Source organism: Lactuca sativa, chromosome 3 (assembly GCF_002870075.4).
Source record: "Lactuca sativa cultivar Salinas chromosome 3, Lsat_Salinas_v11, whole genome shotgun sequence".
NCBI classification, from domain to species: Eukaryota; Viridiplantae; Streptophyta; class Magnoliopsida; order Asterales; family Asteraceae; genus Lactuca; species Lactuca sativa.
The window spans coordinates 41,294,963-41,367,051 of record NC_056625.2 but is presented as its reverse complement, the minus strand read 5'-3'; the positions used below and the strand labels follow the sequence as shown (position 1 = coordinate 41,367,051).

Below are 72,089 nucleotides of genomic sequence, written 5' to 3'. Positions count from 1 at the left end.
CTAGCCTACTTCGTATGAGAGCGTGCATATCAAGTGATTTTTTGGTCGAAGCAATCTAAACGAGAATCGAAGATCTCGTTATTAGTAGTGTAATGATAAAAAGTCAGACGAAAACGGACGCCGGATGAAGAGGTTATGAATTTATAACGGAGTTTTCCTGTCCCGGCCTACTAAAAATAAATAATAAAAGTAAAGTCAAAATCAGCCAACGGAGTCTAATCGAAAGTTGTAGAGCTTAGTCTCACCAACGTGTGGATATAAAGAACGTCAAAAACGGAGCTCGTATGCGAAAGTTACACAAGTTTGAAGTCTGCTTAATCGAGTACGCCCATTGTAAGGCGTACCCGGAACCGCCTCAGATACGCATGCAATGACGTCACTTGAGTACATACGCATGCAATGACGTCGCGTACGCCCAGCGTAAGGCTTAGTACGCCCAACGTACCTAGATTTACGCCGAGGGTAATTGAGGTTTCAGCACCCTATAAATAGATGTCGATGGCTGCCGATTTCTTTTGTTCAAACTCTTATCTCTCACTCATTTTTACCGCGTTTTACGTGCAAGAAATATCCCAAAGCCCCGGTATTAATCTCGAGCCCTGAAGCAAGTCGTGAAGCCCCGAAGATCCCGAGAAGTGCAATTCCCGAGCCGAAACTCTACCCACGAGAAGCCAATTTTTGTGAAGATCTTCTAGATCTACCGAAGAATACTACTTCTACAAGTCGTAGTGCTGTCCGATCATCTTCTGATCAAGTAATTGTGTAGTTACTTTCTTCGAACGCATAATTATGAAGTATTTTATACGAAAAACGTGTTATGTGTATATTTTGTTGTTATATGTGTGAATGCATATTCACATTCTTCTATCTCATAGATATGATTTATTGTAACAAACTATTATTTCAAACCTATGTAATAGTGTAGGTTAATTTGTACTTCTTTTTAAATTAATAAAGAGAAATTTTGGCATACTGTGTATATTTACATAATTGACCCTCAAAAATAAATTATTAAATAATCTTAATTGGGATGAACCAAGTGATAGAGATTGTAATAAGGTTTCCAAAAATATAAAGAACACTAAAATCCGAGTTATAACGAAGAAGTTATGACCAATCGAAAATCCGCGACAAAACCGGCAAAACACTGTTCAGTGTAAAAACTAAATTTTTAATAAAAGGCTTTTTAGCCTTAACAATCTAAATGAAAGTTGTAGTTTATGTTAAACCAAGAACTTTCATAAAAAGAACGCCAAAATCTGACTTCGTATGAAGAAGTTATGATTTTTCTAAGTTTCAATATAGCAGTGTACAACTAAAAACTCGAAATTAAGATCGAGCGATTTTTAGCCGACACAACCTACACGAGAATTGAAGGTCTCGTCGGTAGTAGTACAACGGTAAAAAGACAGACAAAAACGGACGTCGTATGAAGAAGTTATGAATTTATAACGGATTCTCGTCCCGGTCTATTTAAAATAATAATATTAAAAATAAAGTCAAAATATGCCGACGAAGTCTAAACGAAGGTCGTAGAGTATGATTTAACCTACGTGTGTATATAAAGAACGCCAAAAACGGAGCTCGTATGCGAAAGTTATAATTTTCGCAAGTTTGGCACAAAAATAAAGAAAAAATGGGAAAAACCGGGAAAATTCGCATGCCACGTCACCCTCGCTCGTGGCAGCTGTTGAATGGACCGAACCCATATGTGGCATCTCCTGATTGGACCGCAACCGAGGTCCACTAAGAAGCGGACAACTTTGCATGGAGACACCCCTCGCATACACCTCGGACCATCTCCTTCGCACGTGTCTCCTTCCCATTGGACCGAGGGTTGGTCCAATCTGAGCCAGCCAGCAGCGAGTCTCCGGTCTGAAGAAGCCCCCTTGCCTCGCCACCTGTCAGGCGCGTGTCACCTTCACGTAGCTTCGGGTCCGAACCTTCGGACTATAAATAGCATGCGAGGGTCCCGGAATTTTTTCACTTTTTCACTCCAAAAATCATTCTCTTTCACATTTTCCACTCCCCTAAGCTCATATACAACCCCTAAAGCCCCGATATCATGTCTCGAACCCTAAGCAAGCCTCGAAGCCTCGAGATTCCCGAGAAGTAACCTCTCTCCTGTCGAAACTCTGCCCAATTTGAGCCGGTTTCTCGACAAATAAACTCGTTTTTGTGAAACGAAACTCTGTCCGGTTCACCATCTATCATGTGAGTTCATACCCCCGTATTTTCATAATTTCTACTATTTTAAGGGGGGAAATACAAGTATAACACAATAACTTTGTGTTATAAATAAATGATTTCAAATCACGATAAAACGATTTTAAAGCATCAAAAATACTCCAAATATTGAACTCTTTTATAAACTTATATTTTTCCCAAATATTCATATTTGCATATATATATATATATATATATATATATATATATATATATATATTAATATAAAAAAGATTTAAAAGGCTTAGGACTAATAACTCATTCTAGGTCCTTTTCCTGGTTTGGATGTGGACTTATAGTACCGGTTATTTGTCCGAACGTCGTTTAACTTTTACTTATATATGAAATTGTATATGTATATAAATATAAAAGTTATTTCATTAAGTTTAATTACCCTTTGTAACATGTTGAGCAAAGGATTACATGCAAAAATAGTTATTTACCAATTCATAAAGTACATATAAATTATAATAGGTATAATTTATGATACATAGAACAATGATTTATGATTTAAGTATACAAGAATACACTGTTATACATGAAACAAGGGTTTTAATTCAAAAAAAAAAATCAAGGGTTTACACTTGTCAAATACATGTTCGGAATACTAATTCAAGAACATATTGTCAATCATTTATTTCAGAATGATTGGGTTTTCATAACTGATATACATGTAACGTTTATATGCTTTTTATGAGACATTCAATTCAGGTTGTTTAATTCATTTTAGACAAAAAAGGTAAAGCCCTGACATTATAACCAGAATCTCCAGTCCGGGGATCGAAACAAGTTGTGTGTAGATCTATATCGGGATTGACAACCCCGCACTCAGGCTGCTAACTACAGTCAGGCATACACGCCAATGAGTGGCAATTGTTATCAACAGTTTAAACGCTCACAAGGCATTTGTTTCAGGCGTTCATGTCTTAGTATGGTTATAATAACTCATTAAAAATATATTAACAACACGTTAGTGTATAAACAACTAAACGTAAGTACATCTTCAAAGTACCAGTTTACAAAATACAAAGTACAATGGTATACTACAGTTTTCAATAACAGCTGGTGAAGCCAGGCACACTCTCAGTTATAAGTTTTACAAATACATTGGTTTACAAATAGGACGGCTTTATGGGAATAAAACTACTTTTCACATACTACAGAAAATATGGGATTTTCTAGAACAGTTTTCATATTCAAAATACAAAGACACCATTCAAACATAAAGACTTATGTACTCACTCAACTTATTGTTGATACTCTCTTTCCAAATTACTTGTATTCTCAGGGAAATAATAACATGTACTCCCCGAGCTTTTTGAGAAGATGGAGCCATTATGAGTCATATCTTCTTGTTTTGTATAACTATTTTGGTTTCAATGTACAATGATAGAACACATTTAAATATTATACTTTTAAATACAATGGTTGTTTGTACTTTGATTACTATGATGCATGTGTTGTGATACTACAAATGAAGTCCTCCACCCCCGTACGTTTCCGCCGTCTGGTTTAGGGGTGTGACAGATTGGTATCAGAGCATTGTTTATAGACAGTCATGTGGAACGCTAGCAGGCTCATAACCTGTAGGTGTTGTGAACGATGTGTTCACCGGTGTACTCTATCCCCCTCATGGTTGCCTTTAGGACATCTATTGTTGAGGAAACCCCTTTGCAGTAATGTCCGTCCTGATGAAAATCCTAGATTAGGTCCCTTGAGATAGACGTTTTAGGGACGTAAAGTGAGGATAACGGGAACGGGTAATCGGTTTATTGTTGGTTGGTGAAATTAAATATAATCATTTATTGCGGGTTGAAAACCCTATATGCTCACCAAGCTCCCAAGCCTGACCCACTCAGTTTATTTGTATTACAGGTAGTGGAGCGAGGGCATAAGATGGATGAATCGTCAAGTTATTTTGTTTATTAGACCACTTGTTGTATGTAACTGTTGTATGGTCTATCTTTTGTTGTTTATGCTTTTGTGTCTGTATCGGAACAAGACATCCCGAGTTTTGATTATATAATGAAAATACATTTCTTTATGAAATGCTTTGGTAAATATTATTTTTATCATATTTTGTTTTTGGGAACAAATTCCACAAATCTTTTAAATCAAAAGGATTTACTCTGAAATTATTTTAAAAGCATAAATGAAACCGGTCTTTTCTGGCCGAGATTTTGGGGATGTCACACCTACTCTGGCCACCAGCTCCAAATCATGATCCCCTCGTCTCCACCATTATGAAAATAAATTGTGACAAATCAGAAAGGCCATAATACATATGTTAGGGTCAGGATCCTCAAAGCATTCAGGATCCTCAAACCTCATCAGATATTCAGGATCTTCAACTATCTCAGGATCCCGACTATTACCTGTTATTGTTATTTACTAATATTTATAACAATTATAATTAACACATGTGCATAAATAGTCAAGAGAAGACTTATTCTCAATATAGAGTCATCTCAACTATGATAAAGACCTGGAATACCAAGTCCAACAACGTTCATAAAGCTGGTCATAGAGGATCCTGAGAATATCAGACATCTTGTTAGCTAGTTTAGACTATAAATTGACACATGTATCTCGCACACGACACACTACTTACACTTATCTTACTCTAGAAATTTTTTCACATGCTCTTACTGAAATACTCTCTATAATAATCATTTTATTAATAAAATCATCAAGGCAGGTGATCATTATCACCTCCCAAGGTTTTGTGTTGGAGATCCTAGCAAGGATCAAAGGCTTTCCTTGTAAACAATTGTGTCATTCTCTTTACCTTTTTCTATTGCACAATTCGAACATCCCAGCCTCTCATTCAATTTGGTTGATTTATACTTGTGTAGTTTTTGACCAAAACAATTTGGCGCCCACCGTGGGGCCGTGGTGTTTAAAATCCTCAAAAGATCATGTTTACACAATCGATTCTTTCTTCATCCTCCGTCTTTCCACTCCAACCAAAATCCTACCATCTCCTCCGAGTAGACCCCCTGGTTAGAGGAAAGCGCCTGACACTTCCAAGAAAAACACCCCTCCGGTCACTAACCAAGGAAGTTTGGTATCTTCAGGACCCGATCATCCAACTGATCTGGTCACTACTATTGAACTCTTCTCTATGATGAGGAAAATGACGCAATAGATGACTCGGCAGCAATACGAGAATAGAACACTACTTAGAGAAGTGAAAAGGATGAAGGAGGAATCTCAGAGATCCCCGAAAATGATGCCCACATGTGTACAAACAAGGATCCTAAACTTTGACAATGAAGGATCCACAGGAAATCATCAGGGGAACACATCTCTTGCTACTGCTACGTCACCCTGGGGGACAACTATGAACACTCGAGCATCTATGATCAATGATCTCAATGAGCCTTTCAATACTCCTAGAAACCGTGATTCTAGTAACTTCTTAGACAACAATACTATCAATACTAACTCTACAAATGCTGATGTAGGAATAAGTCCAAACATGGCTAGGGAACTTCAGCAGTTGAGATAGATGATCTCAAGAGGACCCGGGGTAGTTCAACCCATACCGGAAGCATCTCCGAAAGTCATAGGATCTCGATATTTTCTCCTGCGATAGCTGATACCGAAGTTCCTAAGCACTTCCAAACTCCTAGCATGAAGCCTTACGATGGAACTACGGATCCTGAAGAGCACATAGCATAATACCGAGAAAGGATGAAGATCATGCCCATCCCAGTGCACTTGAATGAAGCTTGCCTATGCAAAGGCATTGGTTCGACCCTCACAGGATCAACCCTCAAATGGCTGCTAAACATTCGTCCCTCTTCTATTACATCATTTTCACATTTAGTCAATATTTTCAATAACCAATTTTCTTGTAGCAGAACCTTCGAGAAGATCACTAGTGATCTCTATTGGGTGTTTCGGGATCCTAAGGAATGACTTAGGGATTTTGTTAATAAGTTTGGCAGGGAAGCTCTAAGTATCCCCAACATTGATATGGAGACTTCTGTCAAGGCCATCGCGATGGGTATAAGGAAGGACTCACCCTTATATGAAGATCTAGTGGTGACTCCATGCAAGAGATTGGATGAATTAAGGTGCCGAACATTGAGGTTCATAAGGCTTGAAGAGGATAAAGAATTCCATAAGAGGAGCAACCCTTTAAGTTAATACGAGAATCCCAATAGGAAGGCCGAATCCTCGGCTCCAAGATCCTACAAATCGAAGCCTTATTCAAAACCAGATCATGACAGGGTTAATGCCCTCGAAGATGAAGGAGAGGAAGGGCAACCCCCTAAGATCATTGACTATTGTTTTTCTGTGGATGTTTCAGGTTTAATCCATGTTATGCAGGATCTTAGAGACAAAGCAAGGTGGCCGAAGAAGGCTAACAAGTCCACCAGTAGGAAATACAAGTCCAAATGTTGTGCTTACCATGAAGATTCCGGTCACATGATGGAGGATTTCATAGCCGTAAGGAAGGAGATCAACTATCTCCTTAGCAAATGGTATCATAAAGAAATCCTCGGTAGAAAGAAAGAAAAGTCCAAGGAGAACAATTAGGACGGTCGTAAGATCCCGGAGAAAACAGTATCTCCACCCCCCAAACGCCAAGATAATTAACGGTATCTCAGGCGGATCTAACATTTGTGGTACTTCTTATTCTCAGGCTAGAAGACACTCCAAGGTCTTTAAAACAGAAAAGGAGGATAGACCACAGAAGAATACCTTGGTTAGCAATGAAAAGGAAATCACGTTTGACGAGACGAACAGGGAAGGGATCCAGGATCCTCACCATGACGGACTCGTAATAACACTTTACATTGCCAACCACTTCGTTAGAAGGATCCTTGTTGACGGAGGATCCTCGGTCAACATCGTACGCTTGGACGCACTAAAGAGGATGAACATCCCTGTATCGGAGATAAAGCTACCAATATACATAGAGGGGGTAAACTCTATACAAAATTTCTGTGTTATTGACACCTTATCTTCTTATAATGTGATATTAGGTAGATCGTAGATCCACGAGATGAAAGCAGATCCATCAACATATCATCAGCGTGTAAAGATGCCTACTCTATGGGCAATAGTGAAGATCATGGGAGATCAAAAAGCGTCAAAGGAATCTTATAAAACCTCTATGAAGCCTATGACAAAACCCTAACAAGTATAGCAATTAAGGCAAGAGCCACGACATGTTCTAGAAACAAAGGAGCAAGATGTGAAGGAAGTGCCCCTGAGGAGCGAGGATCCTGAAACCAAATTTCTCATAGGATCCTCAATACCTGAGCAACTCGAGAAAGACCTATTAATTTTCCTTCGAACCAGAAGCAAGACGTTCACATGGAAACCCGGAGATATGACAAGTATAGACAAGAGTATTTTCACTCACAAACTTAATATTGATCCTTCTTTCAGACTGATACATATAAACAGAAGGAAGTTTGCACCCGAAAAGAATCAGATCATCCAGGAAGAAGTGGAAAAGCTTCTCAACTCAGGGATGATTAAAGAAGCGAAGTTCCATAGATGGCTAGCTAATGTAGTTTTCAAGAAAAGAATAACAACAAGTGGTGAGTATGTATAGACTACACGGATCTTAACAAGGCTTATCCTAAGGATCATTTCTCTCTACCACACATTGACTCAATGATAGATGCAATGGCTGGCCACAAAGTCTTAACCTTCATGGATGCTTTGGAAGGATTCCAATAAATCTAGATGGAACCATCCGATCAAGAAGATATAGCATTTATAATAACAATAGGTATATATTGTTACACTGAAATGCCTTTTGGTCTTAAAAATAGAGGTGCAACATATCAAAGACTGGTGAACCGGATGTTTAAAGACAAGATGGGGGACAACATGCAGGTCTACATTGATGACATGGTGGTGAAGTCCATGAAAGCTAAAGATCATCCCAAGGATCTCAAAGAAGCCTTCAACATTCTATATGAATACAACATGAAATTGAATCCGTTTAAATGCCACTTTGGGATGAAGTCGGGCAAGTTCCTTGGGTATATGGTAACCAAGAGAGGAATAGAAGCAAGCCTAAAGAAGATCAAGGCAATCATCAAGCTGAAATCTCCATCTCCAACAAAATACATCCAAAGGCTAACCGGAAGAGTAGAAACACTCAACAGGTTCATTCAAGATCCTCAGAAAGGTGTAAGCCCTTCTTTGATATCTTGAACAAGAACAAGAAGTTTGAATGGACTGAAGAACAGGAAGAAGCTTTTCAGGAACTCAAAAGATACTTAAGTTCTGCCTTACTACTGGTGAAGCCTATAGATGGAGAACCACTTCTCTTCTACCTCTTGGTATCCTCAAGTGCGGTAAGTGTTGTCCTAGATAATTATCTTAACTGAGAACAACATCCCATCTATTATGTAAGTAAAAGTCATTTGGATCCTGAGACCAGGTATTCTCATCTCGAAAAATTGATTCTTGCATTAGTAACTGCTTCTACTAAGTTAAGACATTATTTCGAGATACATACAATACATGTGAAAACTATTTGTCCTATTAAGAATGTGATGAGAAAACCAGAGATGTCAGCAAGGATGGCAAAATGGTCAGTGAAGTTAAGCACATTTGGAAAATGGACACTATTCACGGATGGAGCTTCAAACCAAAAAGGAATCGGGCTAGGGATCATACTAAAATCGCCGCAGGGGGACATCCTACCCCAGGGAGTTAATTCTGAATTTAATGCAACCAACAATGAGGTGGAATATGAAGAACTCATCATGGGACTACAATTGGCTAAGGATCTTTAAATCAAGGATCTTCAAGTATTCGTTGATTCTTTGTTATTAACTAGTCACTTTAATGGATCTTATGTAGGGAAAGGTGAAAGATTAACATTATACGTCGAGATCCTCAAAAAATTAGCCTCTGATTGTGAAAACTTTAGCCTAACCCAAATTCCCAGGGAAGAAAACACAGAAGCAGACACATTAGCCAACTTAGGATCCTCTATAAGGATCCCACCAGAAATGAAGATCCTTATATCCCACATAATAACTCCAACTATTGGAGCCCTTTTCGACAAACCTAGCGATCTTGAACAACCAATAAATGCAATAGCCATCGGAGATCCTGATCCTCAGATCCCTCCTCTAAGGGATCCCGACGAACAAGATCCTTGAAGAACTCCACAATCATGGATCCAACCCATTATGGAGTATCTCCAAAATGGCACGATCCCAACAAAAGAAAAAGAGAAAAAGCATTCAAAACAAGAGTCTCAAGATTCGTAATAATCCAAGGTAAACTCTATAAATAGTCTATGGCAGGTCCATATCTCAGGCGCTTGGAAGATCCTGAAGCTACGGAAGTCTTGAAGGACATACATGAAGGAGACTACGACAATCAAACTAGGGGCAGATCCTTATGCTCCAAGGTATTGAGAACAGGATACTACTAGCCAACCATAAAGAGAGATTATTTTCTACATGCTAAAAAGTGTGATGCTTTCTAAAGACACATCAACATCCTACATCAACCAGCAGAACCTCTACATCCTATTATCTCTCCATGGCCATTCATGAAATGGGGAATGAATATAGTGGGAAAATTATTAATAGCTCCAAGAGGAAAAGTCTTCATGTTGGTGATGACTGATTACTGCTCGAAGTGGATCGAAGCTGAAGCCTTCGTTCATGTTAGAGATAAAGAGTTAGTCTCATTTATTAAACATAATATATTGACCAGGTTCAGGATCCCAGCTGAAATCATATGCGACAATGGATCCCAATTCGTAAGCAAGAGGAGAAGGGACTTTTTCATGAATTGGTGAATCAAAATGATAATGTCCACTCATGTTCATACCCAAGCTAATGGTCAAGCAGAATCTAGCAATAAGATCATAGTAAACAACTTGAAGAAAAAGCTAGATGAAAAAAAAGGAAGATGGGCAAAAAAGCTTCCTTTCGTGCTATGGGCAGATAGGACTAATTACAAATTAGCCACAAGTCAGACCCCCTATTCCTTGGTGTTTGGGACAGAAGCAATGATCCCTACTGAAGTAGTGATGCTGACATCAGATGCTTGCTCCAAAATCAAGAAAACAATGACAAGATCCTGGCTCAGGATCTTGACACTGTTGACGAACTCAGAGATCTTGCCAAGATACACATTGTTGCTCATCAATAAAGGATCACCAAGGCTTACAACAAGAACATAAAAGTCATAAGATTCCAAATAGGAGACTTGGTATTAAGGAAAACATTTTGAAACACCAAGGATCCTAGTGCAAGTAAATTAGCTCCTAAGGGGGAAAGACCATATCTCATAGATGCTGAAGCAGGAAAAGGAGCATATTGGCTAGCAACACTCGAAGGAGACATTTTAACAAGATCCTAGAATATTATACATCTCAAAGCATACTATATGTAAACAAGTTCGATTGATCTTCAACAAAACCAAAGAGTACATGTCCTATGCCTTCAACTTTTCATCATTACTTATTTTCTCCTCGAATACATTACTAACTGAAGCATCAGAGGGGCGTTAGCTAGACTAACGCCCATCCCTAGCTAACGTTTGCTATGCAGAAAAACATACAGTTAAGGATCTCCATAAGCAATGATCCTGAAACATAAGGATCCTCAAGGTTGAAGATCCTGAAACATAAGGATCTTGACGCATGGAGATCTCAACATCTTAACACTTAGACAATGCACTATATCAACGGTATGACCTTTAAACCATCATATACACAAGCTAGAGACTGATCATCTCTCTTACGCCTAAGGTTACTTAATCCCCTATAAAGTTTAAAGAGCTAAGTACCTCTTTCAAACGAACTAAGGTTTATACACCTCGCTTGAACGCATGATATCTAACTACAAGATATGAATAAGGGGATCATTTCATGATGCAGTGACTGGACAACCCTCTTATCTTTGAACATAAGTTAAGATCCTTAAGGTTTATAACATTTTCATTTTATCTAAAATTGGGATCTTACCCCCATAAATTACATAAGGTTTATAACATCTGCATGTTATCACACGTTGATATTTTTCCTCAAAAAATAGTCACAAATCATAAAATTTTCATGTTATCATAAGTAGGGATCTTTCCCATGAAATATGTCACAAGTTGGGATCCCCCCTGTAAATAAAATTAACATGTTGAACTTATGATGTTACCCAAGAATTTTGTCAAAGTTTATAACCTAAACGGGTTACTAAGAATGGAATTCCCCCGTATGATCTAATGATTAAGGATCCTCTTCCTTAAGGATCCTCTTCATTAAGGATCGTCATACTTAAGGATCCTCATCGGTATGGATCCTCATCAGTAAGAATCTTATCATCAGAAGTCAACAACGATCCTAAGTTCTTTCCTAAGTTGAGATTTATCCTCAATAAATTCTAAGATTGAAAAGCTTATGAAGCTTAAGGAAAAACTTGAAGACAACTAGGTTCCATCTATCCTTATCCTCAAGAAACTCTAAGTAATGTTTAGGGATCCTAAACTTTCTAAGATCCTAAGCAAAAATCATTTGGTTATCAGAATTCAAGTATACTAAAAATGATTCACTAAAAGAATTTTCTATCAGGATTGTTTGTAGGAACCAAGTTTTTTGGGATCCTGATTATTTAAGGATCCTAGTATTGTAACCGTCATGCAGAAGAATCAAGAGAGAGATATGAAAACAAAACACAACCATTTCATTCAAAAAGGGTTGCGCACCAACCTAACCAAAAGATTAATTGCTTTACATTACTGATAAAAACAAAAACTACCTAAACTAACTTCTTGCAGGCGTAGACCTAAGCCTGGTCATCATCGACTGCATTCTTCTTCTCCCCTCCTTTAGTCAGCAATAGTACAAGATCCTGATTGGCGGTAGCAGGCTTGCCAATCAATTTGGCCAGTGCCTCGCGCCAACCGTCCACATACCAGGAACCTGCATTCTCCAGATCCTCCGCAATACGAATCTTGGCCTCCCAAACAGCCACCGCAATACTGACCTTTACATAAGAGATCACTTCCTCCGTCTCGAGTAAGTTCTCCTCCTCCTTCTCAGCTTTCACCTTGCTGAGCAGCTCCACTCTCCTCAACAGATCCTCGTTGGTTGCTTTCCACATCCTCTCCTGTCCATGAAAGGCTCGTTCATCCCTCTCCGCTCGGATCCTTAGATCGGCGGAAATATGATCGGAGACCTAAAACAAAGACATAATGGGTTAGTAAAAGGTAGAATAGAAGATAGAACGAGAATAAAACCATCACTTACAGCTTGGGAGAAATAGACCAATTTCTGGAGCGCTTCCTCAGCCCCAAGGCCCTCCAAAGATAGACCTGCAAACTCAACAATTTTTCTTTTTCGGGATCCCGGGGTCTTCCTTGTCAAGTCAATGGTCAATCTTATGGGAGGAAGAGAAGATGAGATCTTCTCCTTTTTCCCCATTAGCTGATCCTCAGACATGGATGTGTCAAGATCAGCGAGTGTGAAGCGAGCACTGGAGTGAGTGACTTTGGATCATATATACATAATGGAGGACTATTAAAAACCTTAATAACAAGCAAAAGGAATCAAGGAAACTTACCTGTCGACATGAGGTCAATGGCAGAAGATCTTTCTTGCAGAGTGGCTTGATCAAATCAAAAGGATCTCTCAGCTTCAGATAGGGCCAAGAACTTCTCGATCTTCTCTTCAGATTCCTCAACAATAGGTACAAGCTCTTCGAATTTGAAAGCTGCAAAAAAGAAAACAAAATAAGAAGATGTGAATTCTAGGATCCTTATATTAACATAAAAGAATCCTACCCTTCTTGAACCAGGCATCCGACAGGAGATCCCCACTAGGAACAAAGTCACGTCTCACAAAAAAGTATTTTTCTTCCCAAGCTCCGTCATTATGTTTGGTTTTTCAGGACTAAAGGAGATCTATGGGTCTTGACTTTGAGGAGAAAGCGAGAATTTTGAAGGTTGTGAGATCATATATGCAGGCCAGTTCAGGAAGACCTATATCAAGGCCTTTTAACTGATTTACTTGGTCAATCCAGTATAGGATCCTCCAAAAAATTGATATGGCTTGAATATATGACACCCCAATCACCCTGAAGAATTCAGAGACAATCCCATGGAAAGGGTATTTCAAACCCAGGGAGAAGGGGGTATTCAAGGAAGCCCGCCCAGGTAGGAGAAACAAAGTCAGGTTGGATGAGAGGGTCGAAGGGACTAAAAATGGCTTTAGGAGGGAAGGCTCCATTGAGTCTCAAAGACTCGATATCATCATCGCTGGAGGAACACGTCTCCTCATAGGAGAGAATCCCTTGGTTGGTGAAGTCATCTTCAAGGAGAGTTAAGATGTTTTTGAGAGAAACGGCCATTTTTCTAACCATGATGGAAGAAGTAAAAACGTAGAAGAAAAAGAGATAATTACCTTCTAATAAATCACCAGTAATCGAAAGGCAGCAGATGACAGATGTAAAGAAAAGAAAATCGAGACGAGTAAAGAAATATGGAACTGATCACCTCTATATACAATGAGGATTTAAGGCTGATTTGACCATTAACGGCTAGTTATTCACCCGTTGGATTTCAAAATTACCTAGCCGTTAAGGGTTAATTTTGAAAATTACTTTTCTCTGTCCTTTTACCTCTTTAATTTAAGTTATCCCTTTAATATTCTCGAAATTAACTCCTATATTTTCAGAAGGGGCAATTGTTAGGGTAAAGATCCTCAAAGCATTCAGGATCTTCAAACCTCATCAGATATTCAGGATCCTCAACTATCTCAGGATCCCGACTATTACTGTTATTATTATTTACTAACATTTATAACGGTTATATTTCGTTCTTAATTAACACATGTGCATAAATAGTCAAGAGAAGACTTATTCTCAACAGAGAGTCATCTCAACTATGCTAAAGACCCAAAATACCAAGTCCAACAACATTCACAAAGCTGGTCATAGAGGATCCCAGGAATATCGGACATCTTGTTAGCTAGTTTAGACTATAAATTGATTCATGTATCTCGCACACGACACACTACTTACACTTAGATTACTCGACGATCTTTTTCACTTGTTCTTACTGAAATACTCTCTGTAATCATCATTTTATTAATAAAATCGTCAAGGAATGTGATCATTATCACCTCCCAAGGTTTTGTGCCGGAGATCCTAGCAAGGATCAAGGGCTTTCCTTGTAAATAATTGTGTCATTCTCTTTACCCTTTTCTATTGCACAATTCGAACACCAAAAGCTCTCATTCAATTTGGTTGATTTACACTTGTGTAAATTTTAACCAAAACAACATAGTGCTACAATCACATGACAAGGATAAACCCTTGGGGTTTGTGACTTCCTTGCTACGCGTACATGCCAGAGGGGGTGTTATAGTACCGGTCTTGTGCTTCCAGTAGTACGAGTCCATACTATCTTCCACACCCACCCGTATTTGTCTCAAGGATCATCACAACCATCCAAAACAAGTACAACAACTAGGATATGCATACATCGAGAGTGGCTAATCATTCCTCATCTGGTCGGCTGCTCACACACATAATCATCCATGAAACTTCCACCAATCATGCAACCGCTCATTCATGCTAATCATACATAACACTGGATTCTATAAACAGTTGAATACTTGATTTTACCCTGAGCCTACAACAAAACAAGGAATAAGAAATAAGGCTAAACCAAAATTCTCATGCTATAGAATCTTATTTGTATACAACTATCACACTTAGTAACTACAATAATGATGTCAATTCCATCTAGAACATAAGAAGTCCTCTTAGGCTATCAAACATCATATATCAGGCAATTCTATCATGCAATTCCTGAAGATCCTTAGCCTACCACTAGCATGCAGTTCTATCATACTCATCAATAACAAATAAAAGTGTAGGTAACTTGGGGTATAACTTTCTTGCTACAGATAATCGTACACATAACATCCTTCCTTGGTTACTTTTGAAAACTGTAACATACCGAGTTCAGGAGTGCAAGTTCAGGGTTCAAAGTGAAAATTTTGAATGGTCAACTCGGCGAGTCCATGGGGTGGGACTTGGCGAGTAGGGTCGCGATTCTGGTCGCGCGTTAAGTGGCCAACTCAGTGAGTCGGTGGCTGGACTCGGCGAGTTGGTGCTGTGTGGAGAAAACCCTAATTCCAGGGATTGAGCCCTATATAAAGAACATAATACCGTCTCCCCAGCCTCTTTGCTCTCCCTTGAAGTCCAGAAACCCTAATATTCATCTGAGAGAGAATTAGAGAGCATTTAGATCTTGGAGGAGTGTTGTTGAAGAGATCTTTGAAGATTAAGAGGCTTGGGGCAAGGAGCTTTGCAAGGTTTTGGCTTATTCTTCTGTTGAAGTCTTCTTTGAAGGTAATGATTCATTGCTTGAGCTGTTATTCATCTAGATCTATCATTTGTGGGATTTTTGGGAATGTAACTAGTGTTATCTTGAGTTTGGAGGTTGGATCTGAGGTTGCTACCTCAGATCTAGTGTAGTGATGATCCAAAAGAGCATAAAGTCCCTGTTCAAGAGCTGTTGATGAAGCATTTTAGTCCCAAACCTTAGCCAAGAGTGTATTATGCTTAGATCTCCTTGGATTCACGTAAAGTTTGCCACTTTACGTGATGGATGGCTTGTATAAGAGTAGATCTATGGATTTGAGACCCTGCATGGCTTGGAAAGCCTCTGTATGGGTTAAGAGCTAGTGGTACTCGGCCAGTCGCATGGGTGTACTCGGCGAGTTGCATGAAGATAGGCAGCAACTCGACGAGTTGGAAGAATAACTCGGCGAGTTGGTTGAAGATAGTCTTGGACTCGGCTAGTCTGTTCTTGGACTCGGCGAGTCTGGTCGTGAGGTCCTAACCTTTTCTGGTTATGCTGTGAATTAGTGAGTCAAGGGACGACTCAGTGAGTTGAGTACGGTTGGACTCAGGGTTGTGGGACTCGGCGAGTCAGCGGGCTGACTCGGCGAGTAGAGTCAGTCAGGAAGGTTGACTTTGACTTTGACTTTAACCAAGTGTTGACCAGTTGACTTCTAGGGGTATTTTGGTAATTGTTGGCATTATTTTGAGTTCAGTGGTTTGGTGTTGGCTGGTGGTGGAGATCGTGTCAGTGGTCGGAGCAGCTCGGTCTTGTCTTTTCAGTCAGCAGTTGCGAGGTGAGTTATCCTCACTATATTGACAGGGTCTACGGCACCAAGGTTGGCCCTTTATCGGATTGTAATCCGGGTATCATTGTTATGTTGTTGCTTTGCTATGCTTGCATCCTGGTAGTTAGGATGGTATATATTAGAGACCTGGTTGAGGTCAGTATCCTGGTATATAGGATGATGTTATGCTAGTGACCGGTTAGGTCGGCATCCTGGTTAGGATGATGTTATGTTATGTGATCTGCTAGATCGGTTGATTGGATGTGAGATATTATATGATTGTACGTTTATGTGCACATGGTTGTTGGACTGGGGTTGGGTTGAGGCGGGTCCTGCTTTGTGCTGTAGGCAAACATACCCAGGGCGGACCGGTTATCCCGAAGGCCCAGCGAGCGGTCCGGATAGGTTGTAGGTCCCAAGAGGGTGGACCAGACGTGCCGAGGTTCGGAGAGTGGACCAGGCCGACTGAAGGCCCGGTGCGGGCGAACCAGTCATACTGTAGACTCAGAGAGTGGACCAAGTGGATTGAAGGCCCGGTGCTGGCGGACCAATCACACTGTAGACTCGATGTATATGTCTAGACTCGGAGGGTGGACCAGGTGGACTGAAGGCCCGGTAGGGTGGACCAGTCACACAGTAGACCCGCAGTGCATGGCTGTTCTGTGTTCTGTATCGGTTATATGATATGGTTATGTTTGTATGGCGTTGGTATTTTGGGGGTATCTCACTAAGTTTTCGGGCTTACAGTTGTGGTTTAAATGTTTCAGGTACTTCAGGAGACCGCGGCAAGGCAAAGGCGTGATCGTACCGCTCCTCATGTTTATGTTTTATGATATGGTTCTGGGAAGACTCTGATAATAATTATATTGAAAAACTTTTTGCAATGACTTAACGAAACTGGGTTGTTTTGAAAAGTTTAAATTGGCTTGAATTTTTAGAGTGTTACAAAAACAATTTGAATACTTTTGGTAGTTCCTTAGTTTGAGTCTAGATTCACACGAATGTTTATCCAATTCTCTTAAACCAATGCTCTAATACCAACTTATAACATCCCAATATCAGAGAAAAATGTTCATTTTACAAAAACACTCCAATGACCATAATTGTTAAAAAAACATTGTTTCAAAAGTGATATCGATAATTAGAGTATCCCAAAATCCAAATAATAAAAACTCCAAAGGACGTGCACGATCATGCCTTCACATTGCCACGATCATCTGAAGTACCTGAAAGAATAAACTAAAACTATAAGCCAAAGTTTAGTGAGTTTCCCCAAGGTACCACCACAAAAAATATATCCAAACAAATACTGGGTCCATAACCTCCTGATTGGATTACCCTTAACCCACAACCTTCCGGTTAAAATGGCCCAGCCCATAACCTTTATGTTGGATTGCCTAATACAAGTTGGGTCCTTAACCTTCTGGTTGGATAACCCTTGGCCCACAACCTTCCAGTTGGAATACCCCGGTTTGTTGACTGAGAGTAAAAAGTAGTACAATCTCAACTCCATCATACCATGTCGACATATACATAAAAAATAACATATATCCATCAACCAATAATCATATAACTAGTCAAAAGACAAAAGGCAGATCCATAGATCACTAAAACATATCAATATCCTATATACCAGGACACAGATCTAACAAATCACTACAACATAGCAACATCCTCTAAACCAGGATACATAACTCACTGGGCCAACATTGGTACCTTCGACCCACAAGTACAGTGAGGAAAAACTTACCTCTTAGTCTGAAAAGATTGTTGAACAGGAAACTTCTCCGAATATCAACACTACTGGTCACATATTCATTGGAACATGACCAACTTAAATTATAATCAAAATACCCAAAATACCCTAAGGTCAAACTTAGTCAAATCGTGGTCAAAGCCAAAAAGTCAAAAAGTCAACTGATTCAACTAAGTTGAGTACGCCCAACGTACCTAGCTTGTACAGTTAGCATACTCGATTCTAGACTAGAAATGGGGTGGTTGACCTTGTGCGCACAACATACCTAGGGTATGCCCAGTGTACATAACTGCCTCATTTCCCTTATATTCAGAGCTTAATTCTTTAAGCTCTTTTGTCTAAAATCCAAATCTAGTCCTCAAATGATGTCCTTAACAATAAAGTTTCCAACTTTATGGTATTGTATGGCTATTAAGTGCTCAATACCAAAAAAACCTAACTTCTTAACTCATTACGACATCCTTGTTCATGCATGGAAGGACACTAAGGCCCAATATTACATTTTTATGCTTCTAAACACTCAAAAATGTACGAAAGGACAACTTATAAGAATTAGAGTAATCCATTGTAACGTCCCAAAAATATGATTAAAAAATTTCCTTTTTAATTTAAACAAAACAGTATTCCAAAAACATTGTCAATACAATCCAAGTGAAAATAAGTGTATCACACATCATATAAATGAGAGTAAATCATAAAAAGCGGAACTACGCGGTGTGTGCGATGCATTCATCCTGAGTTCTTCCCACTGGAAATGGATGTACCTTAAACATAAACTGAAAACCATAAGCACAAAGCTTAGTGAATTCCCCAAACTACCCCATACCATACATAATAAATCACATATTGGGCCCTTGCCCTCAATCGGTCCCGACCTCCATCGAGCTCCGCTCAGTATATATATATATATATATATATATATATATATATATATATATATATGTTATTATTAGTCCCCACCTAACATCAGGCCCACCCACTAAACACATACAATATATATCACATAATCATGCAAACACATATAATGATCATAAAACAATAACATACATTTCAGTCATCGGGCCTTGCACGACGTCGATCCGCGCCCCGTAATCATAGCAACACATAACACATGCAAGGCTCACGCAGACTCCTAGCGTCCTAACATAACCAATAAAGGTCGGGATTGGTGCCTTAGACCTGCTAAACACAATGAGGAAACTCAAATCAACTGCTGAATCTCATTGAAATCCCTGACTGCTGTCCTAACGAATCCCCGAGTTATCAATACGAAATAACACCCAATTAACCTTTGGTTTCCAATCCATATCCAACAATCCATACTTGGGGTAAAAAGACCATTTTATCCCTCACCTAGTTTGGTCAAAGACTAAGGCCAAAGTTTCCAAATTGGGCCCAAACCCTTACATGGGCCTTACCCTAAAGCCCAATAACTCTTCCTTAGTCCAAAACACTTGTTCTCAGATGGCCAATCAAGAACCCAAACCCCAACGCCCAATAGAAAGGCCCAACTCAAAGCCTAAAGTGCAAAAACCCAACTGACTGAGTACGTGGGGCGTACTCAGCTGTATGCTAAGCGTACACACTAAAAAGCTTGTACGCCGCGCGTACATACTTGTACGCCCAACATACTCATCCAATATGCCATAATCTAATTTATGCACTTAATGCTTAAGTCTAAAAGTCCAAACCATAGATCTAAGTCCCAATAAGCGTCTAGAACCATAAAGTCAATGATTTGGTGACTTTGCATGCCTCATAAGGACCCAACTTCAAGATATATCATTCTACTTTCAATAAAGGGACATAATCTCATGCATGGGTGACTCTAAACCCCAAAGGTGCCAACTTTATGGACGTTGAACCTCAAAAACACCAAGAGTAGCAACTCATAGCTCCTGGAGTGGTACCAAACCACTAGATCTCATTCATGGGGCCAAAAGGGTCGAAAACCCTTATAAACTAGATCTAAGTTTCTAATGAGCAAGGTTATAGCTTTTTACCTCAAGCAAGCTGGAAATGAAGAAGATAGTCAAGATCCACATGCTCTTCCTTGATCTACCTCCTTGCACCAAGCTTCTACTTCTTGATTATGGACCAAAACACACCAAAATGGACACAATGAGCTCAAAGCACAAATGAGAGGTTTAGGGTTTGATGCATGAGGCTATAAGGATAGTGGAGGCTGAGAAATGAGGGTTTCATGAACCATAAAGGAATTTATATAGGGTCCAAACCCGAAATTAAGGTTTTCATTAAATCACACGTACGCCCCATGTACATGGATGTACACCCCGCGTACGTGTCTAAAATCCCGTCCAGGCCTCACATGAGTACGCTAAGCGTACCATATGGTACGCCCCGCATACTCGCTTTGCAGCTTGTACGCCAAGTGTACCATGTGGTACGCCACGCGTGCTATACAATGACAAAAATGCAACTTATCAATATACAAGGGAGCAATAAGGAAACATACTAGGATTATAGTGTTACACCCATACTTATAATACCAAGCTTATGGGACCAAAAGAACACAAATCCATGGCTAACCAAGATCTAAGTAAAACTTCTTCAAGATCAAAGCATTTTACCTCCAAATGGTGTCAAATGATGATATGATGTTGGATCTAAAGTGCTCCACTCTTCTAAGATGGTTTCCTTTTCCTTTGTCATCCTTCAAGAACACCAAAATGCACACTCAAGGTCAAGATTACTTCACTCAAGAGATTAGGGTTTGAAAGGGTCGAAATGGGGTTGGAGGCTGATGAAAGAAAGGTTGATGGGGGCTATAAATGTGTTTCAATAGTGAACAAACCCTAAATATTAGGATTTTTGGTGCAGTCCATGTACACCCAACATACACAAGAAAACTCCAAGAATTACAAAAATGTCATTAGGACCAATATACCTGGGGCCCAGCTTGCCTCGTTTCTTGAACCAGATGACACCTTCAGGAGAAAATGATTATTAAATGCTAAAAAACTATTTCTATCTTGAAATTAGATCATTCTGATTGGTATTTTAAAAGATTAATTAGGGCAAATACGATATTTTAAAAGATTAATTAGGGCAAATACGATATTTATAGTTTAAGTCAGACAAATACGATATTTAAATGTTTAGTAAGGACATATACAAAATTTTCTATATTTCTATCTTGAAATTAGATCATCCTGATTTGTATTGAATCACCTGTAACCAAAATCTGATCCTACCATAAGTTTGCACAAGGATTTTAGTATTCCGAAAAGGTAACCTCGAAAACTACAATTCAAATTGTGTATTATTATATATATCATCTCATTCATATAAAACGGCATATGTTTCATACACTCACCATTAACGCAAAAGATATACAGAACCATTAGGGATACGCTATAAAATTAACTTTCAAATTTTTATTCATGCTTTCTTATTCTCACAAAGAAAAAACAGTACAATCCGAAAAACAAGACTTGGCTAAGTATATGAAGATGGTTCATACTTCATACTTCATAGGTTATGGTTCTAGAGCTCATCTTTAGACACACTTTTTGGATTATCCGATGACACCTTTATAGGATACGAGCATTCCATGGCTAACCCACACAACCCCTCGGGTTCACTAAACCCTCGCAGCATCCTAATGTAACCTTGCTCACCCCACCCACTTCCCCATGAATTCCTCACAATCCAGTAATTCGTCCCTTCTTGAGTCGTTCCATACCCCACAATCGCCACACCATGATTCAACTCCGTGCCACAGATTCCATTAAAAACCCCCTACAAAACACACCATCACGGCATCACTCATCAACAATCAACAATCAACAATCAACAATCTTACCTCGGAATGGAATTAGAAATAGAAGTTCTCACCTCGGAATAGAATTGGAAATTAAGACCACCCGCGTCAATAGCAATCGACACCGGCTGGTTCGCTACAGCTTTCAACAACGCCGTCTCGTCGTTCTTCGGTACGTTTTCAAAACCATCGATTTTTACCACAGGCGAGTTTCTCTGCATGATTTGATGATCAAACGTTATATCCATTTCATTATTTCCACTTGTTTATAAATTTTTGAAATTTGTTTGTACCTTTGATATATCACAAAGCCCGTTACGTGCAAAGTAAGGATAGATTTGCTCGGTTGTAACCCCACCGGTTTCCTTGATGTACTCGTATGCGTCTTCCATGAACCCTCCTTCGCATCCATGGTTATCAGAATTACAATCGACAAGTTCTTGCTCAGATAAAGAAACCAGAGTATTCGTCTTGATTTTGTTAATACCCTCCACCCCGACAATTGTCGAAAACGCCCAGCAGCTACCACACCGGCCTTGGTTCTTGACAGGGTTGACTGCCCCGTATTGCCTCCAGTCAATCGACGGTGGTGGGTCGGTGGTTTTCTCATGGCGGAATGGGGTGGTGCGCCTTTCGCCTTTGAGTGCTCGGAAGTGTTGGATCTTTGAATCGAACCCGGTTTTGAACTCGTGGTTGGTCATGTCGGCGAATTTGTTGAGCTTTAGTTTGTAAGGTTTGTCCATCTGGTTGACTTTGTGAATGTATTGGACGTTGTATTTGAAGACGTTGAATCGTTTCCTTTTCTCGCCGAGGTCACGTGACACAGTGTGGTGGCTCCTCCATCTTTCGTATAAGTCCCACAGGCTCTCGTCTGTCGTCAAGTCCTCTTCAGTGAAATCAATGCAATTCGCCACTACCATAAACACAGCAAAAGAAAGAAATATCAAGAAAACCTTCCTCATTTCCATATCTTAATTGTAATATATATTTCATGTAGGAAATGAATTGTAAACTTCATATATATATATATATATATATATATATATATATATATATATATATATATATATATATATATATATATATATATATATATATATATATATATATATATAGTATCATGCATGAGGGGTTTGTTATTGAAAAGGATAAAGCGGATGCTATTTTTAGCAGGATTTTTTGTTCTTACTAGGAAAAGCAGCAGACATTTTGTAGATCGGTAGATGTAATGACATGTTACGTGAGTTCATATTGTGTGCTCATGATAGCTTTCAGTTAGGCAACTCTTCGATAAGGATCAAGAAGAGCAAACCGGTGCTTGAGATTTATATTTGATGCCAATAAAGCTATTAAGCTAAGGAACTGGATACCGTATTTCTTAATGAGCAAGTTTAGAAGGCATTTTTGGGACGCTTTACTTATAATAAGAGACTATAAATTAAGTGCAAGAATATGATAAATGCGACTTACAAAATGCAAATAACTTTGTATCATCATATGCTAACATAGTAAAAAATAAATGAAACGAAAGAATATATATGTAATTATATACTACCGAACTTCATTTGAATCATATAGAAAATAGGGGAGCAATGTTTCAATTCGTGCGGAAATCTCAATCTAACCCGACACGTTTAAGTAAAAGGTTGACCCAACCAAAAAGGATAAACTCACTTAACTAAATATTGTTACACGCATACTCCAATAATGTTCAAATAAAATTTAGAAAAAAAATATACAAACTCTAATAATTGATCAAGTTTACAAAAAAAATCACAAACATGAAGATAAAAATAATTAAAATATTAATTATTGAACATTAATAATAAATATAACTCTTAAAGAGGTTGGCGGCTTGAAACTATATTGGAATTTCCAATCTAACTCAACTCATTTAATTAAATAGACCGAGAAGTTTGATCCGTTTAATGAATCGAGTTAAGTTTTAAAAATAGGTTGAAAATTTTAACATAACGCAAACCATTTAATTAAATATGTTGAGATACTTGAACCATTTAATGAAACATATCAAAAAAGATCTCAACGCAACTCAATAATTGGTTGGTTTTGTAGGTTGAGTTATTTTTAGTCCGCTCTAACACCTTGTCATAGTTTGACATATTTATTTAGGAGAAATTAAATAATCTAACCAGGGGTAAAGTATCTATAGAGATTATACTTCAAAAAATTTAATTACAGGCTTGTTATTTTCAAACTTGGGCTTTGGCCCTTCCCGAATTAGACTCCAAGCAGCAAGCATAGTCCGACTTCTCCAAGAAATAATCCAAAAATCAAAATTGGCTCTTCCTCAATTCCTCGTACGCTGAATCGATGCTACCTGTTGTCGTTGTTGAGTCACTCGCTTGGTCTCACTTCTTTGTTCTGATTCCTCTTTCCTCTCGGTCCAAAAATCAAGTATGGAATCCCCGATCCAAGATCTTGTTCTTTCTTTTCCAGTTCTCTTGTTCTTCATTTATTTAGTTCTCTTATTCTTCATTTATTTGTTCTGATTGAATGTTGTGCTGCACTGTTGCTGACTTGTTGTTTCCGAGTTTTTCCTGACTCCTCTTTTCTCTCGGTCCAAACTCCAAATTAGGAGTTACAATTTGTTTTTTTAACTTGGATGTCAATTTGTCAATTTGATTTATCAGTATCCAATTATGATTTGTTTAGCTCTTCTAGTCTATTTATTGTAAGCTGTAGGATAGTAGGACTGGACACTGGACACCAAATTGGAAGTCTGGAATAGAAAAAAAAATGAGTTTGTTAATTATTATGCTTCAAACAAAACTGAAAACAAAGATGGATGAAAACCTTAGACTATTTTTATAAAATTGATTTGGCTGTCAATATGTCATTTGATTTGGTTTCACTTTTCAGTTTTCACACACTGTTAATTGTTAAATGAGTTATTGGTTATTGTTCTAATTTTGATTTTGATTGAATCAATTGTTCCTTCATTTTGATTTTTATAGATATAATCATGGGAAAGATGAAAATGTTAGACTATTTTTGGTGTTTAAAGACATTAAAGGTCATCGGGTGGAGCTGTAATTCTTTTTTTAGGTGTTTTTGGTGTTTATTTGTTGAAAACAATTTGTTTTTTTAGAACATTAATTTCAATTTATAATACTTCCCCCCCCCCCCCCCCCCCCCAATTTAATTGTTCAAGCTCCGCCACTGAATCTAACCCATATTAACGGTTATTTAAATAATAATAACCAACTTATTATTTTTATTTATTTTGTAAAATGACCACTTCTCCGGAATATAGCATTCCAAAGTCATGGTATTCATTCTGGAGCTTTGGCCTGATACAAAAATGTTAGTACATTCCAGACTTACATTCCGGAGTATCCATCTCTGAAACAATAATCTTTGCACGATTGTCAAGTTAGTACTTTGAAGTGACGATATGTAGTCAAGGACACACGTTCCAGATAGTTATTCTAGATTATAAAACATCAATTTGCGTCCTGTATATACTACTGTTACCGCATGTACTTAGAAGCTTACTTGCGATCATCCATAACTATCTTGTATAACTCCTTCAAGATGAGTTTCTCGGAGAGTGAGAACGAAGAAAGCTTTATCAATCTGTCTGTTTACCTACACAACCTTAGTCGGACCAACCATCGTAGTTACACAAACATCAAAATTGATGTGATAGATCGTTTCCAAATCTATTTTGTGGCTATTGGATGTGTGGTAAGTTTTATTGTTCCATAATTCTATTGGTTCCTTAAAAGTAATAATGTTTGTATACCTAAAGCATCTTGGTTTGTTTTTCCAAAATAATGCAGCTACATTAATTCATAGGTTGCTTGTTGCATGTCATATTTATAGGTAGTGTAAGTCTAAGAGGCGACCACCTAAACATAATGTTCATAACGGTTTCTATGAACGGGAACAACATGACCCTACATATAGCATTTAGTCTAGGCATGATAAATAATGTCGACTTTTGTACCTGGTTCTTGATGAGGTTAAAGGAAGCTTTCAGAGAGGGTAGGGAAGTATTGTTCATAACCAATATGGACGATGTCACTAATTTTTGCATAGGTCAGGTACTCTATGATTCTTATCATATGTATACTTGTAAAAGTGTGTTCATATATATGTGTAGAAGAGTTAGTGGAAACAAAGAATTAGGACCTTTGTTTGGATGACATCCAACTCATATACCATGTCTATTTTGAGCAAAACTTATGTCAGCTAACCCATGATGCACATGAGGTGCTTGTCAACATTGGTCATGCGAAATGGGCAAGAACCTATTTCCCTAACATTCGTTGGAATATACTCAAAATTGATATTCCATAATTTTTATTAGTGTTATCGGTTAATCAACGTAATGTACCGATAATAACGCTTACTGAGACAATTTGTGACTACATTCAACGACTTTTTGTTGAACACAATTTCATGAGACGTAAAATATCGTAAGATATTGAATTTTTTTTGTAACACCCAAATTTTCAAATAACTTTTCACATTTTATAAAACACATTTTCATTCATAATTGTTATAAAAACACCATTGTATCACATAGTCAAATCATAACATCACATCCCAAGATCAAAATATAAAAACTCCTCGTGTGTGTACTGATCAAGCCGGCGCCTTCCCGCGATCCTCACTGTTACCTGAAACACATAACACAACACTGTAAGCATAAATGCTTAGTGAGTTCCCCAAAATACCACACACACACACACATTAGCCACTCGAGGCTATAACTCTATTTGACCCTCTGGTCAAATGTGTCTCAGTGGGACCCTCCAGTCCCATAACTTTGTGGACCCTCTGCCCTAACTCTGTGGACCTTCCGGTCCTAACTCTGTAAACTCTGTAACATACATGGCATAAAGCACATAGAAATCACATCATGCAAAAGCATACAAAATACTCTGTCACATAACTCTAATTACCACTCTAGGTAAAGTATATTGAGAAGACTCACCTCGGGTAACTCGGTAAAGCTCAAACTCTGTAAAATCGGCTCTAGCCTCCGCCTAATCATATGAAATAAATACTCTAAATCAATACATCTCTCAAGGCTAGACTATTCCTCCTCTTAGTACTATTAGAAGGGTAAAAGACCATTTTACCCCTCCCATGGCTCAAAGACTCTAAAGTTGACCAAACCCTAAAAGTCAACAAAAGTCAACTCCCCGGGTTACGCTGCGCGTATCACACATGTACGTTGGGCGTACCCAATGCCTTCACAGAAAACGGGGTGCGTGACCCCTTACGCTGCGTGTACTGGGATTACGCCCAACGTAACTCCCAATTTCAGACTCTAAGCATTTTGGGGTCTTAATCAGTTAAGACCCACGTCCAACTTCTAGATCTGACCATTTATAACCCTCTTAATCCATAAAGTCGGTGACTTTAAGCCTTTGCATGGCTGGACAAGTCACTAACACCCATAATACTCCACTTCCTAACACTAGAAGGCTCAATACTCAAGCATGAGCTCATATCCATGACCAAGATTGAAACTTTAATGATTTATAACACAAATACCACTGAAATGGGACAGATCTAGGTCCATGGAGCACATTACACTCATAAAGTCTCCACCTTTGGGACTTTTAACCCTAAAATGGTCCATGAAACATCAAACCAAAATGAAGAGGAAAGTTTTGAACTTTATACCTCCAAATGCAACTCCTTTCTCTGTAGATCTCAGATCCAAACTTGCACTTCAAGCTCTAGCCTCCATAAGCTCCTCTCCTTCTTCTTCACTAACACACCAAGGCACTTTTAGCTCCAAAACACTCACTCTCAAGCTAAGGATGATTAGGAGGCTCTCTTAGGGTTTTACTCACTGATATGGAGGCTGAGAAATGAGCCTTAGCATCCATTATATAGTACACAAGTCCAATATTAGGGTTTGCATCTGGACCCATTACGCCCAGCGTAACCCTGGGTACGTCCAGCGTACCCAGGCGAGTCCGCATCCAAATTAAGCGCATGAGTACGTGCAACGTACTCCCCAGTACGCCCAGCGTACTCATTTGCTACAAGAACTCTTTCAAGGGACCATTTTTGACAGCTCGACAAAATAGAAGAGTATAATAGCTTTACCTGAAATTCGGGATGTTACATTTTTACCTATATAATAGTTGTAAATGATAATATTTACTTTTTAGGGAGGTTAACTAGCATACTAATCCCGCATGATGAGATGGTGCTTGAGAGGAGGATGCAAAAGTTTGTTCGGTGGCAAGCAACAAAGATCCCGCCCAAGTTCCTGTCTTCGTTCTCGTCCGACATTTTCCAGGTTTTTTATTTTAAAACAACATGTCTTGTAGATTTGAACCGCCATACATGTTCATATGAGAAATGTGCAGTCTGGGTATAGTGTGTGGTCATGCTATTGCAGCATCACGTTATTCAAACATCACCAGATTAGTCAATATGATTAAGTATATTACTGGGCTGATGTGTTTTGAATTACCAACCAGACCCAAAATGTGCACCCTCTACCCCTCCATCTGAATGGGAAATATCAGACCCATTATGGTTGTTTTATTGCTTATGTAATCGTAATTAATTATGTTTGTAATCGATTTGGAGTGATTAATGAAAAATATTTTTATTGTCTTAATATTTGTAAGATATTACAAAGATAGAAAGAAAAACATAATTTAGAAGTACCATAACCTAATTAAACATAAAAATATTAAAATAAATAATTTAAAAATACGAGGCGTCTTTAAAATATCACAAACATGTTCATATGGAAACCAACCCTTTTATTTTTCTATCTGTATTCCACCCTTTCAACTTGCAAAATTATTTGTTTATCTTCATCCAGTAATTCGTTGTGGGTCTTGTGATAAATTTTGATAAAATTCTTTACCTTTGATCGTATGTCTAGAAACTTAGCATTCACTTCTTCTTCAGTTCGATACAGTGCAACAAATAAGTCAAAGTGAAACATATTTTTCAAGTGTGTCCATCGCGATATATACATTAGATGTGGCAGCATGAGGACCACCAAATCATCCTCAATTATTATCTAAGACTGAATGAGCATGATCTCTTCATGTATAGTCCACGAATGAGTTTGATTTGCTTCCATTCCGAAGTTCTAAAGTTTCTATAAGTTCACTCTCTTATTTATAGTGGTTCATTATGAATTCCATGTCATTCTGGAGTTCCATTCCGAAATGCCATTTCGGACGGAAATTCTGAACATCATATCAATCATTCATGTATATTCAAATCAATCATAGATGTCATAGATTCTTGATGAATATGAGTCACAAACACATATTCCAGAAACGCATTCCGAACATCACAATCCGGAGAGACACATTCTGGACATCGTATTTCAGAAACTTATTCCGAACATGGCATTTTAGACTATTAATATGTAGCTAGAATGTATTGTAAATGTAGAAATAACTTGAGAATGAGTTCATCTGAGTTTGGTGTTTGACATTGTGAAGAAGAAGAAGATTGCTATGTTTGTTCATATATTAACCCGTTCCGGAAGGCCTATATTTCCTACTCTCGGATAAAATGTTTGATGACATTTTCCAAGCTGTGAAGGTTGTTGAAGAAGCGAATGAAAGGGATTCTGAAATAAGTTGGTCACTAAATCAACGTGTAGATGATCTAGAGGAACAAGTAAATGAAAAAGAAAAATTGGTTATTGAAACTATGAAAAAATTCAAAGAAGATAAGAAATGGGTTCAATATGCAAATGCGGAGATTGATAAGCTTTGTGTAGAACGAGACCGTTTAACGAATGTTAGAATTAGAGGAGATTTTGTTGACCGCGAATAAAATATGTATCTCTTACAATTTCCTAATTTGTGGAAACAAATATAAGTATGTATTAGAATTTGTAACGATCTTTGTACTAATGTTAATGAAAAACATTGTAATTTTATATTTAGTTTCAAAAGACATTACAATATTAAATTTTTATATTACATTTCCAAGATAACCTGGAACTTGCATCCAATGCAAACTAGCGGTGTCTACATGATTTTCAAACAACTCCATGTAGGTTTCAATTAGGTTGACCCATTACAAGTCAATTAGATTCGATCTTTCATTGTTGGAGTTGTCATGTGTGCTTCTTTGATGAGGTCCATTGTGTTCATAAACTATCGTATATCTTCAGACATGTAAAGATCATTTGCATATTATACAATGTTTGTTTTCTCCGCTCCTCCATCGCAGAAGGCGATAATGGGATTTCAAGTATTACCATTCGTTGTTTCGCACATTGATAATCACAAATCATTTCTAATGCAGTCGTATCAACCAAACGTCGTTGTTCATCTTCAAGACGTATTATATCATATTGTATTGGCAACTCATCATCATCAATCGAGTCACTAGATGTTAGAGACTGAAAATAAAATATACTAACATAGGCATTAAAAACAACTTGCATAAACATATCCAAGAATAAAACCAACTTGCTGAAAAATAGCCATAAAAAATAATTTATTTGAAACGAGTCTATAATAATAGGTTTGTTTGAATTTGTCCTGGTCATATCTTTTGGAGTTCTATATGCTTTCATTTTAAGCTTTAACACTCTTTTCAATTTTCTTTCTTAATTTTACAAGTGTCTTTGTTGGTTTAGTTTTTACTTAGTTTTCTAACTTGGTATCCTGGCTTTTTATCTACAAAAACAAAATTCCAACAACCTTTTTTTAACAACATTTTAATCACTTTTACCTTTATCGGGTTCAAATTTGAAAACTCCTATAAATGAATTACAACTATTTCGTCCATAAAACTCACCTTTTTTAACATTCATGCAAATTCATCTTTGGACTAATGGGGGTTATTAAACAATACCAAACACTAAAAAAAGTAATGATGGATTTTTATTCAGCTTGTCATTCCGGAATAGATTATCACGAGTCCGGACTACGTTCTTCGTAATCCAGATTTACAGTACCATTCCGGATTCTCTTAAAAACATAGTTTCGGACTAAAAAATTGATCTTAAACACACTATCAGATACTTACATGTGTCCCATATATGTACAACAAAAAAAAACATACAAAAATGGATATTTCAGACTCATTTATCGTATTCCCGAGTGTTGTACGCATTCTGGAATACGTATATTTGTTTGAAAATTTAAATGCAATTAACTTAAATAGTAGAATTCACTTGGTTTGATACTTTAAACTAGGTACGGAATATGGGTAGAAGGAACTTCGGAATTGTAGAATCTGAAATGTGTATTCCGTATTTTTGTGTGTGGGGTTCATACATATAGCATTGAGTTTGGGCTGTTTTTTCAGGTCCGGAAAGGCCCATTTCAAACCAAGTGGTTAGTTTTAAAAAAAAAGTTGGTTTTTTTTTAACTGTAACTCAAATTGTGGTTAGATTACTCAATTTCCTTTTATTTAACATGGTTAATTGGATTTAACATGGTTATATCAAGCATTCCAGAAATCAGTGGTTAAATTGTATAGGTATATGATATTATAGAATGATTTAGGTATTTCCTTGAAATTGAGGTGGCTTGATCATGAGAAAGAACTTTAATTTCTCAACAAAAATAAGTTACAAACATACACGATGGCTAGTAAACCATTTGAAACACGTAGAAAAGAATAACAAATTATTCAAGACCCATGGAAATAAGACAATGCATAAAGAGATGTCGACTTGTTGGAAAAACTCTGTTGAGTTGTCAAGTGTGATGATTGCTGAAGCCTGAAGGGATCTGACCACTATGACTACATGAGTGTACGAGGGGAAGCGCCCCTAGAAAAACAATTAGAATCATGGGCTTGGAACTTGCTAAATTAAGACTCTTAATTTACTTTTTCTTCAACTTTAGATTCCAAGGAAAAGAGAAAGATCACATGAGGGGAATAAAATAAATTAATTGACAATTGCTTTGTTTGTTAATCAGGGTTGATCGATGATATCCTCTTCACCGGGTCACGGGTTGACCCGGGTTTCAAAACATTGTCTATAATTGTAAACTCTTGTTGTATTGTCAACAAAACCATATAAATTAGATTGATCATATAAACCCTATAAATTCCAATGTTCTTTCTTTTCTCCTACCTTAAATATGTGATTGCTGTGTGTTGATCATTACCATTTCTCTAACAAACTCATCTATGTTGCAAAAAAAAAAAAAAAAAAAAAAAAACTCTATGTATATAGACTTACCTTGTTTTAAAGTAACAAACAGCTGGGTATATAGAAAATGATGAATCAATAAAAAATCTTGAGGATGCTTTTGGGAGTTGGGACTCAACAGCACCAATTGTAATGACATTCATTCGTTATTAATCAAGACAAAACATGTGTATCTTAAGAACCATGAAAATACAACAAGAACAAATTCAGGGAAAATGCATTCAATGTCCCAACATGAATTACCAAGCTTTAATTATGCAATAGGGTCTCTTTCTTTGTTTTCTTGTAGCAGCTGTTCTCTCACCCTCTTGATCTCTGCCTCCTTCTCCATTCTTTCTTGCTGCAATTGTTACAAACAATCCATATTCAGTGCTAAATTCCTATCAAATTTAGACTTGTGCTATTGGTTATAAAACTGGATGTACGTTTGAACTTCATTAACCTACTGTCACTGAGAATGCAGTTCGAGTTTAGGAAGTCAAAACAGAGGGTAAATTGGAACCAAAAATTGAAACGATGTGAACAGTTCAGATTTAAGTAAATTTAGCCTAATACCAATTCTTATTCAACATCAAATCAACATTCCATTTCTTATAAAAAGTTTAACACTCCATTAATCATGCATCTACCTCAAAGCAGTAATTGTTTTCCTAATCGCTGCATTCAATTTCGACAGATAAAACGAACCCTAATTCAGAATATTCAGGTATATCAAGAGTAAAACGACAAAGTACGAGCACAATCGAAGCATATCGCTACAGATCTAGATATACATATGGAGAGAAGAAGAAAGATTCAGACCTTCTCGTCCTGGTGAAGAGCGATCCAAACATGAACTTTATCCATTGATTGCCAGAACACAAAAGCGCCCAATGACATCCCGAAAAAAGTCGTCATGTTCACCATCTTTGTCTCCCCCTGTGTTGCTAAAGCTTCTTCGCCGCCGTCAAGTTCGAGCGTCCGCTAATCGGAGCTGTAAATTAATTATCCCTCGCAGTTGTGAATCGATTGCAGCTCCGCCGTGATTTGACAATGAAATCCGAAACGTGAATATGACGCCGTTAACGATGGGGGAAAAGGAAAATTGGTTTATTTTATGTTTGGTTCATAAGGCGGAGGGAGTGGTGCCACCGAAACCGCACTCCCTCCCTCGCCACATAAGCGCCATGTAAGCGCTACATCACATTTTACCACTTAAGTGTGGTTTCTTGCCACACCAAGGGTGTGGTGCCACACTTTGCATTTCTTTTATTTTTTTGTTTTTTTTTTAAAGTATTTTAATTTAATAAAACTTCTTTTTTTTTTAACTAATTTAATTTAATATACCTTCTATTTTAATAAAAAAAAAAACATAATTCTTCATTACTTGAAAATAAAAAAAACAGTACATTGCGTTACTAAAAAAAAACCACACACATGGCATTTAAATAACCCTATAAACTTAAAAAACATAAATAAAATAACTAAAGGAAACTACATAAAGTTGTTCTCCGAGAACTCGTCTTCGGGGTCATCCGGTGGATCCAATTTAAGGTTAATGTTTTGAACCCCGTAAATGTGTTCCACCAAGTCATTGCGAAGATTATGAAATGTTTCATTGCAACGTATCTCTGCTCTTCTGTTTATATACTCTTCGCCACCAATTTCTATTGGCTGTGTCTCTGGTATTATTTCTTCCTCGTCAAACACACATATCGCTCTTCCTTCGTCTTCAATAATCATGTTATGCAATATAATACACGTATACATGATTTCTTGAAGTTTTTCCTCGCCCAAATAAGCTGCTGGTTTTTTCAGTATGAACCATCGTTTCTTCAGAGCTCCAAAAGCACGCTCAACATCCTTCCTAGCTCTTTCTTGAGCTCTCTTGAATTTCTTTCGTCTAGAACCATGTGGAGCTGAAAACGACTTAACAAACACAGCATACTCAGGATAGATTCCATCGACCAGATAATAACCATACTTATATGGCGTTCCATGCACTTGAAAAGAAGAATCTGGTGCGGATCCATCGTATATGTTGTTAAATATTGGTGAACGGTTAAGAACGTTGATGTCGTTAATCGAACCAGGAGAACCAAAAAAAGCATGCCAAATCCACATATCTTGTGATGCAACTGCTTCAAGTACCACCGTTGGGTGACCATGATCACCTCGTGTAAATTGCCCATGATATGCTGTAGGGCAATTTTCCCATGCCCAATGGAGACAATCTAAGCTTCCTAGCATTCCAGGAAACCCATGCACACTAGCATGATGAGCTTGCAATTGCAAGATGTCATTACGTGTAGGCTTACGTAAATATTTTGGACCATAAAACTGAATGACAGTTTTGCAGAAAAAATGGAGATTGTCTCGTGCTATCCTAGCAGACATCCTAAAACTTTCGTCTAACGCATCAGGCGGAATGCCATATGCTAACTGACGAAGTGCGGTCGTGCATTTTTGTAACGGAGTGAAACCGGGTGTACCTCTAGCATCGTAGCGTTGTTGGGAAAAACTGCACTCCCTCGTTACATCTTCAACTATACGTTCGAATAAACCTTTGAGCATTCTGAAGCGCCTACGAAAATAATACCCTTGGTAAGTGGCATTCTCTGCAAAATAGTCTTGCACCAAACGTTGGTTGGCTTCTTCACGATTTCTGTAAATGTATCTTCGTGTTCTCTGTTGAGAACTTGCAGCTGCGTTGTTACATACAACGTTGTATGTTTGTTCCGCCATTTGAACACACGCAATAGCGGTATCAAAAATAGTTTGAAATTCTTCAGAAGATGAAGAAGATGACATTTTTTGGAGAGTGGTGATTTAAAAAAAAAAAAAATTTGAGAGAGAGAAGATTGTATTGTGAAAAAAATTGAGTTTGATATGTGTATATATATATATAGGAAGGAAAGAAAAAAAAAACAAAAAAAAAAAGAAAAAAAAAAAAAAAAAAAAAAAAAAAAGGGGGAAATTGCGTTCAACGGTCAAGAATATGACCAACCAATCAAATACCGCGGTCTTCAAGGGCCGCACTGCGGTCTCAATGGCAGGAAACCGCACCCTGGGGGCGGTGTTCCCTGCTGATGTGGCACCAAGGTGCGGTCTCCTACCGCACCACTCCGAGAAGTCTAATTCTTTTTCAGCGGTTCTTAGCAGAAATTGCATATATATATATATATATATATATATATATATATATATATATATATATATATATATATATATATATATATATATATATATATATATATATATATATATATATATATATAGGGAAAAATGAATATACCCTTAAGGGTATATAAGGCTAGGTACCCAAACGCATCATAATACATCATTTTGTTTGATATATTCATTATAATGTTCTTAAACTTCAACCCTTAACTTGATTTACTTTCAAAATTTTCAAAATTTCACTATTATCTTTCTCTTATATCACCTTTATTTGTCGAATATCTACTAGGCTATATATATTATAGTTGAAAATGTAAATTATGTAAATGTGTAATTTATAAAAATAATGAAAGTAAATCAAGTTAGAAGTTAAATTATAAGAACATTGGATAATTAGAATGTATTATATAATACAAAATGACGTAGTATAGTGAGTATGGGTACCTAAGCTTATATACTCTTAAGGGTATATTCACTTTTCCCATATATATATATATATATATATATATATATATATATATATATATAGGGAAGAGTTATATGGAAACTGAATGATTAGGGCAACACATATTTGAACCAATGAAAACATGACAACACATAATCAAGTTAGAAGTTAAATTATAAGAACATTGGATAATTAGAATGTATTATATAATACAAAATGACGTAGTATAGTGAGTATGGGTACCTAAGCTTATATACCCTTAAGGGTATATTCACTTTTCCCATATATATATATATATATATATATATATATATATATATATATATATATATATATATATATATATATATATATATATAGAGAGAGAGAGAGAGAGGGAAGAGTTATATGGAAAATGAATGATTAGGGCAACACATATTTGAACCAATGAAAACATGACAACACATCACTTCCACAATAACTTCCACAATACATTACTTGTGAAGAAAGAAATGGACACGTGTCATTTGATTATTGGTTCCGGTAGATGTTGCCCTAGTTATTTGTTTTCCATAGAACTCATTCCTATATATATATATATATATATATATATATATATATATATATATATATATATATATATATATATATATATAGGCTTAGGTTATTTTGTTTTTACTAACTATTGTGTGCCAAAATACATAAATCTGGACCAACGGATGAAATTCATCAATGAACATGATTTGAGAGTGTATGATATTATAATGGGATATCATGTACCATCTAATCACACACATTTTAGCAAAATGGTATTTTGGACAATTAACTACAATTATAAAAGGAAATTTTCGGATATTTATGGATAATTAATTCTCCCAATTTTAAAAATTTGATTTTTTTTTAATTAATTCAATTTTAATTCTAACATAATTTGTAAAAACAACCAATTTATTCTGTCAGAATATTTTTTTTATTTAGAATGATGCTCTTTCATAATTTTATTCTATTAGAATATTATTGAATAATAACAAAGTTTTGGAATCCGAGGTTGGAAAATAACTACATTCTAACATATTCTATCATAATAACATAATGTCAATCATAAACTACTAAATACATTCCGAAAAGAATACACAAAATAAATTCTTGAACTAATAATATACCTAATAAATAATTGTGATTCTTTGAATAATAACAACATTCTGAAAGAATAACAAGTGTGATTCTTAAAAAATAACAATATTCTTAAACACTGAGCGTGGTCATTCTTTTATTCATTCTTCAAACCTTTCTCATCAGTTCTTCAAGCTATTTCTATCACAAATTATGTTAGAATGCAACAGTAAAATTCTATTAGAATACATTATCAACATATAAATATTAAAATTTTATTAAAATAAAACAGTAAAATTCTAGCAGAATTTATTATCAACATATAAATAATTAACCAAAACCATAATCGGAAGACATGAATAAAAAAAATTAACAGATTTTTATCCTCTCAATTTATTAACAATCAAATGAATAAAAAAAATAACAGATTTGATACTTCCATGGTCCTACAAAACAATTTATAATACAATTGAAACAAAGTTGATTCACGAGTTTTGTTAAGCACCTTACTTACAACAAAAACCTTTATGAAGAACTCATTTATATTTGCCAAAAAAATAGTTGAACTTATATAAAAAGATTGGATAGAAAATCCAGAAACCTGATTTAAGCATTTTATCGAGCAGTTGGTATGCAGCATGAAACTTTCTTTCAATTCTCAATAATGACAGCTTATCCCTTTGCCAATATTGAAACCTGTGAAAAACATGAAAAACAAAAATCTTGTCTCTTAGGATTTTTAACAAACAGTTGGTAGGCACTAAACAAAAATCTTGTCTCTTAGTTTTTTTATAATGATGGATGTTATGAATTGCCCCATAATCAAAATTCAACAAATCAGTAGATCCTAAAAGGATTAAAGAGTGACAATTCTGCAATATATAAAACTATGGTAAAGTAAACAGATACATGGGTATATCCAGGTTTTTTGTGGCCTCTGGGTCAATTGGACATCAATAACGAATATGTCACAGGGGGAAGAGAGTTGTGGTCGTCGTCACTGGGAACTAAATTGTCAACGTTGCCGGTGAGGAGCTACTCGTCATCGGTGTTGTGGATGTCGACGTTACCTGATGGTGGTCCAACAAGAGAGTTGTGGTGACGAGATGATGATTTGGTTTAGGTATCGGTAATGGAGAGGAGGGAAGGAAGACGAAATTGTGTGCTGCTAAAAGTAGTATGGCTATGGAAGATAATGGGTTAGAATGTTAAAGAAGAAGGTGGAGGAACACTTTGATGGTTCGATTTCTCCAGCGAGACAACAGAGAAGGAAGAAAATTGAAGACGGCAATTGTAGGGTTTTTTACAGGTTTTGACTTTGACATCTCATATTTAAAGGGATAATAAACATATTAATTATCTACCATAATTAAATACGTAAATATTACTATAATATCCTTAAATGATTTATTTAATGATTTATTATTTCCTGAATTCTTATTGATGCACACACGCACACAATAGTTATCAAAAACATTTGAACTTATCTCTCTCTCTCTCTCTCTCTCTCTCTCTCTCTATATATATATATATATATATATATATATATATATATATATATACTGGCTTAATAATCGATTTATTTTTTATATATATTTTTTATTCCATTAAGTCTCAAACATCGGTAATCGTATTCAGTTTAACCTTTTGACCCGATCAACAGGTCATTCAAGTTTAAAAAATTACATTTTTGGCCTAGATTTCAAAATTTATTACAAATTTGGTCCAAATTTTATACTTTTGACCCAGATTTTAATTTTTTTTACAAATTTGGTCCAAAGTTTACCCTTTTTGCCCAAATTTTAGAATTTTATTATGAATTCATCATAACTTTAGTTTTTTTTACAACTTTTTTTTTCTCAAAAATTTGTTTTTAATATGTTTTTTCTTTTTAAACTCATTTATACAAAAAAAACATATTTTCAAATAAAAATCTTATTTTTTCTATATAAAAACTTTTTTTAAAAAGTTTTTTGTATATAAAATATCTAGTTATAAAAATAGGTTTGGATTATTTGTGTGATATCTCTTAAAAAATCAATTAAGAAATTAAAAGTAACCATAAATTATAAAAACAGGTTCGGATTATTTTTTCTTTAATCACATTTATATGAAAGTTTAAACTAGTTACATTATATATGAAAGTTTAAAAAATATATATATAATATAATAATACTATATTTTATTCGTAAGAACTTTTTTAGAAAAAATTTAAAATCATGACTTTGATATATTTTTTATAAGTTTTTAATAAATATATTATCTAAATAAAACATATCCATTCATGGCACGTGTCCGATCTAGGTTGTGATTTTTTATTGTCAATCAACCTCTTCTTACTTGGATTATTTATAATCTTGTATTTCCTATATTTTTTAATGTCTGTTATATGGAATACCGGTTGCAATTTATTATCAATAAACATGTTTTTAGGGGAGTGAGAAATGACCAAAAATACAATAGCAACATAAATATATAAAATATTATAACTATTAATAACACAATAGAATACTTTAACTAAATTTCTGAAGAATTTACACATGAGTTTGGTTTAAAAAAATTACGCAAACACCTGATACATGCTTGAGTTGAGCTTCACAAGGAAAATATTATAACCTACTCAAAAACATGATGTCGAAATTTTTTAATAAAATGGTTTTTTTTCTATGAACTACAGTTAAGAACTGACATTATTTGTCCTATAAATGTGATTAAAGAAAAAATAAATAATATTAAAATGAGTGTAACTAGTTTTTGACAAACTATAGTTTGATAGTATAATTTAGGGTTACTTTTAATTTCTTAATTGATTTTTTAAGAGAAATCACACAAATAATCCAAACCTATTTTATAAGTAGATATTTCATATACAAAAACTTTTTAAAAACAATTTTTATATAGAAAAAATAAGATTTTTATGTGAAAATATGTTTTTTTGTATAAATATGAGTTTATAAAGAAAAAACATATTAGAAACAAAATTTTGAGAAAAAAGGTTGTAAAAAAAAAAAAACTAAAGTTGGGTGAATTCATAATAAAATTCTAAAATTTGGGCAAAAAGGGTAAATTTTGGACCAGTTTTGTATAAAAGGATTAAAATTTGGGCCAAAAGTGTAAATTTTGGACCAAATTTATAACAAATTTTGAAATATGGGCCAAAAATATAATTTTTGAAATTTTGATGACCTGTAGACCGGGTCAAAGGGTTAAATTGAATACGATTACCGGTATTTGAGACTTAATTGAATAAAAAATATATATAAGGACTAAATCAATTATGAGGCCAATATGTAGGGACTTTATTGCAATTTTCCCTTCTCATTATGCTAAAATATATTTTCAATATAGGTCCACTGGTTTGAAGTTTGAACTTTCTACAAGTACAAGGTTCCATATCATAACAAATTACAACACCCATGGATACCCGGTACAAGGTTCCATATCATAACAAATTACAACACCCATGGATACCCATATATGCATGTGTGTGTGGTTGGTTGGTATACATACATACATATATACATATTTTTTTAGAACGGCAAAGTTAGATTATGTTAGTGGTTCGAGTCGTGCAGTGACATCCAAGCGGGCAATATGTCTTTCCCGAACCTTCACCCATGGGGAGTTACTGATGGGTTTTGAGCACTACAACATTCATATGGTGTACATGTAACCCTAATGTTTTAGATCTAGTTTTTTCTCAAGTTATACATGCAAATAATCATCCAAAGCATAAACCCTAATACTAGCATACCGATTTCGAAATTCATATGTAAAATAGGGTTTGGAACCTTACCTCACTTGTATGTAGCAATAACAAGAACTCCTTGACCTTTGAAAGCTTAGTGTCCCAAGTGTTGCACCTCTAATGGAGTCACAAACACTCAATGCAAAGGAAGAGTTGGAAAGGGAGGGATTTCAGCTAGGGTTTCTCTAAAACTCAAAGGGGGGCCGAAAATCCTTATGTTAGGAGGGTTTATATAGTTAAGGTTATTAGGGTTTTCAGGTGGAAACCCTAATTCTCTTGCTTAGGCCTTAAGCAATCCATGAACCCCCATATGACAGGGCCTTGGATGAAAACTCTATGGGCTTTCCATAGATTTTCGTCCACCCCATATCAATAAGGTCCATTAGCCCAAACTATAATTATTACTAATTTAAATAATCAGTCCCTCCATTACTAATCAGTTCCTTTAATCCCAAAATGAATACTAGATTAATTTCTGATTAATTACTAATTAATAATATGATTTCCAAATAATATATTAGTCTTGTAATATATTAATACAATCATTCTGAGTAACAATTTATTATTCATATAATAAATCCTACACTCTCTCTCTCCACTTGTCATCCTATCAAGTTGCATGAGTAAAGGCAACTCAAAAGGACCATGCTCATAATCAAATCAAGTACATACCAAAAATAGTTATGGGCTTAGACACCTAATCCAACAGTCTCCCACTTGGATAAGTCTAATAATTATTATTGCAAGTACGACTTCAGAATCTGATCAGCAATCGTAGCTTTCAAAAGTCGTTGTCGAACTTTGATCTTATCAGTAACGCTTCCTTTAGATAAGGGATCAAATATTCCTCCATTCTAGATATCATATGGACATGAGACATGGATTATAATCATTCTCTATGTCCAAGGTTTGTTTCCCGATTTCCAATTTATGACGACCAACTAATTGAACAAATCAAATCAGTCCAGGCTTGGTCAAGCGCTTAGCGTGTCATCACTAAATAATCGAGGGGCCCACAGATATCGCTTTGATCCCTCTTAGGGTAAAAGGAACGGATAAACTTCGACTCATATGCTTGTACTATTTACTCATCAAATCACAGACAACAATACAGTTTATAACATCAAGTTACTGATGAGTTTACGTATTATCAATACGCAGCCGACTTGTAAACAACAACTCATATGTCTCCATTTCTAGAATATAAGATATTATCGTCTCACAATCACTCGTGATAAAATCCATGAAGTGATTCAAGTGAGTGTGGGTTTAATCCAATACTCAAATCTTATTTCAGAAGTACTCATGAATACTCCAAAAACTTGTGCTATGTCTAAACACCTAGACAATCTACAGTCGGATTCATGACAGTCTTGCCTAAATACCTACTTACAAAATATGATCGGCCGTGGAGGGTTTGAATAATCTTATTATTCAGGAAGTCTAAACATGCGAAGTGAAACACAAGAATAATCGAATCCAATATGGTCTCAAAACCTTTTGAATATAATTAAAACACCCTTTATTTAATCACCATATTGGTTACACATTATTCATTGTATAATGTTTCGATTAATCAACTTAATACTTGAATTAAAACAATAGTTATCCCATGCTCCAAGCATGCACACTATGTTTACCTATGGTCCTTACTTTGTGAAATAGATCAATTGAACACATTTCCAATGATACTCATTTCACAATTCCAAATCCTTATAAGTGTAACAATATCAAATTCTTCCACTATTAGAATATGTTAGATTCTAAGCTATCATGCAATGTGTAACGCCCGTGTTTCTGGGCTAAGCACTAAATACGGTGAAATAGTATAGGTCAGTTAGTGTAATGTGTTTTGAAGTAATGAGAATGAATTATGTGAATTTATGTGCCTTATATTTAATTATGATAATATAATAAATTAAGGATAAAAATAAGCGTCGAACGTAAAATGTTAGATAAAGTTGATATCTATGAAGAAAGTTGTAGTGGCCGAAACAAGGATTCCGGAGATATAAAGAATACCGAAATCCGAGTTATAACGAAGAAGTTATGACCTGTCGAAGTTTCGCGACAGAACTGGCACGACATTGTGTGACGTAAAAAGTAAATTTACGATAAAGTGCTTTTTAGCCTTAGTGATCTAAATGAAAGTCGTAGTATATGTTAAACCGAGAGTGTGCATAAAAAATGTCCAAATCTGACTTAGTATGCTGCCCAGAATTCAAATTATAGACCGATAGATTTTTAGCCGACACAATCTAAACAAGAATCAAAGATCTTGTTGCTAGTAGTTTAACGGTAAAATATAGAGGAAAATGGACGTCGCATGAAAAAGTTATGAATTTTTAATGGACTTTTCATGTCCCGTCCTGTTAAAAATATAACTTTAAAAATAATTCAAAATTAGCCAAAGGACTCCAAACTAAAGTTGTAGAGCATAATCTCACCTACACGTGGATATAAAGAACGTCGAAAACGGAGTCCGTATGTGAAAGTTACAAAATTTTAAAGTTCAAGGCCCAAATTTCGAGGCTGGTACGAAGGTATACGCCCAACGTAATCGTGTATGTGATCCGAAGTTGGTCACCCCTACTCCTTCGCATGATGGATGCGTTTTGGTAGCTATGACGCGTCCGAAGCTCGGATCCCGATCAGGCGCCACGTCTCGTATGCCCAACGTACCAAAGTTACGCCCAACGTAGCGCTGGTGAAGTAGTACGCTCCACGTACCATGATATTACGCCTAGCGTAATGCGAGGCATCAACCTCCCATAAATAGGATGTGAGGCTGCCCGAGTTATGTTTATAATTTTCACACTTTTACACCTTCTACTTTCCTTTTAGCCTATCCTAACCCCCCCTCCCCCCACAAAGCCTAGGGTACCATCCTAGCACCCGAAGAATGCCCGGAGCTTTGAAGTCTCCGATAAAAAGAGTTTTTCGAGTCGAAACTCTGCCTGCGCAGAGCCTGATTGTTGAGAAAACATCTCGGTTTCATAGAAAAATATTGTTTTAAGGGACAAAGTGTTGTCCAATTATAGTCAAATAAAGTGAGTGTATAGTCACTTTCATCCTACACATAAATATAATGTATTTTATATAAAATACGTGTTGTGTGTGTGTGTGTATATATATATATATATATATATATATATATATATATATATATTGTTTTTTATTTGAGATGGATGTTGAATGAATATTTTATACATGTTTAGAATGATTTAAACTGTATATGTACTTTCATCTACAAATATATTGGGTATAACATGGGTAGATGAAATAGCTGATATGTGATGAAATAAAATGATGAGAGACCTCGAAGTTGTTGATGTTCCAGTCATCTAGCGGAGTATAGATGACAACCACAGGCTTTTCTAGGCAGTTCAGTGGAACGTTAGCAGGCTCGTAACTTGTAGGTGTTTTTGAACTATGTGTTCATCATATATTTTTGAACTAGGTGTTCATTAGGTATTTTTGAGTTGAGTGTTCACTAGGTGTTCATTAGGTATTTTTGAACGTAGTGGTCACCAGGTATTTTGATTTAAGTGTTCACCAGTTGTAATCTAAATATCCTGACAGCTACGCCTAATGGATCATTTTTGCAGCTATGCCTAATAGATATAACATAATCCTGGAAGTTGCGCCTAAAGGATAATATCAAGGTTCTAAATGGCGTGAGACGTGGCGTAGCGGCAAGGTCAAGCCTCAAGCTTAACGAGCCCTGGCGAGCCATGGCGTTTTTCAAGGCGTGATGTAAGGCGGCGATTTTGTATTAATTTAAAATTATGTTACCACATAAATATAAATTTATATTAAATATAACTACTTTTTATAAGTGTTAGATCAATAACTAGTAACAAAAATTTAACGAAAACCACAATACATGTATCTCCGATTAGAACAGACATAACAAAGAGCAAAAAACCGTGTCTCAAACGAAAAAACACGCGCCATAACACGCCATAACGCGCCATGGCACGCCATATCACGCCTTGCCACGCGTTACGCCTAACAGCAACGTTATGAGGTTTTTCGTAACGGCGGAGCCACGCATCACGCCATGGCGCGCCTTTTAGAACACTGGATAATATCGACAGTTATGCCTAATAGAGAACGTCATAATCCCGACAGTTGCGCCTAGATGATAATATTGGCAGCCGTGCCTAATAGAGAACGTTGGCAGCTGTGCTATTGGCAACGATGGACTTTGTGCCTATACCTTAGGGCAATCCTTTGGAATGAATGAGCGAATGATAGAGGATTCTTAGGGTGGAACCTTAAGAAACTACAGAAGTATCCCTTAAAAAGTGTTGTTAGCCCGATGATGATGCTTAAGTTAGGTCCCTTTTATTAGATGTTTATAGACATAAAGTGAGGATAACGGGAATGGGTAATCATGGTTATTGTTGATTGATGAAATTAATAAATTTATTGTTGGTTGATGAAAATTAATAAATTTATTTATTGTGGGTTAAAAACCCTATATGCACACCAGGCTCCCAAGTCTGACCCACTCAGCTTTTATACACAGGTAGTGGAACAAGAGCGTAGTTGGATGATGACGAGGGATTTTGGATTATAGGCCAGTAGATGTAAATAACTGTTGTAAGGTCTATATCGTACTGTTTAGGCTGTTGGTCTGTATCGGAACATGACATCCCGAAATTTTGTAATATAATGAAAATACATTTCTTTAAGAAATGCTTTGATAAATTTTTATTATATTTTGTTTTGAGGATAAATTCTGCAACACCTTTTGAAAGATCACTCTGATTTTATTTTAAAAAGCATAAATGAAATCGATCTTTTCTGGCCGTGAAAATGGGGATGTCATAGTTGGTATCAGAGCATTAGTTTAAGCGAATTAGGAATTTTTAGGATTTCTAGACTTAAACTTAGAATGCTAAGTGATGATCGTGAGATGAGTTTCTACCATATTTTAGACACGAGCACTAGTATATTTTAGGAAAGATTCCTAAAATGTTTTTATGTGCTAAATGCTATATGTTTGCCAGATATGATATTATTTGTACGGATCTATGGTCTGTTGCCGACAGGATCTGGAAACCTTATATGTTCAGGATTCTAAGCGTATGACTACGATATTAGAAATAGCATATAACGTTTCGGAGTGATAAGGAGAATTTAAATATCTATCATGAATAAAGATATAAATTGGACTAATTTGGTGTATAGATCATAATGGAAAGAACCCAAAGTGGAGCTGGAAATGCGAATAAGAATCAGCAACCTCAACCCCAAGTGATTGAGCAGGTGCCAATAGTAGAAGTTGCACCAGAACCAATCACAATGGCTGAAGTACAATCCATGATTTAGGCTATGATGGCTGAACAAAAGGGAAGAAATGAGACAATTATTGATGAACAGCAGGAATGAACCTTCAATGCCTATTGAACAACCGGAATTAAATGACAGTCTGTCAGAGGAAGGAAATTACAGTAGATCTGTTGGTCAAACTGAACCGCTTGTGGTTAAGAGGAATAACCAAGATGATGGAGTAGAGAGAAATGGATGCAAGTACAAAGATTTTATGACTTGCAAACCGTCAACTTTCACTGGAAAGGAAGATCCCGTCAGAGTAATGGATTGGATCACAGAGATGGAATTAGCCTTCATGACATGTGGTTGCCAAGGCAAGTTACAAACCATATTTGTAGTGCGTCAGTTCTGAGATGGCGTTGTTCGCTGGTGGAACACTCTAGGGAAGACCCTAATCCCTAATGAGCCACTGCAACTGACTTGGGCAGAGTTCTTGGTGCATTTCAAGCGCAAGTACTGCTCGGCCCAAAATCTGCTTGAGCTAGAGAACCAATTTCTGACATTAAAGAAGGGAAGCATGTCTATCGATGAATACACTAGTAACTTCACAAATAAAATGGAGTTTTTTTTGTGTATTGTCCTAGACGAGTTGACAAAAATCGACAAGTATGCAAAGGGACTTCCATGGGAGTATGCGGTGCCAATGCGTCAGGCACTTACTCTGGAGGCAACTATCTGGGCTGCCAAGTCTGTTGAAAAGATGATCAAGGGAAGAGCCGCCAGCAAGGTTGAAGTCGGTGAGAAAAGAAAGTTTGAAGGAACTTCAGGGTCCAACTAGAAGAGAAAATTCTTGAAGTTTGGAGGAGGAGGAGGAGGAGGAGGAGGAGGGGTGAAGCAAGGTGGCGCGATAAGTGAAAGAAGAAACACGTACGAAAATGTGGCACATAGGTGACATGTTTAAAATGTGGAAAGTATGGGCATTACACCAATGAACGTACATTCAATAAAAGGGTGTGTTATGAATGTAATGAAGAAGGGCACTACAAGCAAGACTACCCAAAGAGGAAGGGAGCTACAAAGCTAAATGTACCTCCGAAACCAAAGGCAAAAGCATTCCCGATGATCCTTAATGAAGCAGGCGAGGATGCAAGGGATTAGGAGTAAGGACTATATGTTCCAAAATCAAGATATAACGCAGCCATGCAAATAGTATTCGGTGGTGTAGCCTAATAGAGGCATAGTATATATTAAACTTGAACATCTGTGTAACCGTTTCAAGAAGTAATATAAAACCTTCGTTTTGTTACCTGATGTGTTAAATGATTATGTGAAATTTTTGAATGGTGAGTTGGAAAACTGCGAGACAATTCTTGGGTCGAGTATGAGTAGGTGTGAATAGTAGTAAAGGCCTATACTACTGGAAGCACAAGACTCACACTTGGATCAGGGAAAGTCACATGGTTACCAAGAAGCTAGTAATTGATTTCGTTTTTGTTAAAATATGTCGTTACCATTGTTTCGGTAATGACTAAGAAGATGATTGATATTCCGACCCTAAAGGTCATATTGAATCGAGTCCGACTACGATGAGTATGTTATGTGGTTCAGGGAAAGTTGAGTCCAAGGTTTATTGGACCGTTTAAAGTTCTTCAGAGGATTGGGAACCAAGCTTGCAACCTAGAACTACCAGAAGAACTAGATGGTATTCATAACACTTTCCACGTGTGTTATTTGAGAAAGTTCACGGGAGAAGTTCTCAATATAATTCCAATTTCTGAGTTAAGAATGGATGAAATCAAGAGGTTAACTGAAGAACCGAAGGCAATTGTTGACCGTAAGACTAAGAAGTTATGACGCAAGTGTTGGGTTAGTGTCTAAGTCAGTAACCATATTTGGTATATACTTGACCCGAGTGTGCATGGTCCTTTTGGGTTGCCTTCACCAAAGCAACTTGACAAGGTAATTTGATATGAGAGAGGAGATATTATGATTTATTAATATATTATAAGAATAATATATTAAAGGAGAAATCATATTTATTTAATTAGTATTAGTCATAAATTAATTAGGAATTAATTTGGTGACTAAAAGAGATTAATTAAATAAAAGGGTATAAACTGTCAAATGTGTGATAGTTGAGTTTTGGGCTAGGAAACCTAATGGACTAAGGGGGAACGAAATTATGATGAAGGATCATCATATTTTCGTCCAAAGGCCTCATTCCATAAGGCTCCTTGGGCTGCTTGGTGGCTAAGCTGTCCATTAGGGTTTTGACTGAAACCCTAGCACCCTATAGTATAAATACATGCCCTATGCTTCAACTTGAGGCCACTTGATTCCAAGGAAACCCTAGGGCCGAAATTAGCATCATTCCCTTCTCTCTCTTTGTTGCCTTCTTGCTTCAAGGTGTTTGTGAGCCATTAGAGGCACTACAATTGTGGTGCTTGCTTTCAAGAGTTCAAGAGAGTTCAAGAGATCAAGGAAACTAGTTGTTATTGCTATATAACAACAAAGGTATGTTTACTACACTTCTATGTAATTTTCGAAAATTATAGAAGCATGCCAGGGTTTTATTTTGTGTTCATAAAGTTGTATGTCTTATAGTGAAAACATAGATCCAACTAGGGTTGCATGCACACATAGGATTGTTTGTATAAAACCTAACAGCAAGATGGTCGATTTAGTGCTTGTGCAATGGAAACATACGAATGGGCCAAATCTCACATGGGAAACGGAGGGTGATATGATGAGTCACTATCCGCATTTGTTTTCTGATGTATGATTCCAAGGACGGAATCATTCTAAGGGGGAGAGAATTGTAACGCTCGTGTTTCTGGGCTAAGCATTAAAGACGATGTAAAGTTTAGGTCAACTACTATAACGTGTTTTGAGGTAATAAGAATGAATTATGTAAATTTATGTGCCTTATATTTAATTATGATGATATAATAAATTAAGGATAAAAATAAGCGTCAAAAGTAAAATTTTAGATAAAGTCGATATCCATGAAGAAAGTTGTAGTTGTCGAAACAAGGATTCCGGAGATATAAAGAATACCGAAATCTAAGTCATAATAAAGAAGTTATGACATGTCGAATTTCGCGACAGAACCGGCATGACGCTGTGTGACGTAAAAAGTGAATTTACGATAAAGTGCTTTTTAGACTTAGTGATCTAAATGAAAGTCGTAGTATACGTTAAACCAAGAACGTGCATAAAAATATCCAAAATCTGACTTCGTATGAGGAAATTATGAATTTTCTAAGATTTGGTATAGCAGTATGCAGCCCGTAATTCGAATTATAGATCGAGAGATTTTTAGCCAACACAATCTAAACGTGAATCGAAGATCTTGTTGATACTAGTTTAACGGTAAATAGATAGACGAAAACGAATGTCGGATAAAAAAGTTATGAATTTTTAACAGACTTTTCATGTCCCGGCCCGTTAAAAATATAACTTTAAAAATAAAGTCAATATTAGCCAACGGAGTCTAAACGAAAGTTGTAGAGTATAATCTCACCTACGTGTGGATGTAAAAAAACGTCGAAAACGAAGCCCATATGCGAAAGTTACAAATTTTTAAAGTTCAAGGCCCAAATTCCGAGGTTGGTCCGAAGGTGTACGCCCAGCGTACTCGTGTACGTGATCTGGAGTCGATCACCCCCTACTCCTTCGCATGATGGACGCGTGTTGGTAGCTATGATGTGTCCGAAGCTCGGAACCCAATCAGGCGCCACGTCTCGTACACCCAACGTACCGAAGTTACGCCCAACGTAGTGGCTGGTGAAGTAGTACGCCCCGCGTACCATGATATTACGCCCAATGTAATTCGAGGCATCAACCTCCTATAAATAGGATGCGAGGCTGCCCGAGTTATGTTTACAATTTTCAGACTTTTACACCTTCTACTTTCCTTTTAGCCTATCCTAAACCCACCCAAAGCCTAGGGTACCTTCCTAGCACCCAAAGAAAGCCCGGAGCCCCGAAATCTCCGAGAAAAAGAGTTTTTCGAGTTGAAAATTTGCCCGTGCAGAACCCGATTTTCGAGAAAACATCTTGGTTTCATCGAAAAAGATTGTTTTAAGGGACGAAGTGTTGTCCAATTATCGTTAAATAATGTGAGTGTATAGTCACTTTCATCTTACACATAGATATGAAGTATTTTATATAAAATACATGCTATGTGTGTGTGTATATATATATATATATATATATGTGTGTGTGTGTGTGTGTATTGTTTGTTTATTTGAGATGGATGTTGAATGAATATTTTATACATGTTTAGAATGATTTAAATTGTATATGTACTTTTATCTAGAAATATGTTGGGTATAACATGGGTAGATGAAATAGCTGATATTTGATGAAATAAAATGATGCGAGACCTCGAAGTTGCTGATGTTCCAGTCATCTAGCGGAGTATAGATGACAATCACAGACTTTTCTAGGCAGTTCAGTGGAACGTCAGCAGGCTCGTAACCTGTAGGTGTTTTTGAACTATGTGTTCATCATATATTTTTGAACTAGGTGTTCAGTAGGTATTTTTGAGATGAGTGTTCACTAGGTGTTCATTAGGTATTTTTGAACGGAGTGTTCACCAGGTATTTTGATTTAAGTGTTCACCAGTTGTAATCTAAATATCCTGGCAGCTGCGCCTAATGGATAATTTTTGCAGTTGTGCCTAATAGATACAACATAATCCTGGCAGTTGCGCCTAAAGGATAATATCGGTAGTTGCACCTAATATCGAACCTCATAATCTCGGCAGCTGCGCCTAGATGATAATATTGGCAGCCTCGCCTAAAAGTTAACATTGGCAACTACGCCTAATAGATGATATTGGTAGTTGCGCCTGGGTGAGAAAAACACAATCCTGGCAGTTGCGCCTAAAGGATAATATTTGCAGTTGTGCCTAATAGAAAACGTTGGTAGTTGTGCTATTAGAAACGATGGACTTTGTGCCTATACCTTAGGACAATCCTTTGGAATGAATGAGTGAATGATAGAGGATTCTTAGGGTGGAACCTTAAGAAACTGCAGAAGTATCCCTTAAGCAGTGTTGTTAGCCCGATGATGATCCTTAAGCCAGGTCCCTTTTATTAGATGTTTTGGGACATAAAGTGAGGATAACGGAAACGGGTAATCACGGTTATTGTTGATTTATGAAATTAATAAATTTATTTTTGGTTGATGAAAATTAATAAATTTATTTATTGTGGGTTGAAAACCTTATATACTCACCAGGCTCCCAAGCCTGACCCACTCAGCTTTTATGTACATATAGTGGAACAAGAGCATAGTTGGATGCTGACAAGGGATTTTGGATTATAGGCGAGTAGATGTAAATAATTTTTGTAAGGTCTATATCGTACTATTTATGATTTTGGTCTGTATCGGAACATGACATCCCAAAATTTTGTAGTATAATGAAAATACATTTCTTTAAGAAATGCTTTGATAATTTTTTGTCATATTTTGTTTTGAGGATAAATTCCGCAATACCTTTTGAAAGATTACTCAGATTTTATTTTAAAAATCATAAATGAAATCAGCCTTTTTTGGCCGTGAAAATGGGGATGTCATATAATGATAATTTTTTAATCTCTAGGTACAAAAGTCACAAAGACTTTTCCAACGATATTACAAAGTATTCCTTTGGAGACTGATAACAAAACAATTCCAAGGAAACGAAGTCTCAAATTCAAAGTACATTCCTTGAACATCCTTCTTGCATACAGGTTTCTGACCTACACATAGATTCTTAATATCCAAACCCCCAGTATGGAAACATTTCCATATTTGTCATATGACAATTCATTCTTAATAGAAACCTATATATTCATAATAATGTCAATATAGCCCATTAGTATACTTCTAACTACCCACAAGCGACCAATCCTTAGCAAACCTTAGATCGTCCTTGACAATTGTTTAATCACTTTAGTCATATCCGATTCTGGTCCTTTTTGATGGGTTTTAGGTAAAACAAATAAACTAGAAAAACAATTCCTAAGTTCACATGCAACCTACTTTGGATCTATGTTTTATCTATTGAACATACAACTTTGAATTGCATAACAAGAACCCTAGAGGAGAGAGGCTACAATCGAAATTTACAACCTAGGGTTTAGTAATTACATACCTTTCAATTGTTATAGTAAACAATTGATAATTCCCTTGATCTTGATCTTGATCTTCTTGGAAGCTTAGCACCATAAGTGTAATGCCTCTAATGGAATCACACCCAAACTAGCAAGAAGGAAAGTAGAGGAGAGAGGGGAGAGGGAGTATGCAAAATTTCGGCTCTTAGGGTTTCTTCAAAAGAAAGAGTGACCAAAACATGAACCAGGAGGCTCCTTATATAGCTGAGGGATCTAGGGTTTAGGGGAAACCCTAGTTATCCTTTGCTTAGGGCCTAAGCAAACCCAAGGGCCTTATCCAAGCCCCTATGGACGAAATTATTAGGGTTTCCCCTGAAGATTTCGTCCACCCTTATCCAAGGGGGTTCTAGAGCCTTCCACTCAACTATTAGATAATTGCAAACTAGTCCCTACACTCTATAATTAATTCTTTTAACCCAAAAATTAATTCTAATTAGTTTCTGGCTAACAATTAATTAAACAAAATGATTTCTTATTAATATATTAATCTTTTAACATATTAATAAATTCATTTATATTAATTTATTAATCTATTAATAAATTAATATCTCTCCTTTCATAATTTCCTTGTCTGGTTGCTAGGTTTAAGGGCAACCCAAAAGGACTGTGCTGCTATCAATTCAAGTACATACCAATTATAGTTATGGGCTTAGACACCTAATCCAACAGTCTCCCACTTGGATAAGTCTGTAACTATAATTGCTAGTATGCCTTCTAAATTTGACCAGCAAATTGTAGCTTCCAAAAAGCTGCTGCCAAACTCTAACCCAGTCAGTTACGTGTCCTAAGATAAGTGATCATATAATCCTTCGTTCTGCTAGATATCCCTAGACAAAAGACATGGAATGCAATCAACCTCTTTGTCCAGAATCTATGTTTCCCGATTCCTGATTAGTGATGATGTAGGACTTCTAATTGAACACATCAATTTAGTCCTGGCTGGGCCCAGCACATAAGTCAACACCAAATCATCGAGGGGCCCACAGATATCGCTTTTTCCTATTAAGGAAAAAGGAACGAATAAACATTGACTCATATGCTTGTATCTTTTACTCATCAAACCATACATGATAATACGTTTTATAACACCAAGTTACTGATGCGTTTTCTTATTACCAATGCATAGCCGACTTGCAAATTACAACTCATATATCTCTGTTTCAAGATTATAAGATATTATCGTCTCAGTATTATTCGTGATAAATTCCATGAAGTAATAATTTGAGCGAGGGTTTATCCAATACTCAAATCTCAATTTCTGAGTACTCATGAATGTTGCAGCAAAATCTATTGCCATGTCTATCCTTAGACAATCTACAATCCAGTTCATGACAGTCTTGATTCACTACTTACTTCCAAAAGTACGAATGACTGTGGAGTTTGAATAATCTTATTATTCGGGAAGTAAAACATGCAAAAATGAAACTCAATAATTGACAAAAGGTAGAACCCAAACTTATAAATAATACTTTATTATTTAATCACCAAAAGTCAATTACATTTACTTTGTTACAAGTTTCAGAACAAAACTAATCTAACTACTAAAACTAATATCATCTTTCAGTCCTATGCTCCGAGCATGCTGAATATGCTTAGCCCTACTCAGACCCTTTGTGAGGGGATCTGCTGGGTTATCTTCAGATGACACCCTCTTCACTATAAGATGGCCTTCTTCTGCTCTATGTCTGATGAAATGGTACTTTCTGTCGATATGTCTGGTTTTACCATGATCTCTCGGTTCCTTTGTCAAGGCAACCGCTCCTTCATTATCGCAGAACAGTTCCATAGGCTCCTGGATGGTTGGAACAACTCCGAGATCCCCGATGAAGTTCCTCAACCAAGCTGCTTCTTTCGACGCTTCACTTGCTGCTATGTACTCTGATTCACAAGTAGAATCAGCCACCGTATCTTGCTTGGAACTCTTCCAAGTAACTGCTCCTCCATTTAATAAGAATACCCAGCCTGACTGAGAACGGAAGTTATCTCTATCCGTCTGAAATCTGGCATCACTATAACCATCTACTCTCAAAGTATCATTGCCACCAAGTACAAGGACCCAGTCCTTCGTTCTTCGCAAATACTTGAGTACATTCTTCACGGCTATCCAATGAGCTTTACCTGGGTTTCCGTGATAGCGACTGACCATGCTCAAAGCAAATTCCACATCAGGGCGAGTACATGTCATAGCGTACATGATCGATCCGACAACGGAAGCATAAGGTACACGACTCATGTCATCTATTTCCTCATCTGTACTCGGGCATTGAGTCTTACTCAATTTGGTATTACTCTGGATAGGTAGTTCTCCCTTCTTGGAATTTTCCATACTAAACCTCTTTAGTACCTTATCCAAGTATGTGCTCTAACTAAGTCCAATTAGTCTCTTCTTTCTATCTCTCAATATTCTAATCCCAAGAATATAGGCAGCTTCTCCTAGGTTTTTCATGGCAAAACACTTTCCAAGCCAAGACTTAACTTCATTCAAGGTTGGAACGTCGTTACCAATGAGTAATATGTCATCGACATATAACACCAGAAAAGTTACTATACTCCCACTAGCCTTGATATACACACAAAACTCATCTTCACTTCTAGAGAAACCAAACTCTTTGACTTTCTCATGGAAGCAAAGATTCCAGCTGCGAGATGCTTGTTTCAATCCATAGATGGATTTCTCAAGTTTGCACACTCTATTGGGAAACTTTGCATCAACAAAACCCTCTGGCTGACTCATGTAAACATCTTCAGCCAACTTCCCATTAAGGAAGGCAGTCTTGACATCCATCTGCCAGATTTCATAGTCATGAAAGGCAGCTATGGCGAGCAATATCCTAATAGATTTAATCTTAGCTACTGGCGAAAAGGTCTCATCATAGTCAACCCCTGGGGTTTGAGTGAAACCTTTTGCAACCAGTCGAGCCTTGAATGTATGCACATTCCCATCCATGTCTGTCTTCTTCTTAAAGATCCATTTGCACCCAACTGTCTTACGACCTGGTGCACTATCAACCAAATTCCAAACTTGGTTGTCATACATGGACTTAATCTCGCTGTCCATTGCCTCTTTCCACTTGGAAGCCTCTGGGCCTGCCATTGCTTCCTTATAAGTGACTGGTTCATCTAAGTTTACCAATGTTCTGTCACTTATGAATGTGTCACCATCTGAAGTAATATGAAAACCATACAACTCAGGTGGCACACTCACCCTAGTGGATCTTCGAAGAGGTAATGATTTATCAACTGGTTCAACAGGAACTGTTTCCTCTGGTTGAGTGCTAGTGTCATCTAAGGTTCCTTCATTGGTTGACTCTTGAATCTCTTTAAGGTCAATGGTACTCCCACTATCCTCTTTGAATATGAGCTCTCTTTCTAGAAAGACTCCTCTTCGAGCTACAAACACCACATTTTCACTAGGTCTGTAGAACAAATATCCAAAAGACTGCTTTGGGTAACCAATGAAAACACATTTCTCATTTCTACCTGCTAGCTTGTCGTGAGTCTCTCGTCTTACGAAAGCTTCACAACCCCAGACTTTAATATGTGCTAACGAGGGAACTTTCCCTGTCCACATTTCGTGAGGTGTTTTGGCAACCTTCTTTGTAGGGACAAGATTGAGGAGGTGGGCGGCTGTCTCTAAGGCATACCCCCAGAAGTGAATAGGAAGCGAGGCACGACTCATCATAGAACGAACCATGTCTAACAAGGTTCGATTACGCCTCTCAGCTACACCATTTAACTGTGGTGTCCTAGGAGGAATCAATTGTGAGACTATCCCACATTCTTTCAGATAGTCGTTGAACTCGGTACTAAGATACTCCCCGCCTCTATCGGATCTAAGTATCTTGATCTTTCTGCCCAATTGATTTTCGACTTCATGCTTGAATTCTCTAAACTTTTCAAAGGTTTCTGACCTATGTTTGATCAAGTAGATGTAACCATATCTGCTATAATCATCAGTGAAAGTCACATAGAATCGATTAGCATCCCTTGTGGTTGATCTGAAGGGCCCACACACATTTGTGTGTATGAGATCCAACAGACCTTCACCTCTTTCACAGGACCCTGTGAATGGTGATTTTGTCATCTTTCCCAAAAGACAAGATTCACACATATCATCTGATTTTAGGTCAAATGATTCCAACACTCCATCCTTTTGGAGTTGGGCTATGCGTTTCTTGTTAATGTGTCCAAGACGACAATGCCACAAGCATGCCTTGTCTACACTATTAGACAAGTCAATATTAAGCACACTATTTCCTAAGCTATCAACACAAGTCACTGTTTCATACACACTATCACAAGGTAAAGCTTCAAACACAAAAACATCATTCTTATAAACAGAAATTGAACCATTCAAATCATTAAAAGAATATTTAAAACCTTGTCTGAACAATGCATGAAATGAAATAATGTTTCTCGTCATCTCAGACGAATAGCAACAATTTATTAAGTCTAATCTAACATCATTACTAAGCAATAGTTGATAAACTCCGATCTTGGTCACTGGTGAAGACTTTCTGTTCCCCATGATCAAGTTTATCCTCCCATGCTCTATCTCCTCACTTTCCTTTAGTCCCTGCAAATCAGAACAGATATGAAAACCACATCCTGTATCAAGGACCCATGAACGAGAAGATAATGAGTTATTAGCAGAAATAGTGTAAATACCTACCGAGGATGGCTTCACTTTGCTATCCTTGATATCTTGCAGATATTGTGGGAAAGATCTCTTCCAATGCCCCTTTTGATTGCAGTAAAAGCAAATGGCCTCTTTTGGATCATAAACATGGGGAGTGGAACCATTGGGCTTAGCCTTCGGGCCATTACTAGATGACACAGCTTGAACCTTGCTCTTCCAGTTTTGCTTGGGAGGACCTTTCCTCTTCTTCCCCTTTCCCTGTCCAATGGCCAAGACAGGGGCACTTGCAGGTGTGGAGGGTATACTTTTACCCTTCATCCCTGCCTCAGCTGTCTGCAACAAGTTGTGCAATTGGGCCAAAGTCTGCTCCGTGTTATTCAAATGGTAAGTTAAGATAAACTGACCATAACAATCAGGCAACGAGTTCAAGACCATGTCAATGGCCAATTCCTCATCGAAGTGAATGTTGAGCTTGACCAAACGCTCTATGTAGCGTTGCAATCTTTGCACATGAGATACAACCGATTCCCCTTCTTTCATCTTGCAAGCCATGAGTGACTTGACTACCTCAAACTTTTTTTGACGAGCTCGCTTATGGTACTTTTCCATAAGGTCCTTGTTCATCTCAAAAGGCCAGTAGTCCTCATAGTACCTCTGCAATTCTGGGGACATGGTTGCAACCATGATGCATGCCACTTTGGTAGCATCATCATAGTGTTTCTTGTAGGCAGCATATTCTTCGGGAGTGGCTTTTGACTCATCAAGTTCTTTGAGCTCCTTTTCAAGGACGTACTCTTTGTCCTCGAATCTAAGCGCCATCTTGATGTTACGCATCCAATCGTTATAGTTGGAGCCATCCATAATGACTTTGGAGCAGATGTTTAGAAGAGAGAAGTTGTGGCTGGAGGATGATGAAGCAGAAGTGTTTCCAGGAGTAGACATCTGAAAAGAAAGATAGTTTTAGTTAGATTCCAAGATACCTCAATATAATAACCCAAAGATATCATATCAAGGTTAGGAACCAACTATGACGATTTACAACTTAGAAATGGGATGCCGAGATCCAAGTTCAAATCTCATAAAGGTAGGTGAATGACGATTCACCAATTCCACCATTAGAAAAAATAAACGAAGTGAAATTCCTAATTCTTTTGAGATACATTAAAACTATTTAATGGCATGTTTTAATCTCGGATTATGCTATACTATTTGTGACTGGGATACTGAGGATCACAAACTAGATGTGAATAACCATGCAAGTGTGTTTGGTAACCTTATTGTCTTTATCATTAACTATTGATGTGCTGGTAAACCACACACACTCCATCAAAATGATAATTATAAGATACCCATTACTACTCTTTATTAGTGCCTTTTAGTGTGTCGGTTAACCACACACGCTCCACTAACGACCAATAAAGCATAATGTGCAATTTCATGGATTAGCATACTTTTCACATTTTTCCTAAAGTAACTAGAGTTGGGATTTTGAAAAATAGTGTTCTAGTACTTTCTTTAATAACATTATACTTTTAATGGGAAGTAGTTGTCCTATCAAATCCGTTCTGCTAACGACCCTCCACTAATCAAGGAAGCGGTGGGTGAGAGTGGACACCCATTCAACTACCATTTTATAGGCAGTTTCCTTATACCCCCCTTATAGACTAGCTTCGTGAATGAGACATACTAGCGATTTGACTGACCATATTCTTATACATATATAATATTTAACTTTTAATTATAATATATATATATATATATATATATATATATATATATATATATATATATATATATATATATATATAAGGTGTGTTTTAAAAACATTTTAAAACTTCAAGGGTTTATATAATTTTTTTTTTCGAAATTTAAACTATTAAATTTTAAATTTAAATAAACCAATTAATTAGATTTAATATTTATCTATTAATTAACTTTTAATTAATTTAATAAATCTTGTAAGGATTATCTAATTAAATTAAACAATTAATTTAATCCTAATCCATATCCCTTCTAGATTTCGAAAATATGGGGATAGGATAATTTCCTTATTTTTTCTCAATTATCCAATAAGTCAACTATTATCCAAAACAAAGAAACCCTAATCTTTATAGCATATTTCGAAATTTTCAAGGGAGGAGGCTAGGGTTTTCAAAACCCTAACCCTAATTTCGATTAGGGTTCTTTGGAGGCTAAGGTTTTCAAAAACCCTTTGATCCACAACCCTAAAATCGAAAAAAAATGGCCTTTAGGGTTTAATAGCTATAAACCCTAATTTGCAATTCAACAATTATAACAATTCAATTTAAAACAAACAATGGCTCTGATACCACTGATGGGTTTTAGGTAAAACAAATAAACTAGAAAAACAATTCCTAAGTTCACATGCAACCTACTTTGGATCTATGTTTTATCTATTGAACATACAACTTTGAATTGCATAACAAGAACCCTAGAGGAGAGAGGATACAATCGAAATTTACAACCTAGGGTTTAGTAATTACATACCTTTCAATTGTTATAGTCAACAATTGATAATTCCCTTGATCTTGATCTTGATCTTCTTGGAAGCTTAGCACCACAAGTGTAATGCCTCTAATGGAATCACACCCAAACTAGCAAGAAGGAAAGTAGAGGAGAGAGGGGAGAGGGAGTATGCAAAATTTCGGCCCTTATGGTTTCTTCAAAAGAAAGAGTGACCAAAACATGAACCAGGAGGCTCCTTATATAGCTGAGGGATCTAGGGTTTAGGGGAAACCCTAGTTATCCTTTGCTTAGGGCCTAAGCAAACCCAAGGGCCTTATCCAAGCCCCTATGGACGAAATTATTAGGGTTTCCCCTAAAGATTTCGTCCACCCTTATCCAAGGGGGTTCTAGAGCCTTCCACTCAACTATTAGATAATTGCAAACTAGTCCCTGCACTCTATAATTAATTCTTTTAACCCAAAAATTAATTCTAATTAATTTCTGGCTAACAATTAATTAAACAAAATGATTTCTTATTAATATATTAATCTTTTAACATATTAATAAATTCATTTATATTAATTTATTAATCTATTAATAAATTAATATCTCTCCTTTCATAATTTCCTTGTCTGGTTGCTAGGTTTAAGGGCAACCCAAAAGGACTGTGTTGCTATCAATTCAAGTACATACCAATTATAGTTATGGGCTTAGACACCTAATCCAACACTTTTTCCCTCTTAATGCCCTAGGCATCTGGGAAAACAAAACAGGCAAATATTATAACATATGCAATCGATCCTATACCCGAAACATATGGAATACGATTCATAATAAATATATGATACTTTACCAATATCTCGTTATAATATTTCCATATATGGAATTTCCTCTGTTGAAATATTTCAACATTACTTTCATATATATCCATGACTAAGTTCAATTAATACTTCAATCTAAACTTTTAGATTCGAAATAAAGTATAAGTTTATATCCCTTACTATAGCAAAACAACTTTTCAAACTCTGCAACTTTGCAAATCAAAATATTGTTTCCTATAAATAACATTGCTAACTCACAACACCCATCATAAAGATTATGCTCCGACTAGCAGAATAATTATGTCCTTACTAGCATAACACGTGTGCTCCCACTAGCTTTGATATGTACCCAAAAATCAGCTGGACTTATAGAAATCAATACTTATTGACTTTCTTACCAAAGTTCAGATTTCTGATACAAGATGCTTCGATATGACTTGATGTAGGCTTCTCAAACTTATACACCTTTCCTTAGATAGCTCATATGTGTGTCTAAACTATTTCAGACTTTTTGTCATTTCTCACAATTCAAACTATGAAGAGGGATGTCGTAATCATAATTGAATTTTAGAATGCAATTAACAGAACTGTTATCTCTTTAAATCCACTTAGTGAAAGCGTTTCCTCACAATCCTTTTATGAAGCGGAGAGAAATCTTTTCCACTTAGATTTTATGGTGTATGTATTCCTATCCATGTGAATTTATCATAACCATAATTACAAGACAAGGTTTGTGAAAAATCCAAACCTTTTCCTTGGACTGAATACCGCTAAGCCCTCAGTACGAGTGTGGCATACCCTTCCCGACCCTCAGCTCGTATTTGGAATGCTCATGAGTCCTCAGTATGAGTCTGACATGCCCTCCATGGCCCTCAGATCATATATGGCATACTCCAGGGTTTGTTGGCTATAGTATGGAGCAGTACAACCTCAACCCAACCCATACAGTATGTTGACATATAATAGATACTATCATATATAGAAAAACAGACAGTATCACAGGTAGTCCTACAAATCTACCAGACTAGCATATCAAAACTAGCATGCATATTTATACCATACTTAGCATATCAACAATGTCAGGTTATCAAACCAATGGGCCGACCTTGGTGTCTTCGAACCGAAAGTACGGAACCGATAACCAAATTTCCCTCAAAAGTCAAACTTGGTCAACCATGGTCAAAGTCAGAGTCAACAGTCAAAGTCAACAGTCCACGTTGACCCAACTCGTCGAGTGCACCAATGAGATCGTCGAGTTTATGTAGTACTCAGAAGGTCGGCAAAACCTTAGCCAACTCGCCGAGTTGGCTGGAAAACTCTCCGAGTTTTCCCAGCTTAACAGATTCAGTCCTTATATCGAATCTAAGGCTTCAAAATGTAGATATGATACCTTGGAGCTGGAAAACCATGTAAAGTTGCCAAATTTACATTCATACATGCCAAAAAGAAGCTCTAGAACTCATGAAAGGCTTAATAAAGGACTTAATGCATGGATAAGGCCTAGAACCGAATAAATCTTGCAACTTTAAGCCAAAAGAGGCCACAAAATGGCCAGATCTAAAGTGACAACCCATAAAATACTCAACTCCTTGAACAACCCGACAATGAGCCAATAATCACAATAAAACTTCAAGGAAGAGATCTAAGAAATAAAGAAGCAAGGTGTCGACTTTATACCTCAAAAAGACTGCAACAAGTGGGGAGGTTCTGGATCTATAGCATTCCTTTAAAACTAGACAACTCAAACTTCAAGGCTCCTTCAAAAGAGTACCAAAAATCAACTCTCCAAGCTTTCCACAAGCTCACACACTCAACTTTGGAAGACGATAAACAAAATTAGGGTTTCTGGACAGAGGAGGCTGGTAAGGAGGCCAGCCAAGGGACTTAAGGCCTGTAAAATAGGATGCAAGACCCTAAAAATTATGGTTTCTTTCTCAGTTGCCAACTCGCCGAGTTGGTTCATTAATATATGCGGCCAAAGTCACCTCAACAGGCCAAGTTGAGGATTCTAACTCGCTGAGTTCCAAAGAAAACATGCTAAAAGAATTAAACTTCATACCTGAGGATTGGGATGTTACACCGAAACATTTTATAACCACATATAATTAGAATATTAACAACTTTATAGAAGAAATAAAAACAAATTATTTATTTGTGGTTTAAAATTTACAAAACAAAAATTAAAAATATATTATAGTTTAATATTTTATAAATAAATAACTTTTGAGAGAAAATGTACATTATTGTTTTTCATTAGGTGAAATTTTTTGAATCTATTTGAAAAAAATGAATTAATAAATTAAAAAATAGTTATATATATATATATATATATATATATATATATATATATATATATATATATATATATATATATATAAGTAAACAAATAATAATTTGTTATTCAATTTCTTGCTATATTCGGTTCTTATATTATAAAGCAAAACAAATCCAAAATAATAATTCGGTTTTGTTGAAAATCAATCCAAGAATCCAAATATTCAAACCAAATAGTCCAATTCAAATTATCCAATTGGACAATTCAGTTTTATCTAAATAGCGAACAACCTTAGTTACAAATCAAGATGAATATATGTTCCATCGGTGGTGTTAGAGCTGGCTATAAAGTTGCCCCTCTAACATCGTCAGCGACAACCTTCAGCGGAAAACAAAATCATTGTTATGGCGACTTCCGTGCTCCTCTTGCATCGGGTTTTATAATTTTGAATGGGGGAAATTACAGGTGGGGTTTGAATCGATGGGGGCAATATGGTCATGGTTTGGTCTTGGATGGAAGGATGTTTCAATCGATGGGGCAATATTATCAATCTGAAATAAAAAGGGAACCAACTGGATCTTGAGTGCAACCGACCCTTTTGTATTCATTAATCTTACTTGTTTTCTAAAGCTATGATTTCAACTTGGCATCTTCTTTCTTCGACCTTTGTATATGAATCAATCGAAAAATGCTAAACTAAGTTCTTGTGGCCATAAAACTGGCAATTTCAATTGATTACATGGGTGCACCAATTGGATTTTTATGGATAATTGTTAACCATTTAATGTGTATCTAGATTTCACGATACAATTGCCATAAAAACAACAAAAATTCGTAGGATTATTTCATAAGAATTGAGTTAAGGCAATCAAAATATACCAAAGAGCTCATTCCAGTATGCAAATAATATTTTTTAAGGTTGGGAGTGTGTTTCTTGACCTGATCTCCTTATTAGTGCTAAAAATGGAGTACATTTGAATTGCAAAAATTATGTTTGACGAAATATTTAAGAGATATTTTAAGGTTGATCCAATGGTGTCGGTCTTGATGTTTAGTGTTATAAAAACATATTTGAATGTAGCCTCTTCTCCCTAAGCCTGCAACTCCTATTAAATTTCCTAAGATCCTGGTCGCCTGCGACTTTGCATGTTCTGTGATGCTGACGAAATCCAAAGGAAAGAACGCGAAGGAGATGTGTGTTCAGGGTTTGGGGTGGCGGTTGGTTATGGGGTGGGGTAGGGTCATTTTAATTTATTAATATATATATATAAATTAAATAAATAAATAAAATAAAAAAGGTATAAATAATATTTTACCACCAAAAGGACCCAAACACAAAATAAAACCATAAAAAATAATAGTTTAGATAGTTATATTGAATCAATCTGTTTAAAAAAAAAAGTAATAGTATAGATAGTTTTAATGAATCGTTTTCAAAAAGCTGCATAAGGCTAGACGGTGTGGAGTTCGGATACCTCGGCAAACACCGCATCGTGCCGTCAACATAACAAAAACGACAACTCTTTCGGCAATAAGTTACCGAGCTTTCTCCCCCATTCCCTTAATTTGACTTTTTGACCAACCTATCACAATGCATTTATTCTTTTTATTTTATTTTTCTTTTCAAATTTTTTAACATTGTAAAAATGGCAACCCACGCCAGTAAATGATAAAATTTTGAAGCAGTGTGACAAATCTTAAATGACACCTACATGAATTGTGACAAACTTGGCACCACTCCATCCAACGTAACTAACTAGAGATTTTTATAAAAGGCAAACAAATTATTATTATTTCACAAATGTTAGATAGTTATAAAAAGATAAGGTGAGATACTTGAAAAACTAGCATGGGTATCTTAGTGTGATTTGCAATTTGCAACGAAGGTTTCACCTACTCGAGTCATGGCTATGTGGCTATGTGGCTATATGGACCACTCTATTGAATAAATCCAAATTTTTGATGGGAGAGAAGAACTCCGACTTGTCAATTTTCTCATTTTAAATGACTATGAAAATTTTACCATTTTATTCATTTTTGGTAAATACGATATTCATTTTTCAGAATAAAAGCTTTATATATATGGGCTCAGCTTCTCTTCCATCTGGATCACTGTTTTATTCACACCACCTACACTTTCTTAACCGGAGACATGAAACTCCCTACATGGCTATGGATGATATTCTCCGACGACAAAACACCCACGCCACCACCATCTCAACTCCTACTATTCTCCGACGACACAACCACCATCACATCAAACACAACCGCAACCGCCACAATCACCAGTTGCAGCCTCCACAACAACCACACATCCCCTCGAACCCTAGCCTTAACCATCTCCCACCTCCGCCTCACATCCCTCCAACCTCTCCCGGTCCCCCACGTCAACTTCCTCGCCGTCCATAACAACCACCTTTACGCAGCCACCGGGAACTTCATCCACGTAATAGACACCACATCTTTGGCGTTAATCGACACCTTCAGTGTCGCCGGATCTTCGTCGGGCTCCGTTAAGTCCATTACTTTCAGCAACGGTAGCATTTTCACTGCTCATCAGGATAACAAGATCCGAGTATGGAAATTAACGCAGAACAAACGGCACAAACACGTCGCAACACTTCCGACGTTCGAAGATCGGTTGCGCCGTTCGGTTTTACCAAAGAATTACGTCAATGTGAGACGTCATCGGAAAAAACTATGGGTCGAGCACCACGACGCCGTTTCTGGACTCGCTTTGATCACCGATCAGTTAATGTGCTCGGTTTCTTGGGACAAATACTTGAAGATTTGGAGGACATCGGATTTGCGATGTGTGGAGAGTATAAAAGCACACGACGACGCCATCAACGCGGTGGTGGTGGCGGCGGACGGAACGATATTCACCGGCTCCGCCGACCGCCGGATTAAAATCTGGGGAAAAGCGGTGAGGAAGTATGGGCTGATTGCCACGTTGGAAAAACACAAGTCAGCTGTGAATGCGTTGGCACTAAACGACGACGGATCGGTGTTATTTTCGGGTGCAAGTGACCGATTGATTTTAGTGTGGGACAAGGAACACGGTAGCAATCGTATGGTGCTGACGAGCACATTGCGTGGACACTCTAATGCAATACTTTGTTTGATCAATGTTTCTGATTTATTGTTCAGTGGGTCTGCTGATCGAACGGTCAGGATTTGGCAACGTGGGTACGATGGTAAATTTTATAGCTTGAAGGTGTTGGACGGGTATGAAAAACCCGTCCGATCACTGGTGTCGGATTCTGCAAAAACTACAAACGTAAGAGTGTTTAGTGAAAGCTTTGATGGATGTATGAGAATGTTGACTATTGATGAGGGTTTGATTCTTTCGAATTATATCTCTAACAAAAAATGATTGTTCTTTTTAATTGGTTATAAAAGTATTAACTATTAACCATATTGTATGTAATGACAGATTATTTATCTTTTGCACAAAATTGTAACATGCAATAATTAAATGTGTAATTAGCTTGATAATAAATGCTTGATACATTGTATGTATTACTAGGGTCGTACCCCAAAGGCCCAAAACTTAATAAAAAAAATAGAAAAGAAACGTGACTTGATTTGAATAAAGAATTGAGTTAATTAAAGATAATGACAAATTACACCTTTGCTTACTCATTTAAGTTGATTTCCCCGATTTCAACCTTTAGCAAGACCACTTCCATTAGTTAATTGTAGTTATAATTAGAATATTTATTAAGATGTTTCAGTAGTCATAAATGAATCTTTCATCTTTTGGTTTATTCCCATTCAAATAATACACTATGGAGAGTATATCATATTTTATTTTCAACTTGTTTATGCAAAAAAAATATGATATTGACTATTTTATAAGTAAAATGGATTACGAATCTTGATGATGAATGATAATGGAGTGAAGTTTTATTGGATAGCTTTTTATTTTCCGTGTTAATGTATACAAGCCAAGATTTTAAAAAAGCTTTAGTGATATGTGACATGACTCTTTCAAAAGACAATTGATTTTTGATCGTTGACTGATCCATGGGATTTCTCGGTTACCTTAACCCGTGTTTTTATTGATAAACAAAATCTTGACTTTTTCGATATTCCGACATGTTGGAATAAGTTAATATTATGGTGTATCACTTGATATTAAATAAGTTTTCCTTCTAGAGTTAACCTTGTATGTAGAGACTTAGATATTCCCTTGGTTCTTTGTCCGTTTTGTGAAGTGAACATTGAGTTGGTTAGTCGCTTTTTTTTTTTTTGATGTATCATCACTTCTGACTTCTGAGTTGACATGTTAGATTGAGAGATGGTGGGGGTTCGATGGCTACCTCATATGAGGAATGGTTGTTTTGGATCTCTTCCGCGTGCTTGAGCCTTGAAGTTGGCCTTGAAATCCTACTTGGAAGCTACTTTCTACACTTTGTGGTGGTTTAATTATATGGGTTTATAGAAACTCCATTGTTTTTTTGTACAAGTAGTTAGAAAAAATAGTTGCTAGGTAACTTGTTACCTAATCGTTTTCTTGGGTTAACCATAGGATAAGAGAATTTCAAAATTAATGGATATGTTGGCTTCGTAATAATTTGCAAACAGGTCCTATGATATAATTGGTTTGTTTAACTTCTTGCCAAATAAGTTGTTCTATATTCAAAAATTCAATATCATGGGAAAATGATCCCAAGAGGAAACGATTTACACGATACAAAATAACATCAAAACATACCCATTCTAATATATATATATATATATATATATATATATATATATATATATATATATATATATATATATATATATATATATATATATATATATATATATATATATATATATATATATATATGATAAAAAAAATAAGAAACTATTAGATGAATCAGATTCAATTTCATCTAGTAGAATAGTCTACCAATGAAAGAAACTATTATTATTTGTTTGAAGTTGGAGTGTAGAATAACCTCAATTGATTGATTATGATATAAAAAAGAAAAATGATTGAATAATCATTGTACGATGAAAATATGATAGCCGTCTCTTTTTTGGTGATTTGTACTTAGAGGTATACACATAGAATCAACTATAAAAAATTTGTTTATCAATTTCTATTTGTAACAGAGGCATGATTTAAAGATATACATTAACTATACTCTACAAAATATAAACATATATTCATTTGATTCATTAGAATTCTAATTGTTGATTTAATCTAGTTAGTATAATATAATGAGAGAACTCATAAACAGAAGAGAACATTATATTTGCAAACATGAATGAATATTTTTTTTGACTGATTATGTAAGAAAATAAATTTATAATTTATTTACGTCAGTATAGTATAACTTTATCGTCCCAATCTCTAGTATGGTGACACCCTCTATCTCTCCCACCCATATTTGCTCTACTAGTACTCGATGGATATGCACAACAACCCCACAACACCCCTTCAGGTACTACTATCTTCCAACATCAAATTTGTAACTCTTTCTCAGACGACCACCTCATTCTCCTACCACCCATTCCTGCAAAAACAACAACGAAATATGTAACGTCCTAAAAATCAGAGAAATTTTTTTTTCAAGACCGATCCAACGACCACAATTGTTTACAAAACATTGTTCTCAAAGTGTTAATTACAAATCAGAGTATCCCACATTCCAAAATCATAAAAAACATAAGGATGTGCATAATCACGCATTTGCTTTCCTTCGATCATCTGAAGTACCTGAAACATAAAATTGAAAACCGTAAGTCAAAGCTTAGTGAGTTCCCCAAAAATACCACCACACAAAATATAACAACATGCATATTGGGTCCACAGCTAACATACTCGATTATCCCTGAGTCCACAACATCAGCCTGGCTTGCTTTACGGCCCACAACTTATGTCTGGCTTACTCCCGAGCCCATATCATAAGTCTGGCTTGTCTCTCGGGCCCACAACTTATGTATGGCTTGCTCCCAGGTTTGTTGGCTTCCGTACAAAGCAGAATCACCTCATGTAACACCCGGAATCTTGAGGAATAATTGTTAGGAATAAATCCTCTTATTAGGATTGGACACGGTGTGTTGGAGGAGCCAACACGGCGTGTCTAGATATGAAGAAGCACGACCTTCATTGAGGTCAACACGACGTGTTGCCTCTTGGAACATGGCCTGTTGACGGTTGGAATGAAAACCCTAATCTTCCAGGTTTTTGCTCCCTGTTCAAAGGAATAAGATGGCTAGGGTTTGTTCATCCTCAACCCCCAAGCCCTAAAAGAAACCCTAATCATCTTTCCCTCCCATTTTGAGCTAGTTTGGTGTTTTGAAGCTAAATAAGGAAGAAGGTGGAGGTAGGAAGCAAGGATCCATCAAGTAAGCCCTCATTCTTCAGTTTGGCACTTTTCTGGACCTTTGTAAGTGTCCAAGACTCGATTTTTATGAGTCCAAGTTGTTAGATCCTGAGTATTGTTCCTCTAGCGTCTTATTCTTGAATGATGGAATGGTTAGACCTCATAAAATTTGGCAACTTTATGAATCTCCAGGTCAAGAGGAGTTACTAGTGTTTTGGATCTGGATTATAATCAAGTTTTGATGTCATGCATAAAGATTAGGTCATTGTGACAACCCGAAACTTTTTCCGTTATCCTTTCCGTTAATAAACTTTGAGTTTTTATTTATTTAAGTTCTGTTAAATTTCTTGGTTTGGAAAAGGCCTTACGTTTTAAATAAATAATATGTATTTTTACGATTCAGAATAAACCGAAAATCACGCGAAAAACTTGAACTTCCTCGAAAATCACCGAGTTCACGGCCAGGACGAGTTTACGGCCGTAAACTCGTGTACGACCGTAAACCCGTTTACGGTTGGTGCCAGGTGGACCCCACCACCGACCAAACCCTCAACCTATAAATACAGGACCCCCACCCTCATTTGAACCTTCTTGGCCGAAAACACCCCTTTTCTCTCTCTAAACTTCTTGACCGTAAACACCAAAAAGCCCTCTTTTCACTCGAAAAACGCCGGAAATCGCCATTTGGGGCCGTTGGGGAGCCTCTGGAACACTCTTTCGTCGAAAACAAGCACCTTTGTTCTTGAGTTTACGGCCGTAATCCTTCAGATCTTCAAAAGCCGCAAACACAGTTCACGTCCGTAAACCCTGTCCATGGCCGTAAACCCACTCCTCGTCCGTAAACTCCATTCATGGTCATAAACTCCATTCACGGCCGTAAACCTTTTTCACAGCCGCAAACCTAGTTCACGGCCGTAAACCCCATATACGGTCGTAAACAACTCTTTCGTGGGGAAAAGTATGTTTCCTTGATTCAACCAAGTCCCGGTAACATTCCTTAACCGAAACCAAGTGTTTATCTAACACTTTATCTAACGAAATCGCTAATTTAGATACGTGTACGTATTTATTTGATATTAGGATTCTATTAAGTGCAACGTGCCTCAACTCAAGAATCGTCCAGTTCAATCCTTGCATCCAACAATCTGTGAGTTCATACCCCTACACTTTTACAGTTTTTAAAATGTTTTTAGGGGGGATACAAGCTAAGCATAAAGGTTTTCACAACTTAAAAACTGATGCAATTACAACAGTTTTACCAAACATCTAGATACTTTATCCCTTTTGTAATATGCGGAGCATAAGGGACGTTTTCTAAACATAATTGCATAGTTTTTGCAGAACAGTACATGAACATAACTTACCAGTCAAACTATAATAGGTATAGTTTGGGGAATTCATTATCAATTTTACAGATTTAAACAACATACACAGTCGAACATATAAACTATGATGGACTTAGTTTATCCGTTTCTACATACAGATAACAAGAGTATCATACTAAATAATTATTTTGTGTATAATTATTTATACTCTACACTGTTTACAACGATTTCGAACGCGAGAACAACAGAACAACACGTAAACTAATTAATACAGGATTGTGAGACCTTCTTCATAGTACCCTGCGAGGTACTGGCAAATCCTCTACTTTTAGTATAACCTGAGTTTCCTGGAGGGAGAGCGTGAAATTTGTGAATAGATCTATTCGGGACCGACAATCCCACACCTGAATTGTTAGCTACAGTTAAGCAGGCATGCCTGGGGTGACAAATTTTGTAACATCGAACGCCTGAAGAAACGTCATGGAGGTCATCAGTCATATTAGCATGGTTATACGAACTCACAATAGTATAAACTAACCTTTGTTTACAGGGTTATCATTCTTCAATAGTTTTATTTTAATTAATGAGACTACACACATACTACACTAGAGGGTAATCCATGGATACATCATTTGGTTTTATTTTAAGTAATAAGACTAATATACATACTGGTGATAGCCAGGGTTTTTATACAAGAATATACATACTGGTGGTAGCCATGATTTTCGAACGGATCACATCATTTAATATCGAATTCAACAAGCATGAGAGAAAATATTGGATTTTCTGGGAAAGCAATCAAACATTTATACAAATTCAGTGACTAGTTTTCTAAGCGAAACATGTTTTACATACAAGTGAAATCAAACATTTATACAAATTCAGTGACTAGTTTTCATTACAAAAACATGCTTATGAACTCACCAGCTTTATGCTAATATGTTTTCAAAACCGCTTGTATTCTCAGGACAACGATAGACAGGTACCCTTGTCAGCTTTTGGAGAAGTCGGAGCACGATAGAGTGACGTCTTTTACTTTTGTTATATATACTGACGTGTACAAACTATGTTTTCAAACTGATGTAAATATTCATATTGTAATGTAATGGTTGTGTTTACTTTGATTACTATGATACGATTGTTGTTATACTACGCATGACGTCACCCGCCCCCGGACGTTTCCGCCGTCCGTTTTAACGGTTCGGGGGTGTGATAGATTGGTATCAGAGCTATTGTTTATAGTGAACTAAGTATACCGAACCTTACATGGTATCGAACTATAAACACTAAGGGGCCGAAGTGCTCTGAACTAAAAGTATACTTTTAAAATATAAGTATTTTTACAAAAGTATACAAGTATACCTACATACCAGAAACAGTATCATGTGTAGAACAAAACAAAAGTATTTGGATGTTGGACACTACGGTTAAACCTGGGCAGTTATGTAATCACGTCTAGGGTCAATATAGCCTGATCAACTATATTAATTCGAGACATGACCAACATGTGTTTGGGAGTGACTGTGGTGTTTCCGCAGGCCTAAAACTTACCAAGTATCCATACAACGAGATGTCGATAGAACAAAACAGACAACTTAAAATACTATAGGAGTATTTTACTAGAGTCAAATTCATTGCAGAAATTCACTTCCAAGTTTTGCTACTCATTCCTTTTAGCGATAACTTATTTGTATTGGTAGCTTTTCCTTGTTTATCGCTTAGTAGAACACTCTAGCTATCATATTGAGATACATCTTGCTTCATATCTCATGATTCGATTCCAGAGGACTTACCATCCTCTCCTTCCTGATTATTTTTAGAACAAGATGCCTCCAAAGAAAAGGCCCAGCAAAAAGAGCAACAATTACTCGACGGATCTAACGCCACCACCACCTCCTCATTTCGATCCTGCCATGTTTCAGGCAACTGTTACTGCCATTGTGACTGCCGCTGTGTCACAAATTAACCCTGGCGGCTCTGGTGGATTGGGGAGTGGTATTCATCCCCAAAATCATGAAGGTAGTCAAGGGAACAAGAAGGAGTGCTCCTATAAGGACTTTATGAACGCAAAGCCCACATCTTTCGACGACAATTGAGGTGTTATTGCCCTGAATCGATGGTTCGAGAAGATCGAGTCTATCTTCGAAATTTGTTCCTGTTCCGAAGCCAACAAGGTGAAATTCGTCGCTTGCACTTTCACCAACAGAGCATTGACCTGGTGGAATGGTCGGGTTAAATCCCTAACCCTACCGGTAGCAAATGTTATGGGTTGGGAGAGCTTGAAGGAGCTCATGCTTGCTGA

The 72,089-nt window shown here is 36.6% G+C and overlaps 4 protein-coding genes across 4 annotated transcripts; 1 reads left to right on the top strand and 3 right to left on the bottom strand.

Moving 5' to 3' along the window:
- Positions 1-21,491: 21,491 nt before the first annotated feature.
- LOC111881584 (vignain) lies at positions 21,492-22,902 on the bottom strand. Its single transcript, XM_023877987.2, has 3 exons — positions 22,191-22,902; positions 21,972-22,112; positions 21,492-21,875 (listed from the first exon to the last, which is right to left on the bottom strand). Exons 1-3 carry the CDS (start codon positions 22,863-22,865, stop codon positions 21,621-21,623), a joined length of 1,071 nt encoding a protein of 356 aa, XP_023733755.1. The 5' UTR covers positions 22,866-22,902; the 3' UTR covers positions 21,492-21,620.
- A 9,201-nt stretch (positions 22,903-32,103) lies between these two features.
- On the bottom strand, positions 32,104-33,117 carry LOC111881570 (uncharacterized). The gene is made up of 2 exons (XM_023877974.3): positions 32,846-33,117; positions 32,104-32,384 (listed from the first exon to the last, which is right to left on the bottom strand). Exons 1-2 carry the CDS (start codon positions 32,948-32,950, stop codon positions 32,298-32,300), a joined length of 192 nt encoding a protein of 63 aa, XP_023733742.1. The 5' UTR covers positions 32,951-33,117; the 3' UTR covers positions 32,104-32,297.
- Positions 33,118-33,517: 400 nt separating this feature from the next.
- Positions 33,518-34,834, bottom strand: LOC111881507 (protein ALP1-like). Its single transcript, XM_052769670.1, has one exon. It carries the CDS (start codon positions 34,832-34,834, stop codon positions 33,518-33,520), a length of 1,317 nt encoding a protein of 438 aa, XP_052625630.1.
- A 28,933-nt stretch (positions 34,835-63,767) lies between these two features.
- On the top strand, positions 63,768-65,723 carry LOC111881569 (protein JINGUBANG). Its single transcript, XM_023877973.3, has one exon. It carries the CDS (start codon positions 64,289-64,291, stop codon positions 65,510-65,512), a length of 1,224 nt encoding a protein of 407 aa, XP_023733741.1. The 5' UTR covers positions 63,768-64,288; the 3' UTR covers positions 65,513-65,723.
- Positions 65,724-72,089: the final 6,366 nt, after the last annotated feature.

Coding starts and splice junctions, on each gene's coding strand:
- LOC111881569 (XM_023877973.3), top strand. CDS start 64,289: ATGAAACTCCCTACATGGCTATGGATGATATTCTCCGACGACAAAACA.
- LOC111881507 (XM_052769670.1), bottom strand. CDS start 34,834: ATGTCATCTTCTTCATCTTCTGAAGAATTTCAAACTATTTTTGATACC.
- LOC111881584 (XM_023877987.2), bottom strand. CDS start 22,865: ATGGAAATGAGGAAGGTTTTCTTGATATTTCTTTCTTTTGCTGTGTTT. Junction 22,113..22,190: donor GGCTTTGTGATATATCAAAG/GTACAAACAAAT, acceptor CAAATCATGCAG/AGAAACTCGCCTGTGGTAAA. Junction 21,876..21,971: donor ATTTCCAATTCTATTCCGAG/GTGAGAACTTCT, acceptor TGTGTTTTGTAG/GGGGTTTTTAATGGAATCTG.
- LOC111881570 (XM_023877974.3), bottom strand. CDS start 32,950: ATGGTGAACATGACGACTTTTTTCGGGATGTCATTGGGCGCTTTTGTG. Junction 32,385..32,845: donor CTCTTCACCAGGACGAGAAG/GTCTGAATCTTT, acceptor TAACAATTGCAG/CAAGAAAGAATGGAGAAGGA.